Source organism: Dasypus novemcinctus, chromosome 19 (assembly GCF_030445035.2).
Source record: "Dasypus novemcinctus isolate mDasNov1 chromosome 19, mDasNov1.1.hap2, whole genome shotgun sequence".
Taxonomy (NCBI): domain Eukaryota; kingdom Metazoa; phylum Chordata; class Mammalia; order Cingulata; family Dasypodidae; genus Dasypus; species Dasypus novemcinctus.
The window spans coordinates 65,552,683-65,624,771 of record NC_080691.1 but is presented as its reverse complement, the minus strand read 5'-3'; the positions used below and the strand labels follow the sequence as shown (position 1 = coordinate 65,624,771).

Genomic DNA, 72,089 nt, shown 5'->3' with positions numbered 1-72,089 from the left:
TTGCATTGTCTTTCAGGTCTCTAAGTCCTAGCTGGATTTTTTCTATCTTTTTATCAATCAATTCTACTATCTGTTTGATTTCAGATGTACTGTCTTCCACATCGCTAATTCTTTCCTCTGCCTCTTCTAATCTGTTGGTATTTGCTGAGAGTGTATTTTTGTTTTCTTGAACTTTGGTGTTCATTCTCATCATATCTGTTATCTTTTTGCATATGTCTGCAATTTCCTCTCCAATTGTTTTCTTCCTATTTTTAATCTCTCCCTTTACTTCATTAAGTTGGTCTCTAATATATGTTTTGAGAGCTTTAATTACTTGTCTGATGTTCTTCTCCCCTTCCTGGTTTTCAGTTTGTTCACTGGATTTGGCCATTTTTTCCTGATTATTGGTTTGGTTTGTAGTTTGTTTTTGCTATCTGGTCATCATTTTATTTTGATGGGTTTAATCAGTTCCTTAGCTTCTTTGTCTAGTCTTGGTGATTAATTAGTTTTTTTTCATGTGTAAGTGTTATGTGTTCTCTTTGTCACTTTGTTCTTCTTACTCTCTTTTCTTGTTGCTGGGTAAGTTCACTTTGAAGGAAAATATTAAGGCAGGGAAAGCAAAATGAGTAAGAAAATAAAATGTATAAAGTAATATTGATAATAAATGTTAAGAGAGCAACAATGCAAGATCTAGGAGAATGGATATTAGACTTATGTAAGTTGTGTAAAGCTATAGCAGTAAGTAGAGTACCTATAATGAGAGAGTCAACTGAATATGGGGAGGAATATAGTATGAATTAAAAGGCCAGTGTTTTCATGAGAGAGGGAAAGAAAAAAGAAAGACAATGATATCAAGAGTGGATAAAAGACAGAAAACAGAACAAAGGTATTATAAATAAAATGTCAGACAATTTGGGGTTCAAAGAAAGGGAGGTGAAATGTAAGAGAAACATTAGATGATGGAGTATAGAAAGATATAGGGGAAACAGGATAGTGTAGGTGGCCAAAATCAATACACACAGAAAAGAGGAAATGGAGGATGAGGAAACACAGCTAATGTGAAACACTCCCTGCAGCACCTATTATATACAGAAAATAAAATAAAAAAGAAGAAAAAGAGAGAAAAGGAAAAAAGAGAAGATAAAAAGGTGGAGCAAAGAAAGGGGAAGGGACAAGCAAAAAAAGAAATAGAGAAAAATTTAAATAAATGAAAAAGGACCTTGGGGGATAAAACGGGAGAAAAGACCAGGAGAAAATGCAATATTAACAACCACAACAAAAAACAAACAAACACCAATGTTTCAAGCTAGGAATCCTCTCTGCAGTTAAATAAAATGCTTAAGGATCTGAACATCCCCCTTTCTCCCTTCCTCATTTCTCTCTCTCGCAGGGCAGCAGCAAAGCTGCCTGAGAGGTCCGGTAGGAGATACAAGTGGGTCCTTGTTGAACCAACTCAACACAGAAGACTATGACTCTTTATTTCCAGCGTGAGAGAACCTATACCTCACCAGAAACCCCAAATATGTTATTGGAAGCTTGGATAGCACCTCTACAATTCCTCCCCCTTAGGTGTGCTAGGGGAGGACTAATTGATTTTCTGACTCCATCTTCTCCCAGACCAAGATTGGTATCCCAGGACATTTAGATAAATTGGGCTTCCTCAGCAGATTCACCTCTCCTTTCTTCCCAGACTCTCCTCAAGTCAGCTGGTACACTCCTCCAAGCTCAAGGAGAAACAACAACAACAACAACAAAAACACAGAGAGTGAGGGTAATCAAGGACCTCAGATGGACTTTAGGGCTGGGTGAATTCAGGAATGGGAAGTCCATGATATTGCAAAAATTGTGGATCTAATGAAGACACAGTCTAGACTGATAACCACATAGTTTAAAAGTGAGAAATGGTGGATGAGACAGCAAAATGTAGACCTATTGGGTTATAGAAAAACACCAAGCACTAAAGTAATCATCAGAAGTGTGCACAAATTGATTAGATTTTAGATTTATTTAGGCCTCAGGGTATAACTATAACAAATAGTGAGTTGGCCAAGAATTAATTATGTTTAACAATGAGTTTGTGATTGGGAGAAAGTATGAAGAAAGGACTACCAGTACAGCTGTCATGTGAGTGTGATGGTGGGAATAACAAAATCTGCACCTCCTGCAGAAAAATATCAGTCACATGACAGAGTGGTGCAGGAATACTTCACTGAATTATTTCATCCAGTCACTTAACTAGTTCTAGATAGAAAAATCCAGAAACATATAAAAATAATGTGCCATAAAGAAATGGTATTTGTCATAGGGATGCAAAGTTGATTTGTCACTTGACAATCAATGAATATAATATTTTAAATCAATATCATAAAAATTAAAATTGCATGATCATGTCAATAGATGAGGAAATATGCCCATTAAAACCAATATCTGATTATGACAAAAGTACTCAATAAAAGAGGTGTAGAAGAACTCTCAAGGTACTAAATAGCATTTATTTTAAAAATGGCCTCTACCATGATTCTTATTACTAAAAAGGTGTTGTTTTTGTTTTCTAAAATCAACAACAAGAAAAGGCCTGAAGACTTCTATTCAACATAGGGCTAAGGATTATAGCCAGTGTAATTAGAAAAGAAATAAAATGAATGCAGTTTGGAAAGGGAGAAATAAATGATCTTTTCTTACAGATAATAGTTAATAGCAATATTGCTATTATGCAGCAAGAGCAATAAGATATTTTTCAATATCCCTCTAGCTACAACAAGAGGGATAGGAAGGAATGGGATTTTTCCATTTGGAGTATGATAACATTATAAAATTGATGGAGGTGATGACAGCACAACTCTGAGATGAAAATGAGAACCACTGAGTGTACACTCTGATGGATTTTACAAAGCATGAGACTTTAAAGCACAGGGAATCCAGGGCTGGATGATGTACTGTGGTTAAGAGAACAAATATGAGAACACTTTCTCCTGAATGATAAAAAAATATATAAGAATAGTATAGTGTTAATTTATTGGGTGACTTGTGGAAAAATATATCAAATGTAAGATAAGGGCTATAAGTAGTAGTAATATTTTGACAATGCCCTTTCATAGTTTGCAACAAATGATTCTTTTTTCTTTTTGTCTTTATTTTTTAATGTTACATTAAAAAAATATGAGATCCCCTTATACCTCCCGCCCCCCCCTCACCCTACTCCTCCCTTAACAACAACCTCCTACATCATCATGGGACATTCATTGCACTTGGTGAATTCTTGGCAACAACGTAAGTTGTTGGTGTTGGAGAGATGTATGGGAGACTTGTAAGATGATGTACATGTTTGTTTTGTAAATTCACAAATTTTACTATTCATTTATTATTTATGCATCTTCATGTATGAATGGTATTCTTCAATAAAATTTTATTTAAAATGTCTTGTTCTGCAATTTATATAACTCTTATGCAGAAATTCTTATAAATACACAATTAGAATGAATAAATGAGTTGAACAAGTTTTTAGGAAACAAGATCAATATATAAAAATAAATTGTATTTTCAATTTTTCCACCAGTTCCACAATTAAATAATATGGCTTCATAACTGTGACATCTGCTCCCAGTAACTCATTGCTTGAGGACCCTTATAACAAGAGTGGCACCTAATGACCAGGATATAAGAAATTTTAACAAATGTAAATGACCCCTGTATTCCCTTCCCTCATCACCAAAACACCCAAACTGATCAGCACTCAAAATAGCTTGGCTGCAAGCAGTGTATGGGAGGAAGTACCATGACCCTTCTATGGCCAGATGCTTCCATTACAGTTCCAGAGGCATGGTCCAAGCAGGAAGCAGTGGTGCCCCTGAAGGAGGGATGCTGGACTCAGTCTTCTCATGGAGTGAATTCAGGCACAGGGTCAATATTGTGGGCAGGTGTATAACTTCCCCTATTCTTTTACAGTCCCTGCTTGGGATTCCCTGTCTTCCAACTTCATGTATATTGGGGAAAAAACCAATGTAATAAAATATTAGACAGAGCTTTTTGGTGTGTAGCTTATTGGTGATATACTTATATCCATTTACAAATTCGATTTCCTTCAGGAACAACAGGAAAGGGTACGAAGCATGTCTCTGAAAATATCTGCAGGTGAATTTCTGCAAATTAAAACATTCACTGATCAATTTGCTTTTGCAAACCTATGATATCTGAATGTGTTTTAACTATTTTATAATGGCTGTATTTCCTTTATGCATTTTTTATCCTCCTCTTCACATCTCCCTCTCCTTCAGGAGCGGACTGGTAAATAACTCTTTTTTTAAGGTTTTTAAAATAACATTTTTTTCCAAACTTTTAATTATGCAAAATATAAATAAAACTGAAAAACACAAGAAGCAAAGAACAAAAAATCCAGAATCACAGGCAGTTTACAGTTTGACATAACTTTCTAGGTCCTGTGTGTATTTATACACAACTGGGCATATATTTTTATACGGTTGAAATCACAAAGAATGTATCATGCCTTTTCACACATCATGAATATTTACCAATTCCAAAGACCCAAAGCCATGAGTTACTGTGATAACCAAGAATACATGACAACAACTCAGTCAGGGGAAAAAAGTATTCCTGCATTTCTTGGGTATGAAAATTTCCTAAGACAAAAATGGCAACAGGCCTCTATAGATACTGGCAGAGGTACAGATACTACATTCCCTTAATGCTAAATTTAAAATGAGACATAAAGCAATAGAGGTCAAGAAATGTAATGCTTTTAAGGGAATTCATTTTCACATCTAAATTGAATTATTAGCAAGGACATATGTTTCTAATGAATTATTGAACAGTGTTTCCCTATTTTATAGCTAAGTGATGTGCACACACATCAATAGTTAGCATCAAAATGGAAATTTGAACACATCTCCATACACCCCTTCCCCTGCACCTCCTTCTGCCCCTCTTCAGCCATTTAATGATAAAGTTCTGTGCATATTGCTCAGAGATGGTTAAACAATTCATGTAACAGATGCTTCTTTTCTATTACTTTAACAAAATAAATTCTTAATTTCATTAATTCACTAGCTATACTTTTTATCATACATTTTCACCTCAAGAAATCTTAAAAGCTTAGATGTAAAGTAAAGAATGTATCTTACCTGCAATAAACATGGGTATTTTACAAAAATGCACATAAGTAACTACAGTTATAATCTACAGCTGTCTTCTCCACACAGAGATACTAGCAAGGAACACTTCCCTTTGCCTTTCCTCTTCTTCCTCATCCACCATGTCAATGACTAAGTACAAAATATGTCCAGCTCCAAGAGGTAGATGGACAGAGATCACTTCCAGAAGACAACCATTCCTAAAACTAACACAAGAGCCTTTATATAGGGATATTTTACTATCTTTATTTTTTGCATACTTTGGACATTAAAATTTCTTTAACACACAGCAATAACTAAAAGCCTGCATAGAACAATGGTCAGACCATTTGAACTCATCTCAAAACTCATATGCAAAGAACCCTTCCCTCTGCACTTCCCATCCCTGACCCCACCACCCCATCAGGAAACTGCTCCAAGACATCTAGTTTAACTACCCCATTTGCCAAATACTGCTGTTTCTATGTAATAACAGAGAATTTATTTAAAGTATTATTTTACACTCTGTACTTTAACATATGTTGTATATTTCTAAACATCAAGATAGACTACATGTTTCAAATAAGGACTTAAGTTTGTCCACACTACACACATAAGCGCTGAATAAGCCATACACATACAACAAATAATATAATTTGAAAGTGTCTTCTAAATTGGAAGTTATTGTCCTAGAATCCTTTCCCTTCTCACCTCTCTCAACTCAGTGGTTGCATCTGAAATGCTTAGTGGGTGAACAATTTTGCATCCACAAATAAAATTCTGTCATTTTCAACAAAGTCATCCTTTAGAATTTTAACAAAAAATGTACAAAATGTATTACTTTGTTAACTCTGCTTCTGTTATACACTGGCAACTTCTTTAATGTCTAGAAAAACTAAATACTATAAAACCAGGACTTGTTTGTTCATTATATACTATATATCCAGCAAAGTAAAGCAAAATGCACAGAACATGTAGGATAATGGTTTATCTTGCCTAATAAGGGTGGCCTGTATTCCCTGGCACATCCTTCTCCCTTCTCCCTGAAACATCACAAGCATAATATGTCCTACTTTGGAGGTGGTTTGACCATTACATTTCCAAAAGATCTTTCATATGAATTTTAGCAAAATGATATCTACAATATGTATTATTATACTACTTCCACTTTTAACATACTTTGGGCACTACTAAACTTCTAGAAAAACTGAATGTTTCAAATAAGGACTTAACTTTGTCCAGTATATACACAGTAGTGTTGAATAAACTATACACATGTAACAATGGTTATATTTGAAAGTGTCTTCTAAATAGAAACATCTGGTCTACAGCCCTTCATTTCTCCCAATCCCTTCTCTCCATGACAAAACCAGTGGATGAATTACAGGCACATGTATCACTTAGAAGTGGTTTTACAATTTCATTTCCATAAGACTTTTTCAGAAGACAGTCTTTTTTATGAATTTTACTACAAAGTGCACAAAATATGTTAATTTACTTTCTCTACTTTTGCCATATCTTGGCAAACTCTTTAATATCTAGAGATGAAATATTTCAAAATTAGGACTCACTTGTCCAGTATATAAACAATATATACAGTATAGCAAAGTTAAATGAATGCACATAACATTGAGGACAATGGATGATCAGAAATTTTCTAGTACACATTAGTAAACTCTTTTTGCACCTTCTTCACTCCCGCCTCCCTCAAACCAATGACCAAGAGTACAGTTCCATTTCCATAGATAATATTTCCTACCAATATTTAAAAGCTATTAACAAAGTTTTTCTACTACCAATATTTTAATCACATCCAGCACTTCTAAAATATTTAGAAAGACTAGATATTTCAAATAATAACTTACTTGCCCACTACATACATAATATTGTTAAATAAAATTGCACAAACATGACACAAATATAATCTAATTTGTCTCCTGCACACAAACATCTTGGCCTGGAACCATTACCTCCTTACTTCTTTTACCACCAGATCAGTGGACAAGTACAGGCAAGTGTAATGCTTAGAGTTGGTTGAACAAATTCATACCCAAAAGATATTTGCAGAGGACATACTTTCCAATGAATTCAACACAAAGTATATAAAATATGCTACTTTACTGACTCTATTTATCATACACTGTCAAACTCTTTAACATTTAGATGTTGCAAAATTAAGACTCATTTTTCCACTATGTGCACTATATAGAAACCAAACAAAAAGCACAAAACATACAGAAAAAGTTTTACCTGAAATTGTCCAAGTATGGGCATATTATCATACTGTCTTTTGCAATGGCTACCCTTCCACCTCCTCCAAACAAATTAATGAGCATATAGACAATAGTATGATGCTCAGAGATGATTTAACAATCCCATTTTCAAAAGAAAATATTTCATATAAAATTGAACAAACTGATATTTACAAAGTAATATTTTACCACTACTACTTTTAATACATTGGGCAATTCTAAACATTTAGACAGACCAGATATTTCAAATAAAGACTTTGTCAAATATATACAGCACAGTCTTGACTAAATTGCACACAATTAACAACAGTTATAATGTGAATGTGTTTTCTAAATATGAACACTCTGGTCTAAAACCCTTCCATTTTATTTCTCCTCTGCCAGTCCTGTGGGCTGTAATGCTCAGATTTTCAGAAGACAATCTTAGGAATTTTAACACAAACTATATTAATTTTCTTAATATACTTTTGTCATACACTGGAAACCACTTCAACATTTGGAACACTAGATGTTGTAAGAGGACATGTTAGTTCCATTATATACACTACATATACACCAAAGTAAAAAATTAAATGCATGACATAGGGACAGCGATTAATCTTGCCTTATGCTAAACACACTATCATAGAGCCCTTTGCACTTCCTTATCCTTACATCCACAAACCAGTGCACACAATAGTAATTTTGCAGAGAGGTGGTTTGACCTTTCCAAAAACCCCACAACATTTCATATGAATTTTAACAAAGAGATAATTACACAAAGCATTCTTTTACTACCTCTACTTTTAATTTATGTCAGTGTTAGAGAAGAGGGGGTGCTCACTGGGGCATGGAAACTGATGACTGCAGGCAGAAACTTTATTGGGAGGCTCTCCCAACAGAAGGGGATTGAAGAATAGACTTCAGCCCACTCCTGGAAGGTGGAATATGAATTTATACAGTATCTTCCTAGGTGGGGAAATAATAGTTGTTAAGAGGGGTTGAGGGTCTGAGTAAGGTACAGGGGGCAATAGGAAGCCCTAGAGGACTCCCTTATTTGCCTATATGGTAGTGGGTTAGGGAGCTACTTTTCCTTGGAATGCTGAAGGAGCAGGTTGTGCTTTGATCTGAAGTAATAGTCTGTATCTCGGTTTACTCCCACTTCTATGTGGTTTCTTTGTTCAAACCTTGAGGAAGTGCCATGCTTTCAGATATAAAGGCTGAAGGGGGCTTCTCTTTCCTCAATGCATGTCAGGGGGAACTGAGTCTTACCTTGTTAATTATTCAAAACATAGTGAGAAGGACCCTCTAACATTCCTGATGCTTTGGTTATATATATAAAATTGTTGGGGCACCTGGGAATTGGGGGATATGGAACTGGGCAGAATGGGAGGATGAGGGGTTTTGGGGTATTGGGTCAATCTGGCTATTTCCTGTTGTCAATGAGTGGAATAAAGTTTCTTTCCATCTTGTCCCATGGGCTGTGGTTTCAGGTTCTGCAGAGGTTGATATTGATTGCCATGTATCAGGAAGATGACATCCACATATTCCTGGGTCATCGATTGCATGATTCAGTGTATGAATTTGGAGAGGAGCTTAAGGGACAGGAGCCAAAAAGAAGCAGCATCAAAGAAAACAATAATGGTGTTATAGTGGGTAAACGGATTGATTTAAAGGGTGAAGAAAAATAAGAGAGGAATGAAGATAGCCAAGATTGATTCCCATAGTTATTATTTAAGGTTCCTTCTTGCTGTTGAGGGTTGGAGCAGGCTTTCATTGAGTTATTGCAATGATGTTTTAGGGATTATTGGCTGGTATTGAATTTCTTGTATTAGGAAGTTGTTCATGTGATTCTGGGTGATGCTCCAGACTGTGGTTTGAATGAACTGCATTATAGCTAGGAGAATGTGCAGTCTTTCTGATATTAAAAGTAGGAGGGTTATTAGTGGGGTGAATATGGGAAATAACTATGAGATTCGGTGCTAAGATAATGAAGAAAACCAATCAGACACAGGGTCAGTAGATAGATTATTATAAATATTTGATGGACCATATGTCGGAAGGTTTGAGTGACATTAAAAATTAGTTTAGGTATAAGAAGAATTCGCACAGACATATATAGATATTTAGCATGAATAGGAGACTTCAGATTATTCATTTATAATAATGTTTGGATTATTTTTGTTTTTCATGGATGTAAGGTTACCATTCAGTAAAGCTGCATAGTATGGCTAAAATGACTTTATTTTTCTGTTTTTATACTTTAAGGCAAAAGTAACAACAAATTATTATTACTTTTCATTTGGGGCTTTAAGGTGGTGGGCATTTTATATAGGCTACTACATTTTTAGGCTGCAAATAATAGTTGGCAGGTTATAAGAGTTTTGTTGCAGTGTCTGTAGTAGGGAAAGCATATGATGTCCCTTCCAACAGAGGGGGGACTGGTGTTCAGTTGTAAGAGTGAGTGAAATGAATATTCATGGATGATGTGCCATGAACTGTTGGTGAGAACAGGCGGCTGGAAGTGCTGATACAGGGTTTAGTAGTCACAATGTCCTTTATTTCTGTGGAGCCACTCTGCTACTTCTTGGGTTTCAGTGGTATGGCTCTGGATCTTTGTGAGGGTATTTTTTTCTACTAGTCTCAAGAGGGGTTTTAGAGGAGTTGGCAGGAATATAATAGACATTTATCTGTTGCTGCTGGTAGGCATTTCAGATGTTTTTCTACAGATTTCTTCTCTGCAGAGGGGACTCATGACAATTCATTGTTGTTGTTTTTTTGTATCTGCAATCCACCTTTAGATAGATGTGGCAGTTTTCAGAGTGAACAGACATAAAGGGCTAAGCCTTTTACTCACAACAGGGTGTGATATGTTGCACACAGTTGTTTTTTATTAAGGGGTTATATTGTAATTTGGTCCCTTTCACACTTGTGATTACAACCTAAAGGGTATTTGTTTAGAATGTTTCCTCTGCCACAAACTTTATTTAAAGCTAATGTTGGTGCTGGCTACATTTAATTTACAAGGTAAATTAGAGTTCACCCCCTTACTGCTTAAATTTTTGCCAGTGCCCTCTCTGCTTTTTTTAAAAAGCAGGTTGTTGGAGGTTCTCTTATTCCCATATACAACTTTTTCCAGTTAACACATACAATGGTTTTAATATTTGAACTAATTAAGGGATAAACGGTTTTTAGTATTGCAACATTACAAACTATTAATGTAAGAAAACATTGTACTTTATTAATTACAGCAGAAGGTAATAGTCTTTATTTTATCCAATGAAACACTTAAGAATTTGACAGAGCATCTTGAATTTAATAGCTTGTCCCAATTATTTGTCCATTTCAGGATTTTAAGATAAGATACTATTGCTTTGGATACTACTATTAATTCTGTAAAAAGGATTATTGGGTAACATTATATTATTAATATAACTAAATAGGGTTATAACTACAGGTTTTTCACAAAGCCATATTTTTTTTTCACCAGACCAGGATAGATGATTGGGTTTTGCACATAGCTATGGGAAAGTACTGCAAAATCCACCATTGGCATTTTCACCTGAAGGTGAATGCAGACTCACTTTATCTGCCTAAGGAGATGCTAGAGAAAGTTTTAGCAAGTTTTAAAAAAAAATTGATAGTAGCATAAATGGATATTAATTTTTGTGATAAACTAACAATATTTAGAGTTGTTGCATATGGCAGTGGTGTTACTTTAATTTATGATAACTTACTGTTATACATCACCTTGTGATAGCTTTCAATTTGAATTAGAACAGTATGAGTTAAAGCACCTGTCCTGCAGCAATTTTCAGTGTGAATCTAATGAGTATGAGTTAAAGCATTTGCATTTTGATTTCCAGGCAGAGAGGCTGTTTTTGTGATGCATAACATTTTAAAAATAATTAAAACTATGATTAACAACATTATATTTTTATCTAAAGTTATATTGGAACACTTAAATTTTCAGAAATTTTGTACACTCTAAGTATTTATATGACCATTTTACTCATACAATTTTGTTTAATAGAGTTAAAGAATCCTGTTTTAACTTTACAGCACCTTCTAAACACTGTTCATCTAACTTGTAACATATTAAATGAACTCAATTATTTTACTACTTCACTTTTTAAGGTGACAGAATAAATCTTTTAAAATAATTTGAAATAAAAGATACTTTTCAGGATTTGATTTTGAAACAGCAGGTTTGAACATTATATTATTTTGAGAGTGATAAGACTTATGCTTTACTTAAACAGTCAAGTAAATATAAAGGTTAAAGTATAAGAAGTTATTTTGATAAAAGAGAATTTTTGTACACTGATTAATCAGGAGAAAATTTCTTTGTAAACTTTTGCTAAAAAAGATTAATGATTTAAGAAACTTTGTTACTTTAACAAAGAAAGAACAAAATTTTAACTTCACATCGCATTAGTATACTATTTCATACAATAACTTTTAAAAATGTATGATCGACCCAATTATCTTTTTCAACTATAACCACAAAAATTCTTTTCTATGCACCTTCTGCACTTTCTATATTCATTCAGGTTTTGTCCCACATTTTATTCTTTCTTAATAACCAGTCCTTTTATCTTAGGACAAAATATAAAATATTTTTTCCTTAATACAAAGAAAATAGCACATTGTGTATTCTTTCCATATATATATGTTACCAAAACATCTTTGGAAACTGTTTCAAAAACAACTTCTTATACCATACAATTACTATCAAAATTAAACAAACTTGTCAGACTAATGATTTGATTAGACACACACCAATTTGACTTATAATTTTTACTCTTTTGGTATGGCTATTTCTAAGCTTTTTATTATTTCACATTTCTGATTTTACTACTTTAAAGAATTTTCCTGGAATCAGAGTTGTCAGTAATAAGCAAGCTTGGTTCTTGGAAATATTTTTATTACTAATCAGCAACCAGTTAGGAATATTTGAGCAGTAAAAATGCAGTTAAGCTTTAAGTTAACAATTTAGATAAACATAAATTTACCACATATATTTTGAATTATTAATTTTAGGAGTACATTTACACAAACTTAAAGTTTAGGGGTCAGCTAAATGCTTACTTGTAAGAGGTGAGTAATTTTAAGTTCAATACTTTGCAGGGTATCAAGAATGACAGGACATTGGTGTTTGAATGGAATGTGGGAAGGATTTTTGAGTGGAAATGTGACTGGTTTGTGATGGATGGTCACAAACTGTCTGGGTATTTCAGTATTTTAGATGAAAATACTGATGGGTATTTCAGTATTTTAGATTTCAGGATTGACAGAGTTGGGTCAAAAAAGGGGGAGCAGAGGAGGGATGAGTTGGTGAACAGGTGGCTTCTTAGTTGTTTCAGTAAAAGAGAAATTGTGAAACTATTGTATTGACCTCCACTATTGAGTTTGAGGAGTGAGTTAAGGGTTTAGGACTTTGGGAAGGGCAGTGTAAGTGGTTTCTGTATTAAAAAGAAATGACATTGGCTTATCTGCCACCATCTGAGTTACCTCAGGTTCTGCATTGAAGATGGACATGGGAGCCTGTGTGGATCCTGGGTGCCTGTTGCCAGGCCCAGAAGATCTGGAAGTTTGAATTCAGAGTTTGGGTCTGACTAACTGATCTCCCTTTGTCTTGAGAGGCCTGGGAACAATCAGACTTCCAGTGGATTTATTGCTTGCACAGCAGGCATGGCTCCGGAGGCGGTTGTGGGTTTGAGCACTGCTTGGCCCAGTGTCCATGATTTTTGCCTTTGAAGCATGGCTTTGGTGGGGCTTTTTTGGACCTGCCTGGAGTGGGGTGTATATTGGTAACTCTGGATGGTGGAGGATTTACAGCTATTTTTTTTCCCTTGGGGACTGCCATGGCTCTGACATGGCTGTTGGCAGTGTTTTGTTGGTTTAGGGTTTAAGCTGTAAGCCAAATATGTTATTTTTCTTCTGGGGATAGACAGTTGAGGTAGAAAGAATGATGTAGAGGTTTTCAAATAAAGATCCTAAACTGGTCCTCAATCTGGCTTAAATCTGAGAGTGAGAAACAAATGTGTACTCTGACTATTCCTTTAGCCCCTGCTATTTACCAGAGGGGTAAGAGAGGAGCTGGTGTCTGTGTGGAGTTAGGTGCCTACATATTGATAGAGGTGGAGGGCTGCAGTGCAGAAGGAGAGAGATATAGTCCCCATGTGTGAGTATGAGGAGGGGAGAAAGGGAAGGTAGTGCACACTAGTGACGAAGGGGGAGGAAGCAGGGGTGGAAGGTGAGTTCAAAGATAATCCCAAAGGATGATACGGAGGAGGTATAGAGGGGGATATAATCTGAGGGATCAAAGTTGGAGTGTTCAGAAGTTTTAGGGGTGGAAATGATGAGGAGGAAGTTTTCTGAGGAGGTTTCTGGTGTAAATGAAGAATTTGGTAGGAGGAAAGAATTGGCAGAGGGAGGGAAGGAAGGAAAAGGAGTACCTGAATGCAAGGGATCTCTGGCCATCTGCTATTGTGCTGGATAAAGTTCTCTAAGTCTCAGAGAACTTGAAAATTCAAAGTGCCATTTTCCAGCCATTGACTTTTATTGTCTAATTTCTATTGTGGCCACACAGAGGTTGAATAGAAAATGAGATTTTTAGGCTGATTTTACCTTCTGGGTGCAGAGTTTTAAGGTTATGAAGGAGACAGCCCACAAATCCAGTGTTTTGGGGAGTGAAATTGAATTCCTCATGTTAGGTGGCTTAGGTGAAACTAAAAATCTCTAAGACAGAGGAGATTTTGAGTGAGACAGTCATCCCCAAATCAGTCAGAAATCTCCAAGGAAAGAGGAAACTGTGCTTGGAGCCAGCTCTCTCTGGACCCAAGAGATTTCTTCCCATGAGGACACAGGACTTCCACCTGCCTTTGCCCTCAGGAACTGAAAGGATCATGGACCTAGCACTAGGATTTTTTGGCAGGTTTTCTGGGACAGCAGGAAAAGGAGAGAGAGAGAGCAGGATCCTCTGGTGGAGAGATCCTTAACTCATTCAGCCAAGATTTGATGTCCAGAATTGGATGGGTATTCAGCCACAGTACAGGGGAGATTGCTCACCAACAGTCTCAATGTGATCCCAATCCTGGGTTTTGGCACCAAATGGTTAGAGAAAAGGGAACACTCACTGGGACATAGAGAGTGATGATTGCAGGAGGAAATGAAGCTCTTTTATTGGGAAGCTCTCCCAATGGAGGGGGTCTGAAGAATAACCTTCAGTCTGCTCCTGGAAGGGGGAATATGAATTTATACAGTACCTTTCTAGGCAATGAAATAAGTCAGTGGAAGGAAGTTGAGTGTTTGAGTGAGGTACAGGGACCAATAGGAAGCTGTAGAGGCAATTTTTTTAATCCTGTATGGCTAAAGGGTAGTGGGTTAGGGATTTATGTTTTCTTGGAATGCTGGAGGAGGAGGTGGCACTTTGATCTGGAGGGAATGAAGGTCTTTATCTCACTTTACTCCTGTTTCCATGTGGTTTCTTTGTTCAACTTTTGGGAAAGTGCCATGGTTTCAGACACGTAGGCTTAAGGGGGAACTTGTCTTTCTGCAGCGCATGCCAGGAGGAACTAAGTAACAGCTTAATTATTGCAAACCTAGCGAGGAGGAACCTCTAACAGTCAGGCACTTCGGAACATCTAAGAAAAGGACATATTATTTAAAAATACTTAACATTGTCAAATATACATAGAGCAATAAGGAATAAAATGTATGCAGAACAAAAGCTACAATATGAAAATATCTTTTAAATATGACCAGTCTGGCATAGACCTTCTCTTCTCTTCCTCCTCTCAGTCTTGTTCAAATACCATCTCAAAGTCATTTCCAGAAGATACTTTCCTATGATTTTTAAACACATGGTCATTACAAGATACATGACTTTCTAACTCAACTTTTTCATACTTCTTTATGTCTAGAAAGCCTAGATATAGCAAAAGTTTTCTTTAAAAGGTTTAGCAAAAAGTTGAGAGCAGCTTTTCTTCCCCTTATATACACAGGCCTATAAATGGTCAGTAAATCTTCCCAAAGGGTGATGGGCACTTCTTATTGATCAAATGTGGCATGCTCTTCTACTTTTATGCAAGGTCTGATGGACCCGTGACTAGACGCCCAATGCCTGCTAACAGCTCTACATATCACCACCCAAATGTGAGTGCAGGACTCCACTCACCTTTCAGGTCCATTAAGGCCTTTATCCATTGTTGTCAGGATGAAACGGTGTCTCATCCATTTAGGATGGAGTGGTCATCACAGGTCCCAGATTTGCTCAGCTACATGACCTGAAGAAGTGGAGGGGATTGACCCCAAGCAGATATGACTCCTGGGCCCTCAAGATGACTAATAGCCCTCCATATTGTTCAGAACCATGTTTATTCTCTCACCACCATGTCCACCACCAAAGGGGCCATGTCCTTGATGGCCTGGTGGGGCTTAGCTCCTCCCTGGCAGGTTTGGGAAGGAAACCAGGCAGCTAGTGTGATCCAGGTAGGGAGAGGCTGCCAGGACATTATGAGAGATGGGAGCACAGGGCCCCAACATTGCCACAGGGCCTGGTCTGGGCAGTGAATGATCATGGCCAGTGCCCAGAGTCTCCCAGGGCTGGGACTACAGGCCACCCTGGCTACAGCTCACCCATTGACTTGAGGCCAGAGGGCTTGGAGGGCAAGGGGAAGGCAGCCACACTTTGCTATTCACCATGCTCTTTGCTAGAAGTGGTAAATAATTATTCACGTTTATAGATTTCTGTTTGAGGAGATGAAAAATTTTGGTAATGATGGTGGTGATTGTAGCATAATATTTTCAATGTAATTAATATTATTTATTGCTCACATGATAGTGGTTAATGTGGGAAATTTGGGGTTGTAGGGCAAATGAATAATTGAATTATAAAAATGAAATATGGAAACCCTGTACATCGATATGTATGTGAATTTTGTAAACAAACTTTTACTATGCACTCGTTTATAGACACTAATATATGAATGATACACATCAATTAAAAAATAAAAAATAGCAAATATTTAGGAATAAATTTAATAAAAAGTGTTAAACATACTCTGAAAGATACAGTAATAATTGAATAAATTCAGACAATATCTAAATGAAGAGAAAAACATTTAATGTTCATGTTTCAAATACGTAACATTGTTTAGGTAGTACTACAGCCAAAATGATAAACAATCTCAGCACAAGTCTTAAAATATTTCCAGCTGATTTATTTGTAAAAACTGACAAACTAATTCTAGAAATCATGTTGTTGAAAGAAAAAAAATAGAAAATAATATAAAGGGAAAATGCAGTAGGGAGCTTCATACTTTGCAATTTCAAAACTTACTATGATTTATTTTATAGAGGCAAATTTTCATGACCTTGGATTTAGCAAATGATTCCTAGAAATGAAATCAAAACTAAGATGAAAAATGAAAAAAATAGATATATTTGACTCCATCAAAATTTATAACTTGTGTTTCAAGGGACTCATCATTAAGAGTGTGAAATGAGTATACAAAAAGCCCAGCGCCAACCACAGGTCTGGTTAAAGTAACAGAAGAGGCATGTGTAGAAAGGTCACATCTGAGTCCAACTCCATCACACTCAGGAACACAAATTCAAAAGTAGGGCCAACTGACATGGCACTGGACTCCAGAGCCATCTGCCAAAACCATAGAACCTGTGGGTTTCTGTAGTCCTCAGGAGAACCAGTACCTGGGCTTGTATCTACTTTAGCTGTCCCTGGGACTCTGCTGAGGCATGCATAAGTACAACCCCTCTGATGACCTCCCAAATCTTCTTTGGAGGCTCATAGTCAAGTAAACTCATTCGTCATTTCCATTTCCCCCCTTTTTTTTCTTTTTTTTTCTTTATTTTTTTAATGTTACATTAAAAAAATGAGAGTCTCCATATACCCCCACCCACCTCCCCCCATTCTTCCCCCCATAATAACAACCTCCTCAATCATCATGAGACATTCATTGCATTTGGTGAATATATCTCTGAGCACTGCTGCACCTCATGGTCAATGGTCCACACCATAGCCCACACTCTCCCACAGTCCACCCAGTGGGCCATGGGAGGACATACAATGTCCAGTAACTGTCCCTGCAGCACCACCCAGGACAATTCCAAGTCCCGAAAATGCCCCCACATCACATCTCTTCCTCCCAATCCCTACCCCCAGCAGCCACTATGGCCACTTTCTCCACACCAATGTCACATTTCTTCAATTACTAATCACAAAAGTTCATGTAAGTCCACTCTAATCCATATTCTATTCTTCCATCCTGTGGACCTTGGAATGGTTGTGTCCACTCCACATCTATATCAAGAGGGGGCTTAGATTCCACATGGATGCTGGATGCAATTCTCCTGCTTTCAGTTGTAGGCACTCTTGGCTCCCTGGTGAGGTGATTGACCTTCTTCATGACCATGTTAGATGAGTGGGGTAAGTCCAATAAACCAGATTGTAGGAGTTGCAAGTCTGTTGAGGCTCAGGGCCTGGCTATCACATGGTCAGTCCAGAGATTCAGGTCCCCTGGGTATACATTAAAGCCCAGGACCAACTACAGTTCCAGTAAAAGTTAACAGGAGAGACTTGTGGACAAAGATCACATCTAAGTTCAGCTCCATCACACAGAAACACAAACTCCAAAGTAGGGCCAACTGACATGGCACTGAACTCCATCTGCCATGACCATAGAACCTGTGGGTCTCTGTAGCCCTCAGAAGAACCAATACTTGTGGTTGTATCTACTTTATGTGTCTCTGGGACTCTGCTCAGGTATGCATAAGGGCAACCCCTCTGATAATCTCCTGGCTCTTTTTGGAGACTCATAGCCATATAAACTCATTTGTCCTTTCCATTTCCCCCTTTTATTTGGTCAAAAAGCATTTTTAACTCCTGGTATCATATGTAGACTGAGATATTCTGCTGGTCTGAGTTGACCCTTTTATTCAAGGTCATTTTCTAGTTACATCATCGGCTGGTACTTGGTAGTAATCCTTGGTGCCAGGGAGGCTCATCCCTGGGAGTAATGTCCCATGCTGGGGGGAAGGCAACACATTTACATGCTGAGTTTTGCTTCGAGACTGGCCACATTTGAGCAACACGGAAGCTCTCAGGAGGTAACTCTTAGGCACCCTGCAGCTCTAGGCCTAGTTCATATTTCAGGTGCACAGGCTCATAACCATAGTCATCAGTAATATGGGCTCATTATTGGACCATCCCTCTTTATTGGTCTTTGCCATTGCTCTTGGGGGGATTGTTGCTTTTCCTTTGGGGAATGTGATAGAGCTCCCCTGGCTAGAAACTACGCACTTCCTCAGTTGCCGTTTTTAACTATAACCACTATGAAAATATCCAAACATTTTTATGTACCCTGTATACCTGCCCTGGAGAACTCCCTCCCAAACATGTACCCCCTATCAACAACACCCCACACCATTGTTCCTCCCCTGCCATAGCTGAAACTCTCTGTGGTCCAAAACTTCTTCAAAAATGAAGCTTAATATATTGCAAGTTTCCATTAATAGTAAAATGAAATATAGTGATGGGTTTAAAGGTTAGCTATAGAATACATACTAATTTAGAAAAATTAAAGTAAAAATAAATTGGGGTATCAAAAAATGAAAAAATGAAGTCTTTGTTTTTGATGTTTTGCTTTTCATTACTAAAATAAGTGTTACCCTTTATGTATAGTGGCAAGGCAATTTCAACCATTTCTTCCTCAGTGTCTCCATACTTTCTTTTTCTTTTTTTCCCTAATTATTAAGTTTGTCTTCATAAAATGTTTGATGACAGTAATTCATATATACAATATATGGAACTCCCACATATCTAACATCAAACACTTTGTCCCTTCCCCAGCAAAGATCGTTTTACATGTTCATATTATATTTATTGCAGCTGATGTACAAATATTGAAACAATAGCTTTCAAACATGATTCCACTTGGGTTTACATTATGGTTTATATTTTAGACTATACAATTTTCTAAATTTTTAGTTATCTTATGTTTTACATTATGGTTTACATTTTAGCCTATAGACTTTTATACATTTTTGGTGTAATTTAACAAGTCATATATCCATCTTGAATCTCTGGACTGTCCATGTGACAGCCAGGCCCTGAGCCTCAGCAGACTTGCAAGTCCTACCCTCTGTTTTATTGGACTTACCCCAGCCAGCTAACAGTGAGGTGAAGGTCAACCACCACACCAGGGAGCCAAGAGTGCCTACAAATGTAAGCAGGAGAATTGCATCCATCATGCATGTGGAATCTAAGCCCCCTCTTGATATAGAGTGGGAGTGGACATAACCATCCCAGGGCTATTTTATTTTTGTTAGATTATTAATGTAATCACATGAATAAAGTATCTCTAAATGAAAGGAAAAAAAAGAGTGTGAAATGACAATCCTTAGAATGGGCAACAACATTTGCAAATTATGTATCTAATAATGGGCTTGTAATTAGAATATGTAAATAGCTTACATCTCAGAAAAAATAAATCAATATTTCTTTATGCAAATGTTTTACAAGTATATCATAAATAGTGTGGAATATTTGTCATCAGAGACATATAAATCAAAAATACAATGTGATACAACTTCCTACAAATCAGGAAGGCTAGAATAAAAATTTAAGTTTTTAGGAGGATGTGGAGAATTTAGGAACACTCTTACACTGCTGATGGAGGTAGTACATGGTCAAGCCTGTCTGGAAAACAGACTTGCATGCCCTCAAATGCTTAAATATAAAATTACAAAATGACCCTGGAATTCCACTTCTATATATATTCTCTAAAATACAGAAATCAGGATTCAAACATATTTGCACAAAAATTTCATAGCAGCTTTTTATTTTTTCACAATAGTGAAGGAGTGTAAGCAATCTATGTTTCCATCAACAAATGAATGGATAAAAAATGGTATACATCCATAATGGATTATAACTCAGTTTTATAAAGGAATGGGTTTTCATGAGTGCTACAACACAGGTGAATCTTGAAATGTGTTGAGTTAAACAAGTGAAATTTAAAAAGTAAAAATTTTGAATGTATCATTTAAAGCAAGTATGATATCACTTATTTGAAATGCCAAGGAAAAGCAAATTCATACACACAGGAAGTAGATAATAGGGTACAAGATTCAGCATCTGATTAGGAATTATTAATGGTCACAGAATTGTGCTTGAGATGGTGAAAATCTTCTGTAATGTTTGGTGGTGATTATAGAATATTATTGACAATACATTCATATTACAAAATTGTACCTGTGAAAGTGATTAATGTGAGATATTTTGGGTTGTATGAATGTCACAAGACATATTATGTTTCTAGCAATGGAAGAAATTATATCATTATTGTGGAGACAGTGCCACTGGAGGTGCTAAGTCAAGGAAAGGGAGAATTAGGTGTAATATGGGGGCATTTATGGAACTTGGAATTGTCCTGAATGATACTGCAAAGACAGATACAGTACATTATATATCCTGCCATAACCTACAGAATGGAATGGGAAAGAGTGTAAACTGCAATGTAAACTATAATTCATGCTTTGTGGCAATGCTCCAAAATGTGTTCATCAATTGCAATGAAAGTACCATAATAATGAATGAAGTTGTTAGTGTTAGAAATGTGGGAGGTTTGTACAGTGGGGCATATGGGAATACCCTACATTTTTAATGTAACATTTTATGTAATCTATATATCTTCTAATAATAAAATACATTTAAAAATGAATTATAGATTCTTTCTAAAACATTGATGAACCCTGGAAATATTTTCATAAGTGAAAGAAGTCTCTCATGGTAATACCATAAAATTTGTGTTTCATTTCATATTATATCCAAACAGAGGAACTTGTAGAGGAAAAATAGTTTATTTGTTAATTAGGGCTCAATGGGAGGTGGAAGGATAAAATGGTGATACCTAGAGGGTATTCTGTTTCTTTGTGAAGGGATTGAAAATTTCTAATATTGATTCTGGTAATGGTTGCACATATTTGTTAATATAATTAAAATATTGAATTATATAATTTAATTGGATAGACTTTTTGTTATATGATTAATAGAGCCATAAAACTATTAATAAAAGAAAACTAATTATTTCCTGGAGGGAGGGTAAAGGGCAAGAGGTAGGAATTACAGAAGGACCAGTGAAAACTTTTTAGGACTCCACTATCTGGTTGAGTCACAAGTGAATCAACATAGAGTTAGGACTGAGCTGGGTTTTCCTTATCACTGTTTTTAAGGTCATTTTATGGGGAATAGATACATTAAGTGAGTTCATATCCATTCAAGAAATAGTAGATTTGTGTAAACATTTTCCTGACCATGATGTCTGTGCTTGCAGTTGTCTAGGCGGGGAGTTCTGAACAAGAACTAAATAAAGCCTGGAGGGTCTCTGAGACCTTGCTATGCAGCCTCTGGTTTAATCTTCATAGCTATAACATGAACTGAGACCCCAGGCTCCAAGGAAGGGCTAGCATGTATCTCATACAATAGTAATGCCACTATTACCACACACAATGCAAACCTCTGAACAGCCAATTAGTCATCTCCACTCGTTTCACCCAGGACAATTTCTGTTTGCAGGTTGACATTCTGAGAACAGGTGGCAAGGCCTTGCATTGATGAGTGAGACACATTGAGGAGACAGTGTGAGCCTAGTAGGGCAGCCGGAGGGCTGGGCTGCAGTTGGTTTCAGTATTCACTGAACACAGGTATCAGCCAGAGGAACAGGTGCAGAGAGATATGAAGGGCTGGTTTCCTCTTAGGTCTGGAGATTCCTCTACATCTATATTATATCCACACTAGATTTAGGATTGTGTGCCTTCCATGGAAGTGCCTGAATTCATAAAGTTCCATTATATTAGGACAAAACATTCTCACATCCAGGTGGTCCTTATGTAAGCAGAATGGCTCTGCCAGTAAACACCAGGATTGAGAACTAGAAAGGTTACTGCAGCCTGGTAAGTGTCCATCAAATCAGAATCAGGAAGAGAACTCAGTGGGATACTAGATTAGGGCAATATTTGTTACCCAAGTTAGAACCAACAGGAAGGCTCTGCCAGGGCGAATGTCCCATCCATAATGGATTCCACATTGGATTATCTTCCACACCAACGTGTACATGTCAAAATCAGCACTGGTCTGTATGTTTCTTTTGGCCCTAATTCATTTTCTTTACCTGGGTTTAGGAGGCCATTCAGGTGTCCTCAAACCAAAGTAATTCATCAAATATTTTCTGCATCTTCCAGGGCCTGGTCCTCCTCAGTATTACTCCCAAGCTTGATTCTTGGCTCACAGGTCTCCTACCTTCCACATAAACATGGTAATGACTGCAGAAAAAAACAGCTGAGAACTTGGTGCTTTATATCTTTTTTTTTTTTAATTTTTAATTTTATTTATTTCTCTCCCCCTCCATTGTCTGCTCTCTTGTGTTCATTAGCTGTGTGTTCTTCTGTGTCCTCTTGCATTCTCGGCAGCACTGGGCATCTGTTTCTCTTTTTGTCGTGTCATCTAGCTGCATCAGCTCTCCATGTGTGTGGTGCCACTCCTGGGCAGTCTGTGCTTTTATTGCACAGGGCCGCTCAATGTAGGGTGCACCCCATGCATGTGGGGCTCCCCTATGCAGGGGACACTGCTGTGTGGCATGACACTCCTTGAGCTTGGCAGTGCCATGTATATGCCAGCTCACCACATGTGTCATGAGGTCCTGGGTTCAAAACCTGGACCTCCCATAAAGTAGATGGACATTCTATCAGTTGAGTCATGTACGCTTCCCTATATCTCTTCAGCTGGAGGAACGGGAGGTGTGTTTTCAGGTCCTCCACACAATATACTGTTCTTTGTAAAAGAAGACATTACATTATTTTATTTTTATCACATTGAAGCTCACATGCCATCTGCAGAAACCTTTAATTAACCACCTTTGCACACTTGCACCATTCACTAACATTGTTCTATATCCTGTTTTTTAGAGATTCTTTCTCACTAGGAATTGGTAAATGTAGTGTATTGATACATTTCCAATTTCATGATTTTCTCTCCATGCACAGAGATCTTTGAGTAGAGTAAGAGTGTCTCTTTCCCCAAAGTACCACTTGCTTCCAGAATGGAAGATAAATTTTAACTGAGTGTTCAGTAGGTTGGAGGTTTGAGGCCCTGCAAAACAGAATTTCAAGAAAGCTAGAGCTGTGGTTTAATAGAGTCAAGGAGCTTCCCATATTGGGACACATCAATTACACCAGTACCAATTACTTCTGCTCAGGTTTGCCTCACGAAGAACTTAAAAATTAGGAAATTCATTAGGGTAACACACCTCAGCTCTTCCAGGTCTCCTCTCTCTCAACATCTTAAGAAATAGAGGTCATAGTTCAATCTCCATATGCCTGACTCCTGTTTCTCCTTCCTATGCATTGCACATTTGATTAGATAAAGTAGCTAATATTTGTTTGGCTCTCTCAATCCTGAGAATCTGACAAAAGAATCTAGTAAACTAAAAAAGAAAGAGTGTGATGGCTCCATTTACTATAATATGTGCATTTAAGGATTTCAACATATACCTAGAACCCTATTTATGCCAGAATTTGTATATCTTCCTTCTTTTCTGATGCTGAAGTAGGGAAGAGTCATTGCAATGCTGGAAGATTTTAGTGAGACTATTACTTTTTCCAAAATTGTTAGTGTTTTTAATTTTATGAATAGCCCCTAAAAGCTTCTGAATTCGTTGATGAGAAGTAGGTAGATAACCCTTCGGAAATCCTAGATTCATAGTCAGTTTAATTAAATGTTCTGGGGAAACTCCTGAGTGTTTTATTCACTTGGCCGGGTCCTACTGGAGGATGAGGACCAGAATCTCTAAGCTAGAGGGGAGGGGCAGGGCAAGGTAAGGAGTTACTGCCAGGATCCAGGCTTCCTCTACTAGGGGAATGCCACATCTCATATCACAAACTGTGATCCTAACACTTCTGCCAGTTCTGGGAGAACCTCATAATTTATATTCGATATATTGATGGTAACCCATGAACCAGGCTATGAGACCTCATTTCAGAGCCTGTTACTTCAGAATGTCTACAGAATCCAAGCCCATGTCTCCTCTCTGAGTCTGTCCTGAGTCTGCTCCCCTATGCTCCTCTTCCCATGTCCTAATCCAGTTCCTGGGCACGGTCACTCCCCACCTTCTCCATCATGGCACATTCTGCTTTGGCTCTTGGAAGGATGAAGATCTTATCAATCCCGTCTCTGGTTGCCTACTGTTACATCCACATGTCTTTAATCCCCTCCAATGCACCAGAGGGATCCTTGTTGGCTCTTCAATTGGTCATCTCTCCTTTTCCACAGAGCCAAGTGGGCTACTCTGACAATTCTCTTGCCATCGTATTGAGATCTGCTTTATAAATCAGCTCTGAGTCTCTAGCTGCTCTGTTGAATCCATCTCCACCTGCTTGCTGAACACATGCACTAGATGCTTCAATGTAACACTGACCTGACTTTACCTCCAACCTCCCTCATTTTCATCAGATTTTGGATGTTTTTTTTTCTATTTTTACACAAACCTTTCACTGCATTAGCCACAACCATTGCATTTTAATTTAGTGTTGCTAAAGGAAATATTGCCTCACGCTCATCTCCATTCAATAGAAAATTGAAGATCGGTCAGAAAATGGAAGGACAGCACCTTGCACTGACTACTGGACACAACATTGTACAAACCCCTGGCCCATGTTCACAATATCATTAATATGATATTTTCAAACGTCTTGATGGTATTTCTCAAAAGATGTAAGATCTTGTCTGTGTTTGTGTCTGAGTATGTGTGTTTGTATGAGAGAGAGGTGACACAGCCTAAGCAAGCAGAGAATTGCAATCCACACGTGCCTAATTTTCCCCTTCCTCTTGGGATCACAGTTAGCATATATTTCCTTTCATCTGATATCAGCGAGTTCCATGTGATTGATTATGACAAATGGAATGTGCACAATTATAAACTATGCTGCTTGGACAAGTAGAATACACCATGTCTGGAATCCCAAATTTTCTCCAATTCTGCATCTATGGAAGTGTCTGTAGAGGATGCTGTGGTACAAATCAGTAGGTGTCTGGGTTCCTGAGTAATTGTAAGAATTATCTACCATTCCTTATGAAGACTTCCCACCTGAGAAACTTACAATCAAGTGAGAAATTTATAGACATTTCTTGTTATACTTTTATTCCACTGAGATTTGGGGATGTTTGTTCAAATTGTTAGAGCACATTGATAGAGCTGGACAAATATAGTTGGACAATTAAAACTCTGTGAAATCAAGCTGAAGATTTAGGAAACAAGTGGAAAGCCAATCAGGTGGAGAATCTCCCAAAATCTCAAAGCCAACATGTATGTTTCCTCAGAATGAGGAAATGTAGACACAAGATACTTAGGAATTAGTATATTTGCCATCTTTTGAGGATAAGTGTGAGTTTAAGGGTCTATTAACTATTACTTCACAGTTACCACAGTTTCTGACACATATGAAATTTTATATAAAGCCTGTTGCTCTTACTATCTCTGGATAACAAAACTAGGCATTTGTGAAAATAGGCAGGGTGTATTGAAAAGGAACACATGAAATTAAATATGCATGAAAGACAGGGAAAATAAAAATACAGAATTTTAGTATTTCCAGATGCAGTTGGAAGATGAGCCATAAAGAAGTGTGCAGATATCTGTCTCTAGGCACTTGGGGAGTGGCTGCTGCTCCAGGGAGGGAGGGGCTATGATTGTAGGAGGCACATGGGGACCTCCTGGGGAAGAGGGCCTTGTCTGATTTCCTGACCTGTGGGAAATACAAGTTTGAACAGAATATAATGATCCCTAAGCTGTGTAATTATTTCTATATTTTTGATCATTTACAGTAAAAAGATAAAACAAAAAATAAAAAATCACATTGGAATGCAGGATTTATCAAAGAGCTGTCCACTAATTCTAACTCACATTGTTATGTTAGCTCAATCCCTAGACCAACTCAATTTTCCCAGCTCCCAGACACCCATCAAATGCAATCTGTGAGCATTGAGCTCTGACAATGTTGGAGGGAGTGTGGAGCAGTGTATGCCTGTAGGAAGGGCACCCTCTGACCAAGTGCAGGAGGAAAGGGGGCTAGGGAAGGGCTTCCTGCCAGTGTTTGAGGCTTCTTCTCCTTGGACAGGGAATGGCTTCCCAGGAAAGTACTTCTTCCAACTTCCATGTTGTCCTCACTTGATTGATTTGATCAGATAGGTGGTATTTTTCCTACTCAAACTTGAAGGTCAGATTAAAACTTGTCTAGACCATGGGCTTGAAGCATGTCTCAGGCATGAAATAGGGGCAGTATAGAATTTCTAGGTCATTTATTTCAGTTTTTCTCCTCTCTGAATGTATAAAATACTCAACTCCTTAAAATGTTTGTAGGACTTTCTGGGTTATACCCAGCAGTGGAATTCCTGGGTCATATCGCAAATCAATAGTTTTTTGAGGAAACACCAAACTGTCCTCCAGAATGGCTGGATCCTTCTGCATACCCATCAACAGAGAACAAGGGTTCCCTTTCATCCACATCCTCTGCAACACTTGTAGTATTCTGTTGTTTAAATAGCTGCCAGTCTAATAGGAGTAAGATGGTATCTCATTGTAGTTTTTTTCCACATATATATTTTTCTTTTAAATGCTACATTCAAAAAATATGAATATTTTTATATTCATATAAAATATAAAATATATACCCCACTCCTTCCATATCAACAACCTCTTCCATCATGGTGGCACATTAACTGCACCTGGTGTACACATTTTGGAGCACTGCTGCACCACATGATTGACAGTGATCTACACTGTAGTGACTGTAGTCTCCACTCTCCCCCAGTCCATCCAGTGAGCCATGGCAGGACACACGATGTCCAGCATCTGTCCCTGCAGCACCACCCAGGACAACTCCAAATCCTGAAAATGCTCCCACATCATATCTCTTCTTCCCTCTCTCTACCATCAGCAGCTACTGTGGCTGCTTTCTCCACATCAGTACTACATTTTCTTCTCTTACTAATGACGACAGTTACCCAGCAGAATACCAGTAGCATGATCCACAGGATGGAGAAATAGAGTGTGGATTAGAATGGTAGTTTTGATTTATATTTCCCTAATAGCGAGTGATTTTGAGCATCTTTTCATGTGGAATATTCTTCCATATATTTAAGTCTTCTTGAATTTCCTTTAACAGTATTGTATAATTTTCTGTGTATATGTCTTTTACATCTTTAGTTAAATATATCCCTAGGTATTTGTTTTTTTATTTACTATTGTCAATGGTATTTGTTTCTTGATTTCCTACTGAGGTTGCTCATTTTTGGTGTACAGAAATGCTACTGATTTTTGTGCATGGATATTATAACTTGCAACATTAACGAACTCATTTACAACTTTTAGAAGCTGTGTTGTAGATTTCTCAGGACTTTCTAGGTATAAGATCATGTCATCTGCAAATAGTGAAATTTTGTTTTCTTCCATTCCAATCTGTATGCCTTTCATGTATGGTTCTTGCTTCAGTGCTCAAGCAAGTACTTCTAACACAATTTTAAATAGAAGGGTTGATAGTGTACATACTTGTCTTGTTTCTGATCTTAAAGGGAAAGATTTTAGGATTTCACTTTGTAAATGATGTTAGCTGTGGGTTTTTCATAATACCCTCGTTCATGGTCAGAAAGTTTACTTCTATTCGTATCTTTTGCAGTGTTTTTGGCAAGAAAGGGTGCTGTATTTTGCCAAAAGCCTTTTCTCTTTTTATTTTTATTTTACTTTTTAATTATCTTTTTTAAAGTTAATAGATTACATAAAACGTTACATTAAAAAACATAACAGGTTCCCGTATACCCCACTGCCCACGCCTCCACTGCCATCATTTGTAATTGTATTTTCTGAAGATAAATAGAAGACAAAAAATGTTATATTAAAAATTATAAGAGTTTCCCATATAACCCCCACCCCCCACCCCACTCCTCTCGCATCAACAACCTCTTTCATCATTGTGGCACATTCATTGCTTTTGGTGAATATATTTGGAGCACTGCTGCACCATATGGATAACAGTTTACATTGTCATTTACACTCTCCCCAAGTACATTCGTGGCTTGTGGCAGGATATATAATGTCCTACATCTGTTCCTGCAATATCATTTAAGACAACTCCAAGTCCTGAAAATGCCCCACACCACATCTCATCTTTCCTCTCCCTGCCCTCAGCAACTCCCATGGTCACTGTCTCCACATCAATGCTACAATTTCTTCCATTACTAGTCACAATAGTTCTATAGTAGAATATCAATAAGTCCAGTCCAATCCATATTTTATTCCTCCACCCTGTGGAACCTGGGATGGCAATGTCTACTCCACCTCTATATTGAGAGGGGGCTTAGATTCCACATGGATGTTGGATGTAATTCTCTTGCTTGCAGTTGCAGGCACTCTTGGTTCCCTGGTGTGGTTTTTGACCATCTTCACATCCCTGTTAACTGACCTGAGTAAGTCCAATGAACAAAAGAGTAGGAGTTGCAACTTTGCTGATATTTAGGGCCCAGGTGTCACATGAACAGTCCAGAGATTCAATACTTCTGAGTGTACACCAACCCTTCCACCAACCACGGGTTCAGTAAAATTGACAGAAGAGGCATGTGTAGAAAGGTCATATCTGAGTCCAACTCCATCACACTATGCTATGAAATAGGCAAACCAAGCTGTCATAGAGAGCTAAAGACTGGATGATAGGCTTAAAGGAAGATGACGGGGAGAGGAAGACTGTGAGCTGATGCCTATATGGGTGAAATCTATAAGCTGGAGGAAAGTATTTGCACAGGGAAAGATAAGATGGGGGCATAGGGATATCTTTGGGAGGGGCTTTGCCCCCTTGAGGGGGTTAGGGTTGGTAGGATGGGTCATATGACCTAAGGAATTGTGGGGATCACTGGGGGAAGAGTGGAACATGGGAAATTGTCAGGTATGTGGTTAAAACTACAATGTTGAGAAAACTCTTTAGAAAGTATAATAAGGAAGGATTACCTGTTTAGGGTGCTTAAGAGTGGGCAGCTAGCACAGGGGCAGTGTTCTAGGGAGTGTATGTGTGCTCATTTTATCATAGTGGGTTATACCATTGGGTGGAGACCCATACTATAAGTCTGAAGGGGTACCTACACCCTAGGGAGGCCTGATGTTTTCAACCAGACGGAATTGTGTCTCTCAAGAAAACTGATGGCTCCCAATGGATTAGGGCAGTGTAGTATGTCAAGTCCTTATTATTGATGCAAGTATCTGTGAATCTGGTCCTTCAAGTAGTGAAGATTGATTTTCACTGTGGGCCCTGAGGGGAGGAGGAGAGAGGTAAAGAATAAAGGGAAGCAGGGTAACTGGGGGCAATGGAAGTGTCCCACAGGATCATGGAATGATGGATATAGGACATGTTAAATTATACCTCAATGTATAAAAGTCTATAGGCTAAAATGTAAACCATAAATGTAAAACATAAAGAAACTAAAAATTTAGAAAATTGTACAGGCCAAAATATAAATTGTACAGTATAAAATATAATGGAAACCAAAATGGAACCACGTTTGTTAGCTATGTTTCAATACCTGTATATCAGCTGCAGCAAATATAATGTGAATATGTAAAAAGGTCATTGGTGGTGAAGGGGGAAAAGGGTTTGATGTTGGACATATGGGAGTCCCCTATATTGTATATGTGAATTACTGTGCTCTAAAGCTTTTATGAAGACAAAATTAAAAATTTAAAAAAGAGGAAAGGATGTAGAAACTGAGGAAGAAATGAAAGAAATTTCCTTGCCACTGTACATACAGGACATCACCTCTTACAGCGATGAAAGGCAAAATGTCAAAGGTTTTTCTGTATCTATAGCTATGATCATGTGATTTTTTTCCTTTGATGCTTATGTGGTGTTTTGCATTAATTATGTTGAATCATCCTTGCATACCAGGAATGAAACCACTTTTCGATGGTGTATAATTCATCTAATATGTTGTTAAATAAGATTAGCGAGTATTTTTTTAGAACTTTTGTATCTAATTTCATTAGAGAGATTGGTCTGTAATTGTCCTTTTTGTGGTGTCTTTGTTTAGCTTTGGTATTTGGGTAATGTTGGCACTATAGAATGAGTTAGGCAATGTTCCTTCTATTTTGATATTTTGAAAGAGTTTAAGCAAGATTATTTAGTTTCTCCTGGAAGGTTTGGTAGAATTCACCTGTGAAGCCATCTGGCCCAGGGCTCTTCTTAGTTGGGAGGTTTTTAATGACTAATTCTATCTCTTTACTTGTGATTGATTTGTTGAGATCATCAATTTCTGCTTTCATCAATGTAGACTGCTTATGTGTTTCTAGGCATTTGTTATTTCCTCTAAATTGTCCTTCTTGTTGGAATGTATTTTTTTCAAAGTATTCTCTTATGACGTTTATTTCTGTGGAGTCAGTGGTGATATCACCATTCTCAGTTCTTATTTTGTGTATTTGCATCTTCTGTTTTTTTTTCTTTGTTAATCAATCTAAAGGGTTTATCAATTTTATTGATCTTCTCAAAGAACTAGCTCTTTATTTTTTCTAATGCTTTCTTATTTTCCATTTCATTTAGTTCTGCTCTGATCTTTGCTATCTCTTTCTTTTTTCTTCCTTTGGGTTTAGTTTGTTGTTTTTTTCCTAATTCCTCCAAGTGTGCTGTTAGGTCTTCGATTTTAGCTCTTTCTTCTTTTTTGATGTATGAATTTATGACTTCGACTTTCCCTCTCAGTACACCTTTTGCTGCATCCCATATATTTTTATATTATGTGTTGCCACTTTGATCACTTACAAAGTAGTTATTGATTTCTTCTGAGATTTCCTCCTTGACCCACTGTTTGTCTATGAGTGTGTTGTTTAACTTCCATGTCTTGGTGCTTAATCTGGGTCTCTGGACCTTGCAGATTTCCAGCTTAATTACACTGTGGTCTGAGAAATTCTTTTGTATGACTTCAATCTTTTTCAATTCATTGAGACTTTCTCTGTGGCCAAGCAAGTGGTCTATCTTGAAGAATGATCCATGTGCAATTGAGAAGAATGCATATCCTGCTGTATTTGGGTGTAATGTTCTGTATATGTCTATTAGGGTCATCTCCTTTAATAAAATGTTCAAAGTCTTTGTTTCTTTATTCATTTTGTGTTGAGATGTTCTGTCCAATGGTGAAAAGTATAATAGTAGTATTGATAGTAATCGCAAAGGAACTATGTGATATCTAGGAGAATGGATATTAAACTTATGTAAACGGTGTAGAGTTATAACAGTGAAAGTGTGGAGTCCCTACAATGAGATGGTAAACTGAATATGGAGAAGAATATAGTATGAATTAAAAGGCAATTTTGGGGAAGCAGATTTGGTCCAACAGATAGGGCATCCGCCTACCACATGGAAGGTCCAAGGTTCAAACCCAGGGCCTCCTGACCCATGTGATAAGCTGGCCCACACGCAGTGCTGATGCACACAAGGAGTGCCATGCCACACAGGGGTGTCCCCACACACAAGGAGTGCGCCCCATAAGGACAGCCACCCAGCGTGAAAAAAGTGCAGCCTGCCCAGGGTGGCACTGCACACACAGAGAGCGGATGCAGCCGGATGATGCAACAAAACGAAACACTGATTCTGGGTGCCACTGACAAGAATACAAGCTGACACAGAAGAACACACAGTGAATGGACACAGAGAGCAGACAACTGGGGAAGGGGAGAGAAAGAAATAAAAAATAAATCTTTTTTTAAAAAGGCTAGTTTGGTCAGAATAGAGGGAAAGACAAAAGAAAGATCAATAACATAAAGAAGGAATAAAAGATAGGAAACAGAATAGAGTTGTTAGAAATAAAAATTCCGAAAAATTGGGTGCTAAACAAAGAAAGGTGGAATGCAGGAGATACAATAGATAATTTGAAGAGAAGGCAACATAGGGTTGTTAAATGGAGAAGCCCTGGGAATAAACATCATTGTGATACGTCTAATGTAACATGTTTTAATCCCAGAGTTCCCATTTTAGTATACATTGGGCTCTACTAAATATTGTAACTGTCCAAGGACCTTGTTTTGTCAAACCAATTTGCAATGCCATAAAAAAATGCAATGTTATTTTATTAGGTCATTTGATCACAGCATCCATGACACTAAGGAATATTTCAGGGAAAAGGATGTTATGATCATTGGAAATTTATGCAAAACAATAGTTCCAAAGTTAGGGTGAGTCATACCCATTTATTCTTCATTTCATACTTGGAAATTTCATATCCTAAGACTATGGGGACCCACATTTTTAGATTTTCATACTGTGCTTACAAATACCAAACACTGGTTGGCTTAACAAGAATGTATTATCACACATATTCTGGAGGCTAAAAATCCAACATCAAAACACAAACAAGATCATGCCTTCTTCTGAAAATCTCCAACATTATATTGCTGACTTGAACAAACCTTTGGGCTCATTGGCTTGCACTTTTGCTTCCTGTTACATTAAAATTTCCCCATTTTCCAATGACTTCCAAATTCTCATACCCCTCATTATGTCCAAAAGTATGCTCTTAAAAAGAAAAATCCGAAGAAAATATAGCTAATGTGAGTAATTCTTTGAGAGTAATACCATTGAGTGTTAATGAATTAAACTTACCAGTCAAGAAACACAGATTGGCAGAATGGGTAAGGAAATATGACATATCTATATGCTGTCTACATGAAACCAGCCTTAGACCCAGGGTCTCAAGGAGGTTGAAAGTGAACAGCTTACAAGCATACATAACCATAAAAGGGCTGGAGTTGCTATCCTAATATCAGACAAAATAGACTTTAAATATAAAACTATCATGAAAGGTAAAGATGGACATTATATATTGTTTAAGGGGCTATCTTTCAAGAAGAAAGAACAATCATAACCATTTATTCTCCTAACCAGGGTACCTCAAATTACATTGGGCAAACACAGGAAAACTAAGTGCAGAAATAGATGCCTTTACAATTATAGTGGTGAAATTTAGTACACCATTATCACCATTAGGCATAACATCTCAAAAGAGAATCAATAAAGAAAAAGACTTTGAATAATACTATAGAGGATCTGAACAAATACATACATATAGAACTCTACACCCCTATACAGCAGGATTTACATTCTTCTCAACTGTACATGGATCATTCTCCAAGAGAGACCACACACTAGGCCACAGAGAAAGTATCACTGAACTCAGAAAGATTGAAATCATACAACGTCATTTCTCTGACCACAGTTGAATGAAACTGGAAATCTGCAAGGGCCAGAGAACCAGATTAGGCATAAAAATATGGAAATTAATCTATACACTTTTAGACAAACAGTGGGTCAAAGAGGAAAACTCAAAAGAAATCAGTAACTACTGTGAAAGTAATGAAAATAACAATACAACCTAGCAAAACTTATAGGATGCAACAAAAGCTGCACTGAAAGGGAAATTAATCATAAAAAATCCATATATCAAAAAAAAAAAAAGAAAGAGATAAAATCAAAGACCTAAGCACACTTCAGGAACTAGAAGAAAGCAACAATAAACTAACCCTAAAGGAAGTAAAAATAAAGAAATAACAAAGGTCAGAGCTGAATTAAATGAAATTGAAAATAAGAAAGCACTAGAAAAAATAAACAAAAACCAAGAGCTGATTCCTTGAGAAGATCAATAAAATTGACAAACCCTTATATAGACTAACAAATTTAAAAATAGAGAAGATGCAAAAACACAAAATAAGAAATGAGAAAGGGATATCACCCTGACCCCACAGAAATAAAGACTCATAAGAGGATACTTTGAAAAACTACATGCCAATAAGAACAATTTAGACAAAATTGACAGATTCCTAGAAACACACAAGCAGCCTACAATGATTAATCAAGAAAGTGAAGAACTGACCAGAACAAATCATAAGTAAAGATATAGAATCAATCATTAAAAACCTTCCAACTAAGAAGTTCCCAGGGTCAGACGGATTCACAGGTGATTTTTAACAAACATTCCAGAAAGAACTAACACCAGTCTTGCTTAAACTCTTCCAAAATATTGAAATAGAAGGAACATTGCCTAACACATTCTGGGATGCCAAAATTACCCTAAAGCAAAGCCAAACAAAGGTGCCACAGACAGGAAAATTACAGAACAATCTCTCTAATGAACTTAGATCCTAAAATCCTTAAAAAATAGTTGTTAATCATAATGAAGAACACATCAAATGAATTATAAACCATGACCAAGTGGATTACATCCCTGATATGCAAGGATTGGTCAACATAAGAAAATCAATGTAATACACAGCACAAACAGATTGAAAGAAAAAAAAAATCACATGATCTTATCTATAGATGTGGAAAAATCCTTCAAAAAACACAGCGCACTTTCCAGGTAAAAACACTGCAAAAGATAGGAATAGAAGGAAACTTTCTGAACATGATAAAGGGTATATATGAAAACCCACAGCTAACATCATATGCAATGTTGAAATCATAAAATCATTCCCTTTAAGATCAGGAACAAGACAAGGATACCCACGATCACCCATCTTGTCCAATACTGTGTTAGAAGTACTTGCTCAGCACTGAGGCAAGAAAAAGATATAAAAGGCATCCAAATTGGAAAGGAAGAAGACAAAATTTCACTATTTGCAGATGACATGATCCTATACATAGAAAGCCCTGAGAAATCTACAAGGCTTCTAGAACTCATAAATGTATTCAGTGAAGTCACAGGCTATAAATCAATGCACAAAAATCAGTAGTACTTCTGTACACCAATAATGACCAATCTGATGAAGAAATCAAGAAAAAATACCATATACAATAGTAAATTTAAAATATCAAATACCTAGGTATAAATTTAACTAAAGATGTAAAAGACTTAGACAACTACATAACACTGTTAAAGGAAATCAATGAAGACTTATGTGAATGGAAGAATATTCCCTGTTCGTGGATAGGAAGACAAAATATCATTAAGATGTCTATCCTACCAAAACTGATATACAGATTTAATGCAACCCCAATAAAAATTAACAAAGCATTTTTTAATGAACTGGAAAAACAAATTATGAAATTTATTTGGAAAGGAAAGAGGCCCTGAATAGCCAAAGACCTATTGAAAAAGAAAAATGAAATAGGAGGAATCATATTAACTGACTTTAAAACATACTACAAAGCTATAGTGGTCAAAATGGCATGGTATTGGCATAAGGATAGAATTACTGACCAATGGAACTTAACTGAGAGATCTGATATAGAATATTTTATGATTAAGATATTTCAAAATGAGTTGGGAGGTCATTCCAAAGATCATAGTTATATATGTCTCAGAAGGATTTTTGCTGACTGCCACAGCAAACAGTGTCTCAACCAGGGGTGTTACTGAAGGATCTAGAGGCATCTAGAATCTATAGGTAGGGCACACAAGCACAGGAAATCAGTCCCCCATTAGTGGGCCTTACCCCGGAATACATGATAACTTATCTTCCCAATGTGTCAGAGTAGAATCATTTATAATTCTTCTACTCACAGATTTTGGCCCTTTTTTATTTCAACCTATAATTAGTAGCATACCCATTAAATTTATGTCCAAAGACTTATATCATCTGGCTGTTCATATGTTGGTTGAGCCCTGAATTTCAGCAGAGTAGCAGCCAACACCTACTCTCTAGTTCTTCGGACTCACCCAAGATAACTAACAAGAAGATGATGATGGACAACACCAATCTCCCCCCACCCCCAAATAGGGTATCAACAATTGCAAGCAAGACAGTTCCTTCCATCTACCCCATGGGATTAAGCCCCTTCTTAGTCAGATGTAGAGTTTACATCACTGTATACAAATCCTCAAGAGTGAGGAATGATCATACAAAAGGGGGTAATGCAACCATGGCCAACATAAACTTATTAGTAGTGTAGCAACGGAGGAACATGTATTATTGATGTAAGTATAGTGGATACCCAAGGTTGTGAAGGGAGGTTGAGGGAACAATAGGTGGAACATAGGGCATTTTTAGGGCATTGGAACTAAGTGTAAACTGAAATGTAAGCAATAGACAATGTTTAGTAGCAATGATTCAATATTTATTCATCAATTCTAACAATGAGCCACACACCTGTAACATATTATTAATAGGGCAGATATAGGAAGAGTATATGGGAATACCTTACATTTTTAATGTAATTTTTCTGTAATCTAAAACCTCTTGAAAAATAAAGATTATATTAAAAACTTCTGTAATAAGACTTATAAGAGAGAACAGCAAATAACAAAAGAAATTCCAGCTTTATCATTACTTTAAATGTAAACAGATGAAGCTATTCAGTCAAAAGTTAGTGATAACAAAGTATACAAAAATGCATGGCCCAACCATACGATATTTACAAGAGACTCATCTTTCATTCGGAGAACCAAGTAGCTTAAAAGTGAAAGGTTGGAATAAATATATACTATGGAAAGAATAACCAAAAGAGAGCTCTGGTATCTACACTAACAGTTGATAAAATAGACTTTCAGTCAGAAAACAATTACAAGTGTCAAAGAAGGTCACTATAAACTGTTAATGGGGTTAATTTAACAAGAAGACATGATTATAAATATATATGCACCTAATGGCAGAATCCCAAAATATATACAAAAATATTAACAGATTTTAAGAGAGGAATATATGGTTCTTCATTAATAATAAATTTTAATATATTTAAGATACTATAGACATACATTATAAACAAATAGAAGACTTGGATAATATCTAAGCCAAGTAGATCTACTGAACATATAGATACTACTTCACCCAAGCATCAGAATATATATGGTTGACAGGGAGTTATACAGGGCATGTGTCCAGGGTGCATGGAAATGTTTGCATATACTCATAGTGGAAACAATTAAAAACAACAGCTGGGAGGGTACTGGGTTCCTGGCCAGGAGGGGCTCTGTCATGGTCCCTAGGGGAGCAGCGGCAGTCCCCCAGGTGCAATGGCAAGGACCAGGAAGGAATGAGAGTCCAATAGTGAGCCCCTGATACTACTGACTATGCTTGTGAGCCTATACACCTGAAATAAGAACAAGGTCTAGAGCAGCACTGTGCCTAAGAGTTCCCTCCTGACAGCCTCCATGTTACTCAAATGTGGCCAGTCTCAAAGCCAAACTCAGCATGTAAATGCAATGTCTTCCCCCCAGCGTGGGACATGACACCCGGGGATGAGCCTCCCTGGCACTGAGGGATCACTACCAAGTACCATCTGATGACATAACTACAAAATGACCTTGAATTAAAGGTTCAACGCGGACCAGCAGAATATCCCTGTCTACATATAATAACAGGAGTTAAAAATGCTGTTTGACCTAAATTAAGGGGAAAATGGAAAGGAAAAATGAGTTTATATGGCTATGAGTCTCTAAAAAAGAGTCTGGAGGTTGTCAGAAGGATTTCCCTTACGCACACCTGAGCAGAGTCTCAGAGACAGATAAAGTAGATACAACCCCAGGTATTGGTTCTTTTGAGGGCTAAACAGTCCCACAGTTTCTATGGTCATAGCAGATGGAGTTCACTGCCATGTCAGTTGGCCCTTCTTTGGAGCTGGTGTTTCTGCGTGATGGAACTGGACTCAGATGGGATCTCTTTTCACAAGACTTTCATGCTACTCTACTGGAATTGTAGTTGGTACTGGGGTTTAAGATATATCTAGGGGATTTGAATCTCTGGACTGACAATATGATAGCCAGGCCCTGAGCCTCAACAGACTTCAGCTCCTACACTCTGATTTATTGGACTTACCCCACTCAGCTAACATGGAGTTGAAGAATGTCAACCACCACACCATGGAGCCTAGAGTGCCTACAACTGAAAGCAGGAGGATTGCATCCAGTATCCATGTGGAATCTAAGCCCCCTCTTGACATAGATGTGGAATGGACACAACCAAGTCAAGGTCCACAGGAAGGAGGAATACAGTAAGGATTAGAGTGGACTTAATGATATTCTATTCATGAACTATTGTGGTTAATAATCGAGAAAATATGGCATTGGTGTGGAAAAAGTGGCCATGGTGGCTGCTAGGTGCGGGGAATGGGAGGAAGAGATTAGATGTGGAGGCATTTTCGGGACTTGGAGTTGTCCTGAGTGGTGCTGCAGGGACAATTGCCGGACATTGTATGTCCTCCCATGGCCCACTGGATGGAACGTGGGAGAGTGTGGGCTATGGTGTGGACCACAGGCCATGGGGTGCAGCGATGCTCAGAGATGTACTCACCAGATGCAATGGATGTGTCATGATGATGGGGGAGAGTGTTCCTGTGAGGGGAGTGGTGGGGTGGGGGCAGTGGGGGTGAATGGGGACCTCATATTTTTTTAATGTAATAATTTTAAAAAATGAATAAATAAAATGAAATAAAAAAAAAGAATATATATTCTTCTGTCCACATGAATCATTCTCAGGTTAGACAATACATGAGATCATACAACAATCTCAGTTAATTAAAAAATAATGAAATTAGACAGTATATTTTCTCATACACCAATGGAATGAAACTAAAATTTGATGAGAAGAAATGAAAAATTCACAAATTAAATACTTCACTATTAAACCACCAATTGGCCAAAGAATTGGCCTAATTTCCCAACGGATATTAGGAATTATATTGAGGTGAATGAAAATGAAAACACAGTACACCAAAAACTATTGCATGCAGTGAAGTCAATGCTGAGAGTGAAATTTATAGCATTAAATGTTTAAATTTTAAAATAAGAATTAGCTCAAACCAGAGATCTAATCTCATAGAGTATCTATAAAAATAAATGCAAACTAAGCCTAAAGCCAAGCAAAATAAATAACTAAGCTAAATAGAGAATAAAAGAATATAGTAAATTTTTTAAAATTGTAAGTTGTTTCTATTAAAAGGTCAATAAATTGAAAAAAATAGCTAGATTGATAAAGGAAAAGAACATGAATAACTAAAATCAGGAATGAAAGGGTAAGTAATACTTCCAACTCTATGAAATAAAAAGGAATATAAGAACACTATAAACAATTATATGCCAAAAGTTTAGATAATGTAGATAAAAGGGAAAATCCTAGAAACTTATAAACTATTTACAGTGACTCAGAAAGAAATAGAAGACATGAATAGACTAATTACTAAGGAGATTTAATCAGTAATTAAAAAGCTCCCAACAAGCAAAAGCCCAGGTCTAGATGACTTCACAGGTGAATTTTATCAAATATTTGAACGAGAACAGACTTCAAACCTGCTTTAAACCTTCCAAAATTTTAGGGAAGGGAGTACTCTCTAAAGCCATTCAATGAGGCCCAAATCTTCCTAACAGCAAAGTCAGATAAATATATTGTAAGGAAGAAAGTACGTAACAATATTTTTTTGTTAATATAAATGAAAAATTAAACCCCGAAATACAAACAAAACTAATCAAACAATACATTAAAATTATTATACACCATGATGAAGTGGGATTTATTCCACAAATGCCAAGTTGGTTCAACATAAGAAAATCAATTAAATGTAGTACATCATATTAGCAAAACGAAGGGGAAAATTAACATATGATCATTTTATCTCAATTCAAGCAGAAAAGACATTTGACAAAATCCAGCATACCTTGATAAAAAAACACTTAAAAAACAAGGATTAGAAGGAAATTTACACATGATAAAAGTCATGTTAAAAAAACAACAACACATCTCTAACATTATACTCAATAGCAAAAGACTATATGATTTCAGAAACAAAAAAGGATGCCCACCATAACCACTCTTACTCAACATTTTAGTGTTGCTTTCAGCCAATTAGTCAAATAAAAGAAATAAAAGGTATCCAAATTGGATAGGAAGAGGTGAAATTTTTCCTATTTGCAGATGACATGATCCTAATTACAGAAATCCTGAAAAATCCACAAGTTTACGAGAACTATTAAGCAAAAACAGCAACATGGTGGGGTACAAGATCGACAAGTAAAAATCAGTATTGTTTCTACACACTAGAAATTAAAATTCTCAAGAAATTATTCAGGCAAAATTCTATTTACGATAGCAAATAAAAGAATCACATACTTAGGGATAAATCTAACCAAGAGTGTAAAAAACATATATACAATATACCACAAAACATTCTTTTAAAAATCCAAGAAAAAGTATACCGCCGGAAGGATATTTTGCATTTATATGAGAATACTAAAAATTGTTGATGTTAAATTCTACGCGATGTGATTTACAGGTACCAATCAATCCTAAACAATATTACAGTAGCATACCTTGCAGAATTGGAAAGGCAAATCGGAGTAAGGGACCCCGAATAGCCAAAAACATTTTGAAAAATAGAATGGAGTTGGGAGACTCACACTGCCCGATCTTAAAACTAACTACAAAGTCACAATAATGAAAATGGCAAGGATGATATATGGACCAAAGGAATGAAATCTTGAGCACTGAAATCATCCTTATATTTATGGCCAAGGGATTTTTGAAAAGGGTGTCTAGTCAACTCAGTTGGTAAAGAATCTTCCTTTCAACAAATGGCGATGGGAAACTGGATATCCATATGCAACATAATGAAGGTGGACTCCTACCTCATACCGCAGGCAAAAGTTAATTCAAAATTTCGCAAAAACCTAAATATAAGAGCAAGAACTCTTAACACTCCTGGAAGGGAGGATAAGAAAGCATTTTTGGCCCGCGGCTGCCACAGCTGCAGCTACCACACCAGGGGGCTCCCGCCGCTCCCGCGCGGGCTGCAGCCGGTTGGGGCGCTGCACCGAGTCGGCGGGATTGACTCCGAGAGGCCCAGAGAGCCGCTCGCCCGACCCCGCACGCCTGTGTCCTTAAGATGGGGACAGCGGGGGCGGCGGTGTGAAGGGAGAGGCGCTGTGCGCACGGGAGCAGGTGCCGGGCGGCCCGGGCGGGAGCAGCGGTGGGATGCCGCCGCAGCTTGTGCTCCTGTGGTCGTCGGCGGGGCTGGGCTCCTTCTCACTCTCCTCACCCGCTTCCGGCTGCTCTGCCGCAAATATCCGGAGCTAAAGCCTGACAAGGGCGCCTGGGCGGACGGTGCTTCCGGTACAGGAAGCCGGGGCCCTGCCCGCCCACGAGGAAGAACTTGCAAGGTGGCGGAGGGGCTGAGGAGACCACGGGCGGGTCCCCCGAGGAGAGCGCAGCCCGGCCCCCGAAACCCCCGTCCCACCGCCCTGCTCCTTCCTCAATGCCACCAACCTGTTGCTGTTCGGTGAGCTGCGGGACACCGCGCTTACCCGCCGCTGGGTCAAAAGATCACAGTGGAGTTAATGGAACTGCTGCAGAACAGGGCGCCGGAGCGCCTGCTGGAAAGGCTGGGCCTGCGGGGCGTGTTCCTAGGAGAGGCCGTGCCTTGCATGAAGACAATCAGGCTTCTGTGCCCGTTGTGCCTGTAGTCACCCAAGAGCCCGATGACCTGAGGGGGAGGTGCTGCCCGCTGTTTCCCAGGAACTGGCCTTCCAGGCAGAGGTGGAGTACCACGCGGGCTTCCGCCGGGCCATTGACATAGACGTCCTGTTTGGAAGTCCACCTGCCTGTTCATCAAGCTGTCCCTAGTGGTGGAGAGGCTGCTTCACTGGCCTGCCCTTCACCAGCTGGTTCTTCTCCTTCTTGGAGGATCTCCCCATCGACTTGCTGGTGTGCTCCCAGTTTGAAGGGCAGCCCATGCCCTAGCTCACTTCTATCATTGTCAACCAGCTCAAGATAATCACCAAGCGCAAGCACACCCTTGCGACTTACAAGATCAGGTTTAAGTCATTTTTTCCATTCCATGCCTTGCAAAGATTTGAAGAATATGAAGAATAGCATATCCATATACAAAAGTGAGCCCTTACTGTTAGGTTGTTAGAATGCAGCAGATTGCTCATTTTTGGATACTATAACAGAGAAGCAAATAGTCATGGCACACTAAAGTTGAACAATGGTGTTTAGGAAGAAAACAAAGACGTTCTATTAAGAAGGCTGAATTAATAAAGGAGAATTTACAAAGTGTTGGACTTACACTTCATCTTGTACACTCAAATGATGGATATGCTAGGCATGTCATAATTGAAATTGTATCCCCAAACACCAGCTGCAGTGGCACATCTTCAGTGGGGTGACTCATTTATTGCTATAGTAGGTGTGATAATCATATCCACCTTGCAAATGTTAGAGCTAATCAAGAAGGCTTGTGACATTTCTGATATATTATGAAGGTTTGTTGGTCAGAGTAATCAGGGTGCAGTGCTGCAAGATAATTTTGGACTGTTGAAAGAAAACTTTCTGTCAAGATCATGCCAACCAAATTATGAAAAGCAAGCAGCTGGGTTGGCAATAGATGCTGAAAATAGAGACCTAGATTCTGAATTTACAGTCTTGGCAAGTGATGTTAAAGCACAAAATGAGTTCAAAGATGAGGCACAGTCATTGAGGCATATTCCCAAATATACTCCTGCAACCCTTTCTCTTAACCCCCTTGGAACTATATCACCAGTTTTAAACTATAAATTAGTTATAGGAAGTAGCAACCACCACCGAAACTTCCATGCAAAGAGGAATATAAACCCTTAGCCCTAAAAACTTCTAAGGTAACAGACCCAGTGCAAGTATCAAAATCAGCCCAAGTATCCACATTTTTTGTCTTTATTTTTTTAATATTACATTCAAAAAATATGAGGTCCCCATATACCTTCTACCTCCCTCATCCCACTCCTCCCCCCATAACAACAATCTCCTCCATCATCATGAAACATTCATTGCATTTGGTGAATACATCTCTGAGCACCACTGAACTTCATGGTCAATGGTCCACATCATAGCTCACATTCTCCCACAATACACCCAGTGGGCCATGGGAGGACATACGGTGTCTGGTAACTGTCCCCGCAGCATCACCCAGGGCAACTCCAAGCCCTGAAAACGCCCCCACATCTCATCTCTTCCTCCCACTCCCTACCCCCAGCAGCCACCAGGGCCACTTTCTCCACACCAATAACACATTTTCTTCGATTACTAATCACAATAGTTCATGAATAGAATATCAGTAAGTCCACTCTAATCCATACTCGATTCCTCCATCGTGTGGACCTAAGAATGGTTGTGTCCACTCCACATCTATATCAAGAGAGAGCTTAGATTCCACATGGATGCTGGATGCAATTCTCCTGCTTTCAGTTGTAGGCAATCTCGGCTCCCTGGTGTGGTGGTTAATCAATAATGGCCACTTATTGCCTGTTTCATAATGAGAAGATTTTGCAATATATTCAGATATTGGTGCCTAGGAAAAATTGCTAGGTTTTCCTTGTCTATATTATGGTTGCATGTCCAAAAACTGGACACGTTATAAGCAGATATCCAGATGATAATTTTTTTTCTCAAATTCTACTCAATTATTCATTTTTTAAAAAAGATATGACATTAAAAAATATGAGGCCCCCATTCACCCCCACCGCCCCCACCCCACCACTCCCCCCCCAATAACACTCTCCCCCATCATCATGTCACATCCATTGCGTCTGGTGAGTACATCTCCAGGCATCGCTGCACCCCATGTCCCGTGTTCCACACCATAGCCCATACTTTGCCACGTTCCATCCAGTGGGCCATGGGAGGACATACAACATCCGGCAATTGTCTCTGGGGCACCACCTAGGACAACTCCAAGTCCCGAGAATGCCTCCACATCTCTTCTCTTCCTCCTCTTCCCCGCACCCAGCAGCCACCATGACCACTTTTTCCACATCAATGCCACATTTTCTCGATTATTATAGTTCATGAATAGAATATCATTAAGTCCACTCTGATCCTTACTGTATTCCTCCTTTCTGTGGACCATGGCTTGATTGTGTCCATTCCACATCTATGTCAAGAGGGGGTTTAGATTCCACATGGATACTGGATGCAATCCTCCTGCTTTCAGTTGTAGGCACTCTAGGCTCCATGGTGTGGTGGTTGACATTCTTCAACTCCATGTTAGTTGAGTGCAGTAAGTCCAATAAACCAGAGTGTAGGAGCTGAAGTCTGTTGAGGTCAGGGCCTGGCTGTCATATTGTCAGTCCAGAGATTCAAATCCCCTAGATATATCTTAAGCCCCAGCACCAACTACAATTCCAGTAAAGTTGTATGAAAGGCTTGTGAAAAGAGATCCAATCTGAGTCCAGCTTCATCATGAAGAAACACCAGCTCCAAAGAAGGGCCAACTGACATGGCAGTGAACCCCATCTGCCATGACCATAGAACCTGTGGGTCTCTTTAGCCCTCAAAAGAACCAATACCTGGGGTTGTATCTACTTTATCTGTCTCTGAGACTTTGCTCAGGTGTGCATAAGGGCAATCCTTCTGACAACATCCAGTCTCTTTTTTAGAGACTCATAGCCATATAAACTCATTTCTCCTTTCCATTTCCCCCTTACTTTAGGTCAAACAGCATTTTTAACTCCTGTCATTATATGTAGACAGGGATATTCTGCTGGTCTGCATTGAACCTTTAATTCAAGGTCATTTTTTAGTTACATCATCAGCTGGTACTTGGTAGTGATCCCTTAGTGCCAGGGAGGCTCATCCCCGGGTGTCATGTCCCACGCTGGGGGGAAGGCATTGCATTTACATGCTGAGTTTCCCTTCAAGACTGGCCACATTAGAGTAACACGGAGGCTGTCAGGAGGAAACTCCCAGCACAGTGCTGCTCTAGGCCTTGTTCTTATTTCAGGTGTATAGGCTCACAAGCATAGTCATTAGTATCAGGGGCTCACTATTGGACCCTCATTCCTTCCTGGTCCTTACCGTTGCACCTGGGGGACTGCCGCTGCTCCCCTAGGGACCACGACAAAGCACACACCCCCCCAGCCAGTAACCCAGTACCCTCCCAAGCTGTTGTTTTTAATCATTTCCACTATGACTATGTCCAAACATTTCCATGCACCCTGGACACATGCCCTGTATAACACCCTGTAAACCATATATCGCCTGTCCATAACATCCCATACCAGTATTCCTCCGCTGCCATTGTTGAACCACTCTGTGATCCAAAACTTCCTGAAAAGTGAAGCCCAATATAATGTCAGGTTCCCTTACTAGTGAAATGGAATATAGCGATGAGTTTAAAGGTTAGATCTAGAATACTTATTGATTTGGAAAAATTCTACATCATACCTTTTTCTTTTCTTTTTTCCTAATATTGAGCTTCTCTTCACAAGAGCCTTAGATCCCAGTAATTCATATATACAATATACAGTACTCCCGCACATCCACCATAAAACCTTTTCCCTTCTACAGCGATAATCTTTTAACTTATTCATATCATATTTACTGAAACTGATGTACAGACTCTGAGACAAGAGCTTTCAAACAAGGTGACATCTGTGCTTACATTGTGGTCCATACTTTAGGATATACAGTTTTCTAAATTTTTAGTTATCCTATGTTTTACATTATGGTTTACATTATTAGTCTCTCATCCCCTGTATGTTTTTGGTGTAATATTACATGTTTTATATCCATCCATGTGTACTCTTGCAAAACTCCTCTCTTGCCCCCACATTTACCTTGGTTCCATCCATTCAACATCCATTTTCCCCTCACCTTGGGGCCCACAGCAACAGTCAATCTCCATTTCCCGAGGATCCACATCCAGAGATACTTGCAACAGTGTTCAGGGCCTGACTTGCTCAACTGCCCTAATGCTCTGGGAGCCACCCTTTCTCTCGAGAGATACAGTTCCCTCTATTTGATGGCATTAGTTCTCCCCAGGATGTGGGTCCACCCCCACACTCACTACTTGGGTCTCTACCCAATGGTACAACCCACCCTGGCAAAATGAGCATTTAGACATTCCCCAGGAGTCTGTCCTGCGTCAGACCATCCCCTCTGAGCATCCTAAACAGGTAACCCTCCTAATTATATTTTGATATGATTTTCTCAGCATTTTACTCTCAACCAACACCTGACACTTTCCTATATTGGTATGTTGACCCTCCCTCCCCCCAATTGTTTAGCAATATTACCCATCCGCCCATCCCCAGCCCCCCTCAAACCCGCAAAGCCCCACCCAAAGGCAACCCCTTGCCCCCATGTTATCTCTTCTTTGTGCTCATACTTACTGCCAGCTCATCATAGATTCCACCCCTGCAGACGTCAGCTCACATCCTTCCTCCACCCCCCGATTTCCTGTAAACCTATCTTCCAGTTTCTAGCTCTCTGAGGCAGCTTGCTTATTTCATATCATTGAGGTCATGTAGTATTTGTCCTTCAATGCCTGGGTTGCTTGACTCTAAGTAAGGTTCTCAAGATTCATCCATGTTATCACATGTGTTTGTAGTGTATTTGTTCTTACAGCCGAGTAGTATTTCATCGTATGTATATACCACATTTTATTGATCCATTAATCTGTTGATGGACATTTGGGTTGATTCCAAATTTTGGCGATAGTGAACAATGCTGCTATGAACATTGGTGTACATATATCGGTTTGTGTCCTTGTATTCAGTTCTGCTGGGTATATACCCAGCAGTGGTATTGCTGAGTCATATGGCAAATCTATGGTTAGTTTTTTGAGAAACTGCCAAACTGTCCTCCAGAATGGTTGGATCCTTCTGCATTCCCACCAGCAGTGGATGAGAGTCCCCATTTCTCCACATCCTCTCCAGCATTTGTATTCTTCTGTTTTTTTCATAATTGCCAATCTTATGGGTGTAACATGGTATCCCATTGTAGTTTTGATTTGCATTTCCCTGATAGCTAGAGATTTCGAGCACTGTTTCCTGTGCTTTTTAGCCATTTGTATTTCTTCTTTGGAGAAGTGTCTGTTTAAATCTTTTTCCCATTTTTTAAAATGGGTTATCTTTTTATTTTCAAGATATATTAGTTCTTTATATATGCAAGTTATAAGTCTCTTATCAGATATATGGTTACCGAATATTCTTTCCCATTGTGTGGGTTCCCTTTTTAATTTCTTGACAAACTCCTTTGAGGTGCAGAAGGCTTTAATTTTGAGGAAGTCCCAATTATCTATTAGTTCTTTTGCTGCTCCTGCTTTTGGTGTGATATTCATGAAGCCATTTCCTATTACAAGGTCCTGTAGATGTTTCCCTACACTGCTTTCCAAAATCTTTATGGTCTTGGCTCTTATATTTAGGTCTTTCATCCATCTTGAGTTGATCTTTGTATAAGGTGTGAGATGGTAATCCTCTTTCATTCTTCTACATATGGATATCCAGTTCTCCAGGCACCATTTGTTCAATAGGCCATTCTCTCCCAGTTGAGAGGGTTTGGTGGTTTTTTCGAATATTATATGGCTATATATATGAGGTTCTATATCAGAACTTTCAATTCGATTCCATTGCTCTGTGTGTCTCTCCTTATGACAATACCATGCTGTTTTCACTACTGTAGCTTTGTAGTATGTTTTGAAGTCAGGAAATGTGATTCCTCCAATTTCGTTTTTCTTTTTCAATATGTCTTTGGATATTTGGGGCCTCTTTCCTTTCCAAATAAATTTCATAGTTAGTTTTTCAAGTTCCTTAAGGAAGGCTGTGTTGATTTTTATTGGGAATGCATTGAATGTGTAGATGAATTTTGGTAGGATAGACATCTTAATAATATTTAGTCTTCCTATCCATGAACAGGGAATAATCTTCCATTTATTTAGGTCTTCTTTGATTTCCTTGAACAGTCTTGTATAGTTCTCAGTGTATAAATTTTTTACATCTTTAGTTAAATTTATTCCTAAATATTTTATTTTTTCTTTACTATTGTGAATGGTATTTGTTTCTTGATTTCCTCCTGATCTTGCTCATTATTGGTATACAGAAATGCTACTGATTTTTGCGCATTGATCTTATAGCCTGTGACTTTACTAAACTCATTTATGAATTCTAGAAGCTTTGTTGTAGATCTCTCAGGGTTTTCTATGTATAGGATCATGTCATCTGCAAATAATGAAATTTTGACTTCTTCCTTTCCAATCTGAATGCCTTTTATATCTGGTTCTTGCCTCAGTGCTCGAGCAAGTACTTCTAAGACAATGTTAAATAGAAGGGGAGACAGTGGGTATCCTTGTCTTGTTCCTGATTTTAGAGGGAAGGATTTTAGGATTTCTCCATTGTAAACAATGTTGCCTGTAGGTTTTTCATATATACACTTTATTATGTTCAAAAAATTTCCTTGTATTCCGATCTTTTGGTGTGTTTTTATCAAGAAAGTGTGCAGTATTTTGTTAAATGCTTTTTCAGCATCTATAGGTATAATCATGTGATTTTTTTCCTTCAATCTGTTTATATGGTGTATTACATTGATTGATTTTCTTATGTTGAAACATCCTTGAATACCTGGAATGAATCCCACTTGGTCGTGGTGTATAATTCATTTAATGTGTTGTTGAATACAATTAGCAAGTATTTTGTTAAGTATTTTTGCATCTAGTTTCATTAGAGAAATTGGTCTGTAATTTTCCTTTCTTGTGGTGTCTTTGTTTGGCTTTGGTACTAGGGTAATGTTGGCCTCATAGAAGGAATTAGGCAATGTTCCTTCTGTTTCGATTTTTTGGAATAGTTTCAGAAGGATTGGTGTTAGTTCTTTCCAGAATATTTTGTAGATTTCACCTGTGAAGCCATCTGTCCCTGGGCTCTTCTTAGTTGGGAGGTTTTTAATGACTGATTCTATCTCTTTACTTGTGATTGGTTTGTTGAGATCATCAATTTCTTCTTTTCTCAATATGGTGTGCTGTTTAATTTCCATATCTTGGTGTGAAATCTGGGCCTCTGGCCGTTGCAAATTTCCAGCTTCACTCCACTGTGGTCAGAGATATTATTTTGTATGATTTCGATCTTTCAGAATTCATTAAGCCTTTCTTTGTGGTCTAGCATATGGTCTATTTTGGAGAATGATCCATGTGCACTTGAGAAAAATGTATATCCTGCTGTGTTTGGGTGTAATGATCTAAATATGTCTATTAGACCCAGCTCCTCTAATATACTGTTCAAATATTTTGTTTCTTTAGTGATTCTCTTTTGAGATGTTCTGTCCAGAGTTGATAGTGGTATATTAAAATTCCCCACTATAATTGTAGATGCATCTGTTCTTTCACTTAGTTTTTCGAGCATTGTCTCATGTATTTAGGAGCATAAATATTTATGATTGTTTGATCTTCTTGACAGATTGTCCCGTTCACTAATATGTTTTACCCTTCTTTGTCTCTCACAATTGTTTCACATTTAAAGTCTATTTTGTCTGATATTGATATAGCTACTCCTGCCTTTTTTTGATTATTGTTTGCTTGTATGATTGTTTTCCAACCATTCACTTTCAGCCTCCATGAGTCTCTGTGTCTAAGATGTGTCTCTTGTAGACAGCATATAGATGGGTCATATTTCCTTATCCAATGTCCCTGTCTGACTCTTTTGATAGGTGAGTTTAATCCGTTGACATTCAGTGTTATTACTTTCAAGGAATTATTTATGTTAGCCATATTTTGATTGGACTTGTGTTGGCCATATTTTGTTTGTTTGCTTGTTTTTTCTTCTCTTTTTGTCTTTTTGTTGCTCTTACACTCTCCTCCAACTCTGCCTGTCCTGTTTTTTCCTTTCTTCCTGCAGAACTCCCTTTAGAATTTCTTGAAGGGGAGGTTTCTTGTTGGCATACTTTTTCAGTTTCTGTTTATCTGTGAATATTTTGAATTCTCCATCATTTTTCAATTCTAGTTTAGCTGGATAGAGTATTCTTGTTTGGAAATTTTTTCTTTTAGTACCTTGACTATATCACACCACTGCCTTCTTGCCTCCATGGTTTCAGATGAGAAATCCGCACTTAATCTTATGGAGCTTCCCTTGTATGTGATGGTTTTCTTTTCTCTTGCTGCTTTTAGAATTTTCTCTTTGTCTTGAGCATTGGATAATTTGACAAGTATATGTCTTGGGGTGGGCCTGTTGGGGTTTATGACCATTGGGGTGCGCTGTGCTTCTTGAATATGTACATCTGTCTCTCTTAGTAGATTTGGGAAGTTTTCAGCCATTATTTCCTGCAACATTCCTTCTGACCCCTTTCTCTTCTCTTCTTCTTCTGGGATGCCTATAATATGTATGTTTGAGCATTTTACATTGTCATTGAGGTCCCTAAGTCCTAGCTAGATTTTTTCTATCTTTTTATTGATCAATTCTACTATCTGTTTGATTTCTGATGTTCTGTCTTCCACATCACTAATTCTCTGCTCTGCCTCTTCTAGTCTGCTGATATTTGCTGCAAGTGTATTTTTGTTTTCTTGAACTGTGGTGTTCATTCCCATCATATCTGTTATCTTTTTGCATATGTCTGCAAGTTCCCCTCCAAATGTTGTCTTCATGTTGTTAATCTCTTCCCTTACTTCATTAAATTTGTCAGTGATAAATGTTCTGAGATCTTTAATTACTTGTGCGAAGTTCTGCTCGCCTTCCTGGTTTTTAGTTTGTTAATTGGATTCAGCCATGTTTTTCTGATTACTGGTTTGGTTTGTAGATTTTTGTTGCTGTCCAGTCATCATTTTATCTTGATGGGTTTAATCAGTTCCTTAGCTGCTTTGCCTAGTCTTGGGGATTAATTAGCTGTTGTTTTTGTGTAAGTGTTATATCTTCTCTTTGTCACTTTGTTCTTCTTATTCTAATTTCTTATTGCTAGTTGAGTTCACTTTAAAGGAAAGTATTAAGGCCAGGGAAAGGCAATTGTGTAAGCAAGGAAAAAGTGTAAAGTAGCATTGGTGATAAATGTTAACAGAGCAACAATATGAGATTTGGGAGGATGGATATTAGATTCATGTAAGTTGTGTAGAGTTATAGCAGTAGGTAGAGTACCTATAATGAGGTAGTCGACTGAATATGGGAGGAATATGGTATGAATTAAAAAGCTATTGTTTTCGTAAGAGAGGGAAAGAGAAAAGAAAGGCAATAGTTTCAAGAGTGGATAAAACACAGAAAACAAAAAAAAAGGTATTAGAAATTAAGAGTTAGACACTTTGGGGATCAAAAAAAGCAAGGTGGAATATAGGAGAGACGGTAGATGATGGAGGATATCAAGATGTAGGGGAAAGGGGATAGTGTAGGTAGCCAAAATCAATTCACACAGAAATGAGGCAGCGGGGATGAGGAAACCCAGCAAATGTGAGGTGTTCCCTGCAGCACCTTCCCACCAAATCGATGTCCAGACACCTCTTGCACTGCAAAAATCCCGAAACAGCCTGGTCCCGAAGAACCTCCAATGCTGCCCAGCCACTTCTTTGTAGGAGATATTATCAGGCATGCTCACTCAGACACCATCTTGCCCTGCCCCTCCAGCTGATAATTTATGAACCTTTTGGTCACACGTGGGAGGCAGGAGGCTGTGATGGCCTCATTGCACCATCAGCCTGGGCAGACAACAAGGAGAGTGGTTCCACATCTTTCTCTGAATGTCTTGAGGAGCTGAGGGCTCTGTGGCCCCAGAGCTGGGACCAACCCTGTTGAGGAGTGTGGTGGGGACTGGCTTGCATATACTCCTCTTTGGACTCCTGCATGAATCTCAGCCATCAAGGTCAGTGTGTCTCTCAGAGACCATGCACACTCACCATATTGCAGTCCCTTAAAACCTGAGTGATTAAAAAATTCCATCTTATCAAGTTCATTGTCTTCCGTGGTAAGGCATACTGGTAGCATGTACCCTTCATAGGATGTGATGAGAATACACATTACCTTTGGGATCATCATCCCAATCCCATAACACCAGTCTAATCACAAGGAGAACTTCAGAAAAATCCCAATGGAGGGGTCATCTACAAAGTGCCTGACTGGTTCTCCTCAAATAGTCAAGGTATCAAACAAGGACCATCTGAAAGAACATTAATATCTAAGTACCCATAGTGACATGATGACTTAATGTATTGTGGTGTCCTGGATGGATGCTGAGAGAGAGAAAGGGACATTTGGGAAAACTGAGGAATTCTGAATAAATTGAGATATTTAGTTAACAATAATGCATCATAATCAGTTCTTTAGTAAGTTTTCCACACTAATGCAATAGCAAACTAGGGGGGACTAGGTGTGGAGTGAATGGGAACCCTCTGTACTACCTTCCCAAATTTCTGTAAATCTATAACTGCTGTAAGGACTAAATTGGATTCCTGCAAGGTTGACAATGCCCAGGCCCTTGTCTGGATCATCAGAGCAAAACTTGCCAGTCAGGTCAGTGTAGTGAGGGGCTTGATTCCAGATACAGGTCTGGGAGCTTCCTCAAGGCCTTAGAGCCTTGGTCTGCTTCTGCCCCCTCCTCAGGTACTAAAGCTGCCCACACCTGGGGACCACACCTTCAAGATGCCTGTTTACCTCTGGCTGAGGGTATTGCTCCCTGAGGGCCACTTTTGCTCATTGGCCCCTCTTTGCTCCCCAGTGACCTTGGCATCATCCTTGAGCAGACTCCACTCAAAGGGCATCAACAAACAAAGGAGACACCAAATGGGTGGAATCAGGACTTTTATCCTCACCCCTTTAATCAGGGTAAGATTTATTTTATCATTCATGAAACTATGACCGTCTTCATTTTAGATAGGATGAAATTTGAGGCCCATTCTTTATAACCCTTGAATTTTGGACTAACTTTCCTCATTTTACTTTCAATGTCTTTTATTTTTTATTTATTTATTTTTATTCTTTTTTAAAAAATATTACATTAAAAAAATATGAGGCCCCATTCAACCCCACCGCCCCCACCCCCCACTCCCCCCACAGCAACACTCTCTCCCATCATCATGACACATCCATTGCATTTGGTAAGTACTTCAATGTCTTTTAATATATAGCTTTGGTTTAGCCCTGACAAGATTTATTGTGGAAATCATGCCCCTCCAATTGCTTAGCTACTGTCTTTAATATTTCATCTTAAAATGCAGAAGTGCCATGAGACTCTGAATTTCTCTGCTCTGCTGCCCCCAGTGCCATCTGTGCAGCTCATCACAAAGAAGGAAAAACAATGTTTGTGGATTTTGACTCCAGAATAAGTCAAGGTCTTTAAATAAGCCACTCTGCCTGCATGAACTGGAGGTGACTGACTCAGTTTCCTGAGAATCTGGGACAAAAGACAGTGCAGTAAATGTGAGGATGCACAGGCAGTGTGTGCCCTGGTCATTAGAGATGGATCCAGGGTAGAAGGGGCCAGAGGAGAATGAAAATCACTTATGCCAGCATGGAACAGTCCAGTGCTTTACAGAGAAGGGTATGTGTGGGGTAGTCTTTGCATGGGCCTATTGGTGACTCTCAGATTTGAATATCTCAGGAGTGAGGAACCCAATCCATCCTGCTGTCAGCACCGTAATTCTGCAGGGTCATATCTTGGGCTCTGGTCAGCAGTCTGTGTACTCCTTGTGCCTTGTTAGTGTTGGGGAAAAAGATGGTGAGGTTGAACAGGCAACCATGAGCAGTATCAGAGAACACGGAATATGTCTGTTCCTGTGTTCCATCCACTGAGTTTTCACAGCCAGGCACATATATTTGCATGTTTGCTTCATCTCTGTTCATTAGATACAGGAGAGAGACCAACCTCCTGATTAGTTGGTGCACATGTTTAGAAGTTCCTTGCCCTCATTCAATCCTTACCTACCAAGAAGCTCCACAGCAAGTTATTGGACACTCCCTCTTCCTTGGTCTGCCTGGGCGTGGGTGTGTGGGGCACAGGGGAGGGGACAGAAATGTTTACCTTGGCTTTGTTGTAACAGTGGGTTCTTGGACCCAGAGGGGGGAACTCAAGATTAATGGTCTCATCTGAGCCATGTCCCACCCTACACATGTGTCTTGGGTCAAGGATGAAATGGATACAGATGTGTGATATCAGGGGATTTTGGAGTCTTGGGAGATAGGTGTGTGCATTGCCAGGAAGACCAGGGCAAACTGAGGTTGTGTTTTGCTACATCGCTAGCCTCTATCTCATGCTAACACCCAATTAAGGAAAAAGCTTCTCACTTAGCCCAAGAGACCATGGGTAGGTTTAGAACAGGAGAAGGCTCCTGAAGATAACAGGATTCAGCTGCTCAGAGAGCAGCACTACATCCCCACATACTCCCCATACTCACACAATCTGGGAAGCAGCAGGAGTGGACAAGACAGTGTTGGGAAGTTGAGGTTTTGACTGAAGGTAATGCTAGCAGGTTAACGTACAGCTGTTCTCTGTCAGTGCCCCCACATGCTCTGAGGCTGGTGGCTGCTCTCCCAAGACTTGAACACTTCCAGTGCCCCAGATCACTTCCCAGGCTGTGTCCCCATTTGCTGTTAACTTCAGGACACCCAAACTCCAGGCTTTAATCCATCCCTCTATCTACTTCAGCCCTCTGAATGTGAGCATCCCATCTAACTTTGAGGCAATCTTGTCCATGAAGCATTGCCCAATCCCCAGTTGAACTGGATTTTCTCTTTGTGTTTACCAAAGTCTAGAGCTGTCTGATGAATAATGCTTGTCTGCCTGGCTTAGTGTGGGTGTCTTCCATGTCAACCTCCCAGATGAGCACAACACTCTTTGTTGCATAATTCATCTCCCAGTAGCTTTTATGTGTCAGGATAATGTAGGAAATATTCACAATTAAAGTGAAACCAGTCTTCATTTATATGTAAATTACTGAGAAATACCATTCCAACCACATACTGGAATCAGAAGCTGTCATGGGGAGAGGAATATGTTGGACTGGTAGGGCTACAGGGGGAAATACAAAGGGGAGAGTTAATCTTTTTATTGTCTCCCTTAGTGCAAGGGACCTACATTAACATATTTAGTCTTGTGTTTCCTAGGGCAAAGGCACTACTACAAACATACTTGTTGAGTCCTAGCAGGACTTGCTCACAGAGAAGACACATCAAGAACTGCATTCTTGAGTTCCTTCTGCCCAAGAACGACTGCTTGGAGAGACTGACAGACCCAATGGCAGTAAACAACCACACATCCCTGGTGGCGTTTGTACTGTAGGGCTTTTCAGAAAACCCCTGGGTCCAAGGTGCCTTGGCTGCTTTTTTCCTCCTTGTTTACCTGATTACTTTTTCAGGAAACTGTCTCATCCTCACGGCCGTCTTCCTGAATCCAGCCCTCCACGCACCAATATACTTCTTTCTCAGCAACCTGGCCATCTTAGATATCATCTGCACATCCACTGTTATCCCCAAATGCTAGAAAATCTGGTGGACAGGAGCTACATAATTTCCTATGTGGGATGTTTGACCCAACTCTGCTTCCTGCCATAGATACTTGTGGCTGAAGTGCAGCTGCTCATGGCCTATGACCGTTATGTGGCCATCTGCCAGCCCCTGCACTATCACACACTGATGAGCAGGCTTCTCTGTGCCCTGCTGGCAGGTAGTGTGTGGGTTGTAAGTGGGGTCAACTCTTCTGTGCACACTGGCCTGATGGCACAGCTAACTTTCTGCAACCCTTACCAGGTCCATCATTTTGTGTGTGAAATCCCCACAATGCTGCTACTTACCTGTGGCCCTACATATCTGAACAACATCATGGTTGTCATTGGGGACATTTTCTTTGGGGTCATCAACTTCCTACTCACCATGGTTTCCTATGCCTTCATCATCACCAGCATCCTGCACATCTGCTCAGCAGAAGGAAAGTGCCAAGCCATCTCCACTTGCTCTTCCCACCTCCTGGTGATCAGCATGTACTACTCCACACTTATCTACACATACCTCCTCCCTGGCTTTGGGTCCTCTGTGGAAAATGTCAAAATTGTCTCCATCCTATACACAGCTGTCAGCACCACTCTGAACCCACTCATCTACACTCTGCAGAACAAAGATGTAAAAGTGGCCCTCAGGAGGGTCTTTTTCAAATATGGTAAATGAAAGGAAGTGCCCAAGGTGAAAGTATACCTATATTAATGAGTCATTAATGAGTCATTTCAGAAAATGACTTTGAGAATCTGATGCAAGTGACAAGGGGAAGAATGTAATTCATGTGATAGATTTATAAACAATGTGCTCTGTAACAGGAATTAGCCAAACTTCTATGGGGGAAATTTTAACTAAACTCTCCAAGGAGTTAACTGCTGCTCTCAGTGTCAGGGGAGCAGGAAGTGAGGGTTGAAAGCATGGAAAGCAGGTGGCCAGGAGGAAAATGAGGAGGCTCAGCATGATACACACAATGCACCCTCCCTTTAATGTCTGCTGATGTTTCCACTTATACTTCAGTACCAGAGAGTCAAGGTGTAGCCTTCATATGTGCATGCCTCTATCCACTTCCTCTTTTAATATGGGAGTCTTTGGTTCTAAACTGAGGTCCCATATACACACTGTTTATTGTGTTTTGACATGGAGACCTTGTGATCTTGCTCTGGAGAGTGTCAACTGCATACTGGTTTCCCATCCACCTCATTGGCTTAGTTTGGAGAAGAGGCAAGAGTCACTGTTCCTCAGAATCACTGTGAGATGCTGCAAACTTGGTACCCTACAGGTGATAAAAGGTGGCATGATCAAACCTTTCCCTTTAGCCATCTGCAGAAAAGAGGTGTATGTTAATTTATTTTTCCCTTTCTCAAAGGAAAGGGTCATTCTTTAGTCAAGAATATTTGCCATCCCAGGATATTTGTTTTGATTCTTAGTTTGCACAAAATTTCTTCAAAATTATATTTATGGGTTCAAATCCTTCTCAATCTTTGTCTTTTTCTCCCTTTCTTTCTCCTTCTCCTCCTCCTTCTTCTTTTGATCATTATCATTATTAATCATATCTTTCACTTCTAAGCCTCTAAATATGTACTCTCTGTAATGCTTTAGCTTAAACTATCTTTTCTTTGTCATTGCATTCATGCTAACACCTGCACTTATCGCTAATATTTACTACTAATACCAAAATTTATACCTAGATTCCTTTCTTTGTCTCCAAATCCCAGACTCATTAATATAATTGCATAACTATGATAGTGCTTGTAAGTTTTCCAGGAATTTCCTCAACAATCTAAAATGCATAAATTTCATTGTCCTCAACTCTATTTGTAACAGTCATAATTACTGAAAAGTCTTACTCCTTTTCCTAGCATCTGTATCCAAAACATTCTCAAATCCTACTGATTGAATCTTACACTTCTCTCATGCCTGATGTTTCTGTCATCTCTAACACTCACCTGAAGATGCCTCAGCACCTTACAATATGACTCAACCCCTTCCACCTGAACTGACTACATGTATTCTTGATCTCCCAAGATTAAGTTTTTGCCCTAAATCCAGAGTTATAGATGTCACAAGATTTCATAATGAAAAGTTTAAAGCATTATAGCAAAGTTGAAAAATTTTACTGTGAGCAGAACACATATGTACCCAATACCTAAATTCTATCATTAGTCTTATAGCTATTTTATTACATATGCATTCATCAATTTACCTTGTTTTTTATGACTTTCAGAACAAGTTTCAAATATCAATATGTTTCTTCTTAAATACTTACCAGGATATTCACTAATTAGTGTTAGACCTTTATTTGCAGTTTCTTTCACTTTGAGGTAAAATTTATCAATGCATTAAAAATACGCACATTTTCTGAGTTTTGACAAGTGCATACAGCTGCATAACCAAAACTTTTATGAAGATACAGAATATACCTACCATTTCAGAAGGTTCCCTTCTCCCCTTTTCATCACCTGAGCCTGACTCCATACTGAAGTTACCACTGTTCTGATTTTTTCACCACGAAATGTGCATGTTCTTGAACTTCATATACATGTAATTACTCAGTATATAAGGATTATTTCATTTAGTATATATTTTTGTGATTTGTTCATGTAGTTTCAGATATCATTAGTGTGTCCATTATTTTGTAAGTCTTCCATTGTAGGAATACATAACATTTTATTTATTCATTCACCTGCTGATGGACATTTGCATTTTTTCTAAGTTTTGTCTATTATGAATAAAGCTGCTTTGATGTTTGCATAGATATCCTGCTACAGATGTATTCTTGTTTCTCATGGGAAAATGACTAGGAGTGAAGTTGCTGGATCTTAAAGGATATGTCTGTTTTATTTTATAAGAAACTGACAATGTTTTTTTTTTTTTCCAATTGATTGTACTCTTTTACAGTTTCACCAGCAGTTAATGAGATTTCTGGCCCTCCACATCCTCATGAACAACTGGTGTTATACAGAGCACTGCTTTAAAAATTGAAAATCTGCTCAGTAGCCCTTCTCCTGCTTGTCACAGTGGAGTAACTTCCTTTCACTCTTGGATGAATTTAGACATTACACATGATTTAGCTGGTATTTTCCTTCTTTTCTTGTATGAGAGTACAATGCTATAAAATCCTTTTCGTAAATATTTTTAAAATTTTTATTTTATTTTATTTTAAATACTTTTTAAAATTTTTGTTTAAGGATACTTAGATTACAAAAATATTACATAAAAAATGGAGAGGATACCCATGTGCTCCTACTCCCAATCACTCCCACACTTTCCCACATCAACAGCATTCTTCATTAGTATGGTACATTTGTTACAATTGATGAACACATATTGGAGCATTGCCACTAAGTTTACATTAAAGTTTAAAGTCTCCCACATAATTTCTTTTAAAGATTTATTTATTTATTTATTCTACCCCGTGTGGCTTGTTCCTTTCTTTTGCTGTCTCTTCTCTGTGTCCATTTGCTGCATGTTTTTTCTGTATCTACTTGTCTCCCTTTGTTGCATCATCTTGCTGCTCCAGCTCTCCATGGCACATGGGCTATCAGCTCTCCACAATACAAAGGCTGTCATCTCTCCATGAGATGCACAGACCATCAGCTCTCTGCGGCTCGAGGGCCAGCTTGACTTCACAAGGAGACCCTGGGAAGCGAACCTAGGGAATCTGGTATGGTAAACAGAAGCCCAACTGATTAAGCCACAGCCACTTCCCTCTCCCACACAATTTTTAAAGTTATGACAAGATATATAATGGCCTGTGTATGTCATTGCAATATTGTTCAGGACAATTCCAATGTCCCCAGAATGCCCCCATATTGCACCTACTTTTCCTTCTCCCTCTCATCAGAACCTCTAGTGGCCACTGCCTCCACATAAATGATAAAAGTTTTCCCATTGTTAGAATAACAATAAGTCTATAAAAAATAACAGTAAGTCTACTCTAGTCCATTGTTCATTTCCTAATTCTGAAGGTTTTGGAATGGTGATGACTACTGTGCCTCCAACTGAGAGAGGGCCTAGATACCATGGGGCAGATGGATGGGACTATCTTGCTGGCAATTGTAGACTTCTCTGTTCCTTGGATAGTTGTTACCCATCATCATTCCTTGTTAGTTGTCCTGGTTGAGTCCAATGAACTGCAGAGTAGGTGTTGCAACTCTGTTGATATTCAGGGTCTGACTGGCCCATGGAATGTCCAAAGATTTAAGTCTCTTGGACATAAACCAATCAACTCTAACACTAACTATAGGCTCAAAAAGAAGAGAAAGAAGAGTGATGTGGAGGGAAACCACAAATGAGTCCCAGATTCTCAGGAAACTGAGTCAGTCACCTCCAGTTCATGCAGGCAGAGTGGCTTATTTAAAGACCTTGACTTATTCTGGAGTCAAAATCCACAAACATTGTTTTTCCTTCTTTGTGATGAGCTGCACAGATGGCACTGGGGGCAGCAGAGCAGAGAAATTCAGAGTCTCATGGCACTTCTGCATTTTAAGATGAAATATTAAAGACAGTAGCTAAGCAATTGGAGGGGCATGATTTCCACAATAAATCTTGTCAGGGCTAAACCAAAGCTATATATTAAAATGCAATGGATGTGTCATGATGATGCAATGGAGTGTCATGATGATGGGAGAGAGTGTTGCTGTGGGGGGAGTGGGGGGTGGGGGCGGTGGGGTTGAATGGGGCCTCATATTTTTTGAATGTAATATTTTTTAAAACAATGAATTAAAAAAATTTATCCAACTACCTACTTAACATAGTAAATCTTGGGGATGTCTATTTATTGATTTTGGAGTTTGCATAATTATGTCTAAGGCTCTCTCCACACATACACACACATGCAAATATATTTGTGTATATTCCAGCTGGTTGCAAATTTGAAATGATAGTGGCAAAGAAATAACTGACCTGTATTTGTAGAGTATTGCTTTAAAAGGAGAATTCATGATAAGAGACAGGAAAGAGGAACTTGTCTTGGCATAGATTAGTTCAAGGATAAGAAATACTACACCCTGATGGAGACCCTCTCATTCTCCAGCCTTTCTCATCCCCTGCTATACATGGGTTCTTCTGCTCATGGAACCTCAGCATACTTTGTGCACTGTTTACAGTACCACATATGTTCTGAATACAATATTTTATCATAAACATGACAAACACTTTTCAGCAGTTTGTGACTTGTCTTTTCATACTCACAACATGATCTTTCTCAAAGACTAAATTTTTTGTCAAATTTTAATCTTTTTTTCTACAATGGGTTATTAATATTTTTTAGCAAAATTTTTATTGTCTTTTTTTAAAAATACATAGGTCACACAAAATGTTACACTAAAAGTATAAGAGTTTCCCATATACTCCACTCACTACCACCACCACTCCTCCCACATCAACAACCTCTTTCATCAGTATGGCACATTCATTGCATTTGGTGTATTCATTTTGGAGTACTGCTACACTGCATGGGTTATGGTTTACACTGAAGTTTATACTTGCCCCCAGTCCATTCAGTGGGTTGTGATAGGATATATAATGTCTGCATTTTCCCTGCAATATCATTCACGATGACTCCAAATCCTGAAAAGTCCCCATATCACACCTCTTCTTCCCTCTCCCTGCTCTCAGCAGCACCCTTGGCCACTGTCTCCACATCAATGATACAATTTCTTCCGTTGCTGGAGTTACAATAGTTCCACAGTAGAATACCAGTAAGTCCAACCTAATCCATATTTTATTCCTCCATCCTGTGGACGCTGGGATAGTGATGTCCACTCCACCTATAAATAAAGAAGGTGCTTAGACCCCATATCACTGATAGATGTGATTCTCCTGCTTGCAGCTGTAGACAATCTCAGTTCCCTGGTGTAATGGTCAAACATCTTCACCTTCTAGTTGGATGACCTGGGTAAGTCCAATGGACCAGAGAGTAGGTGTTGCAACTGTTCTGAGGCTCATGGCCCAGGTGGCACATGGACAGTCCATATATTCAAGTCTCCTGAGCATACACAAACCCCAGCATCAACCACAGGTTCAGTAAAAGTGAAATAAGAGTCATGCGTGAGAGGTCACAGCTGAGTCCAACTCCATCACACTCAGGAGCACAAATTCCAAAGGAGGGCCCACTGACAAGACACTGAACTCCAGAGTCATTTGCCATGATTATAGAACCTGTGTGTCTCCAGAGAACTCAGGAGAACCAGTACCTGGGGTTGTATCTACTTTGGCTATCTCTGATATCCTACTGAGATGTGCATAAGCATGGCCCCTCTGATGACCTTCTGACTCTTTTTGTAGTCTCTTAGCCATATAAACCCATTTGGCTTTATCATTTCCTCCTTCTATTTAAGGGCTTTTTCTAGTTGCATCACCAGATTATGCTGGTAGCAATCCTTGGTGCCTGGGAGGCTCTTCCCTGGAAGTCATGTTCCATGCTTGGGGGAAGGTAATGCATTTACATGCTGAGTTTGGCTTAGAGAGTGGCCACATTTGAACAACATGGAGGCTCTCAGGTGGTAAATTTTAGCACCCTGCAGCTCTAGGCCTAGTTGAAATATGAGGCATAGTCTTCAATATTAAGTGACCATCATTGGACCATCCTTCTTCACTGGTCTTTGCCTTTGCACTTGGGGGATTGTTGCTGTTCCATTGGGGAATATGACAGAACTCCCCTGGCTGGGAATGCAGAACTCCCTCAGTTGTCATTTATAACACTAACTGCTATGAAAATACCCAGTGAATATCCAAACATTTTTATATATCCTATATACATGCCCTGGAGAACTCCCTCCCAACCACGTGTGCCCCTTCAATAGCATCCCACACCAGTGTTCCTCCCCTGCCATAGTTGAACCCCTCTATGGTCCAAAACGTCTTCAAAAATGAAGCCTAATATATTGCCAAATTCAATTAGTAGGAAAATGAAATAGTAATTATAGGATTAAAGATTAGAAATAGAATACATACTAATTTAGAAATACTAAAATAAAGTAAATAATTAATTGGGTATTAAAAATGAAAAATAGCATAAAACTTTGTTTTTGACATTTTGTCTATAATCACTGTAATAGGTGTAGCCCCATATGTCTTGAATTTTGCTATTCATCGCCATCATATCCATTATCGTTTTTGTATGTAAACAATTTCATCAGTATGTTTTCCAAGTGTTTTCTTAATGTCCTTAATCTCTTCTTTTCTTTAAGTTGGTCCATGATATTGGTTTGGACAGCTTTTATTCGTTGTTTGATGTTCTTCTCCTCTTCCTGGTTTTCTATTTGTTCATTGGACTGAGCCATGTGTTCTTGATTATTGGTGTGGTTTGTAAATTTAATTGTGTATGATCATCATTTTATCTTGATGGATTTGTTCAGTTGATGAGTTTCTCTGACTAATCTGGGGTATTATTTAGCTGCTGTTTTTGTGTGTGTACTAAGTTTCCTCTTTAACACTTTTTTCTTTTTATTCTATTTCCTTTTATTTTGTCTAAATTCCTTTGATGGAAAAAGATTAGGGTCAGGGACAGCAAAAGAGGTAAGAAAAGAAAAAAGTTAATAGTAATATTGATAGTATAATTTAGCAGAAGTATCATATTAGACCTAGGAGAATGAGTAGTAAAAGCACATAAGCTTTGTAGAGGAATAGGAATAAAAAAGTTGAGTATGTACAATGAAATGGGAAACTTAATATGGGGAGGATTATAGTATGAATTAAAGGCCAGTGTAATGAGGAGATAAAGAAAGAGAAAAGAAAGGACAAAAACAGAAAGTGTTAATAAAAGATAGAAAATGGAATTTAAGTGTTAGGAAAAAAAACAGAAAAATTGGGGGTTAAACGAAGTGACGTGGAATGTAATAGCAACAACAGAAGACAGAAGATAGAAAGATGTAGGAAGGAAATGAGATTGTATTAGTAGCCAAAATCAGTACACACAGAAATGAGGAAAGCAAGGAAGAGGAAACACAGCAAAGAAGAAAAAAGTCAGCAGCAATTAATTTTTAAAAATGGGGGAGGGGAAATGAGCAAGGAAAGACAAAGGAAAAAAAAAAAAACAGACAAACCCACAAGCAAGGAAATCAACCAAACATTAAGAAAAATCAGACTTTCCTCTTTAGTCCTGTGTAGCTTGTCAGGCTACCGGCATTTATTAATGAATTACCCTGCAGCTTTTACCATGTAGATTTTGAAGCAGGTTTTAGTGAGTAAACTAAGGTAAATTATATAACAGAAGTAACTTTTTTTCTAGGAAAAATAAGACACCTAAGGGAAGTTAATACAAGGATAATGTCTATATTTTCTCTGTTCTAAACTATCAGCCAGATGTTTAATATCCCAGTGGGTCACTACTCTAAGAGAGTCAGAAATCAAAATAGAGACCTTGCACATTCAAGACTAAAACTCTTCCCCTGAGCTAAACTTCTCCATAGATTTGCTCTTCAGAAAGAGTCCCTTTCCTGCGGCAGGACCTACTCTTTGCAATTGCATAAACTGCTGATTAGGAATCTATCTTTGCCCTTCCCCCCCCCCCCAACCTTCCTATAACACCTTTCTCTCTTAGGGAAGCTGAAAGGTTGTGTGTCCAGACAATTGACCCCCAACTTGGCGAACTCCTCTCCACCGTTCACCAGAACCCTCCCAATCTTGGAGCTTGTGTCCTCCAGCTGTGTGACCAGTAAAGTTTAGGAAACGCCAAACCTTCCTGCCCTGAGGTAGGGGCTTATCAGTACCGCAGCTCCAGCCTTAAGTGCTGGAACCTCTTGGTTTTACCTTGAGCAATCACTCTTTTTGTCATGCTCTCTCCAGATTATTGTCCTGAAACCTGCTTTGTAAATTCCCAAAACAACTCATTCTGGAAGGATTTTTTCCCCACTCAGGCATTGTTATTTTGTTGTTGTTGTAGGAGAGATATGTGGGTGCACTTAGTTTGATGCCATCTTGCCCCTCCTCATCTTACAAGTATTTTATGAGGAAAATCAAATTCAGACACAAAGAGAGACAGCACGAGGAAAGAGCCAGAAGCTGAAGTTCAATGGAACTGAGAGGAGAAGGGGAAGGCCAGAAGTGCCTGAAATTTTCACTTCTATGTGTCAGAAGAGCCAAGGTCCTAGGATTTGCTGACAGTCTTCTAAAGAGTTCCAGATTACTCAGAGGAAGCTTTGTCTTAATACCACATTTTTTAAAAATCTTTTTTTCTTCTTTATTTTCTTTAAATGTCATATTAAAAAAATATGAGGTCCCCATATAGCCCCACTCCCCCACTGCACTCCTCCCACACCAACAACCTCTTCCATCATCATGGCACATTCACTGCATCTAGTGAGTACATTTTGGAGCACTGTTGCCCCACATGGACAGTGGTCTAATTGTAGTCTACACTCTCCCCCAGTCCATCCAGTGGGCGATGACAGGACACACAATGTCCAGTATCTGCCCCTGCAGTACTGCCCAGGAAAACTCCAAATCCTAAAAATGCCCTTACATCATATCTCTTCTTCCCTCTCCCTACCCTCAGCAGTTACCATGGCCACTTTCTCTACATCGGTGCTATAATTTCTTCCATTACTAATCACAATAGTTCCACAGCAGAACACCAGTAAGTCCACTCTAATCCATAATCTATTCCTCCATCCTGTGGACCCTGGGATGGTTATGTCCAGTCCCCCTCTACATCAAAATGGGGCTCAGATTCCACATGGATGATGGATGCAATTCTCTTGCTTACAGTTGTAGGCACTCTTCGCTCCCTAGTGTGGTGGTTGACCTTCACCTCTCTGTTAGCTGGCCAGGGTAAGGCCAGTAAATCAGATGATAGGAGTTACAAGTCTGCTGAAGCTCAGGGCCTTGTTGTCACATGGATAGGCCAGAGACGCAGGTCTCCTGAGTATATATACCAACCACAGCTTGGAAAAAGTAACAGAAGAGGCATGTGGAGAAAGGTCATATCTGAGTCCAACTCCATCACACTCAAGAACACAAACTCCAAAGTAGGGCCAAATGACATGGCACTGAAATTCAGAGTCATCTCTCTTGACCATAGACATTGTGGGTCTCTGTAGCCCTCAGGAGAACCAGTATCTGGGCTTCTATCTACTTTGGCAGTCTCTGGTACCTTGCTGAGGCATGCATAAGTGCAATCCCTCTGATGACCTCCCAACTCTTTTTTGAAGACTCATAGCCATATAAACTCACTAGTCCTTTCCATTTCCCCCTTTTATCCAAAGTCAAAAAGCAGTTTTTAACACCTGATATTACATGTAGGCTGAAATAGTCTGCTGCTCTGAGTTGACCCTTTTATTCAAGGTCTTTTTCTAGTTACATCATCAGCTGGTGCTTGGTAGTAATCCCTTGGCTCCAGGGAGGCTCATTCCTGGGAGTCAAGTCCCATGCTGGGGGAAGGTAATGCATTTACATGATGAGTTTGGCTAAGAGAGTGGCCACATTTGAGCAAAATGGAGGCTCTCAAGAGGTAACTCTTAGGCACCTTGCAGCATTAGGCCGAGTTCATATTTCAGGTAAACAGGCTCATAAGCATAGTCACCAGTATCAAGGGTTCATTGTTGGACCATCCTTCTTTATTGGCCTTTGCCATTGCACTTGGGGGATTGTTGCTGTTCCATTGGGGAATGTGATAGAGCTCCCCTGGCTAGGAATCCAGCTCTGCCTCATTTTTCATTTTAACTGTAACCACTATGAAAATATCCAAACATTTTTATGTACCCTCTATACATGCCCTGCAGAACTCCCTCCCAACCATGTGCCCCCTATCAATAACACCCCTCACCAGCGTTCCTCCCCCCTGCCATAGTTGAACCGCTTTGTAGTCCAAAACTTTTTAAAAAATGTAGTCTGATATATTGCCAGGTTCCATTAATAGTAAAATGGAATATAGTGATGGGTTTAAAAGTTAGATATAGAATACATACTAACTTAGAAAAATTAAATAAAGTAAAAATACATTGGGGTATCAAAAAATGAAAAAATGAAAAAGCTTTGTTTTTGACACTTTCCCTTTCATCACTGCTGTAGGTGTTGCCCTATATGTACAGTGGCAAGACAATTTCTTGCATTTCTTCCTCAGTGTCTACATCCTTTCTTTTTTTTCTAATTACTAAGTTTGTCTTCACATAAGTTTTAGATCACAGTAATTCATATATACAAATAAGGTACTCCCACATATCCAACATCAAACCTTTTGTCTCTTCTTAAACAATGATTTTTTTTTACAAGTTCATATTATATTTGCCACAGCTGATGTATAGATATTGAAACAATACCTTTCACATATGTTTTCATTTGGGTTTACATTTTGGTTTTTATTATAGACTATACAATTTTCTAAAATTTTAGTTATCTTATGTTGTATGTTATGGTTTACATTTTAGCCTATAGACATTTATACACTTTTGGTGTAATTTGACATGTCCTATATCCATCAGTGCATGACTTGTGGAACACTTCCATTGCCCCACAGTTACACTGATTCCATCTATTCAATATCTCTTTCCCCCTACCTTCAGGGCCCACCGTGACAATCTTCATTACTTGAAGGAACATATTCAAAGATACTTGCAACAATGTTGAGGATTTGACATACTCAACTGCCTTAACCCATAGGGAACCACCAATTCTCTCGAGGGACACAATTTCCTGTTTGAGAACATAAGTTCTCCCCAGGATATGGGTATATCTTCACTCTCATTGTATGGATTTCCATCAAATGATACAACCCACTATGACAAAATGAGCATTCACACTCTTCCTAGAAACTTACCCTGTGTCAGATGACCCCCTTATGCATTTTAAGCAGGTAACCTTCCATATTAAATTTTCTAAATAGTTTTATAGACATTATAATTTCAACCACATACTGAACAATTTCCTATATTCAAATGTTTCCCCCACCCTTCCCCCAATTTCTTGGGTTTTGTGACCCATCCTCCCATCCTTAGCCCCCTGAATCCCACAAAGCCCCACCCAAAGTATTCCCTATGCCCCTATTTTATCCCTTCCCTGTACAAATACTTACCTCCAGCTTATCATAGATTTCACCCATGTAGGTATCAGCTCACAACCTTCCTCTACTCCCCAACTTCCTTTAAGTCTATCATCTAGTCTCTAGCTCTCTGAGACAGCCTGTTACTTATTTCATACCTTGACTTGGAACTTCTCCAAGCCTTAAAGTGTTAAGCCAATAAAATCTCATCCTTTAAGCAAGCACATTGAATGACATTTGATTTACTACTAAGGGAACTAAAACAATTAAAACCACAGTGAGATTCCATTGTAACATATTAAAAAGGCTAAAATATTAAAGGAATACTGAGCATATCAATTGCTGAGGCTTGAAACTCACACATTGCTAGTGAGAACATAAATTGTAACACTTACATTGGAAAATGATTTGGCATTTTATTATAAAGTTAAACATACACTTACCACAGGAACTAGTCATCCCATTCGTGGGTATTTATTCCAGATATCTGATATCTTATATTTATTAAAAATGTGTGCCAAATTATTTATTACATATTTTTGTTTTATTAGTAGAAGGTAAAAACAACCAAAATGCCCCACAGTGCTATATTCATTAACAGTCTGGGGGTATAGTCACACAATAAAACACTATTTAGAAAAGAGAAAAAAAATAACTACAGGTACTCACATAATCCACATTTATCTCAAAGACAGTATTCTCAGAGTTCTGGCAAAATGGCATCAGCTTAGTAGGACAATCACTAGCTCTCCTCAAAAAATGGCTGAGAAGGGGCAAAATCCTACCTAAGTAAGCTGTTTTGGGAGCAGAGCAAGAGGCTTCAGGGCATCCATCTGGAGGGAACTGGACAAAGAGATAAAGAGCCCAAGGGAAACCTGTGTGTTTCTCACCCCTGTGGCTTCAAAGAGTGGGCAGCTAAGCACCACTCGCATGGCAAAAAACCTCTGTGAACTCCCTGACTCCCACCGTTAATGAGTGGGGGGGGGAGTTTTCTCTGGGAGGAAGAGGGTTCTGGTGAAGGGTGGAGACGGATTTCCTTTCTATAGGTTTTGTTACCTGGGCCCCCTTTTAACTTCAAGGAGTATATCAAAAAGCACTGAAGTGGCCCCAAGGAAGAAGGGAGAGGACAACCTACTCAGGCATCCTGAAGCACCCAGCCACCCCGGGAGATAGGAACTTGGTTGGAGAGAAGATAGAGACAGGCAAATGTCTAGTCTGGCACTGTAAACTATCAAAATTCCAACTCCCCTAAGGGAGACAGGCAGTAGCAATCCTCAGTAAACTTCCAAGGGCCTATATTGTGTACTCTGGGAGATGGAGGGTTCTGGAAAAAGGTCAAGAGTGGTTTCTTTGTGGTGTGTTCAGTCACCGGACCCCTTTGAGTCTCAGAAGAGACCTCAACAGACCCAAAGAGTGGAAGGGAGATTTGCTCACACAGGCTGTCATACCCAGCTAACCTAAGAGAGAAAGCAATTAGAATAGAAAGGGAGCAGAGACAGACAGGCACCTAATCAGCAGGACCTTGGACAATTGCAAAGATTCTAACTTGCCCAAGGGAAAGTGGGCAGATAGATTTATGAAAGGTGAACTGACCCAAGGAGAAAGTTTAGTTCAGTGGAGGAGTTCCCACCTTGAATATATGAGGTCCCTCATTTGATTCTTAGCCCCTCTTAGAGAAGTGATCCACCGGGTTATCAAATATCAAGCTGATATGTTAGGACAAGCCACATAGACATTCTTTTTGTATTAGCTTTTCTTGGATCTCATTTTTCTTTAAAAAACAAAGTTCCTTTTTAAATTTAACTTAGTTTATTTGCTAAAACTAGGTTAAAAAACTTGCAGAGGGCAGGCTGCGGAGTAATTGATTGATGAACACTAGCAGGCTGTAAAGCTCTTTTGGGGCCTAAGAGGGAAGGCTGTTTAAACATAGTTTTTGTTTGTTGGTTGTTTGTTCTTTTCTCCTTTTTATTCTCTGTCTTCCCACTCCTTATTTTTTAATCACTTGCATTTGTCTTGTTTCTTATTTGTTGTGTTTTCCCTTCCATTCTTTCCCTTTTATTTGTTTACCAATTTTGCTATTTTCCTTCCTTCATCTTTCTATCTTTTGCTTTCAGTCAGTTGTAGTTCTTACATTTTATTTTTTTGTTTAGTCTTCAATTGTCCTTGTCTTTATTCTTCTCTCTTCTTTTCTCTGTTTTCTTTTATCATTTTTTTTCTATTTGTCTTTTCTCTTTCCCTCTCTTCTCATCATTCTGGCATTCTAATGCATCCTATGTATTTTTCTCTATTTGGTTTCTCATCTTGCTTGTACATCACTTTTAAATTTTTATTCTTCTGCACCTCTTACTTGAATTAATTATTCACTTTCTTAGATCATACATGGCTCCTCTTCTATATTTTACTATTATTATTATTCATTTTCTCTTCTTACTTCTTTCCTTCACTCTGTCTCTAATTTTTTTCCCCAAGGGAACATAGATAAAAGCAGGGAAATAGTATAAGAAAAAAAAGTGTCAAAGTGAAAAATTACCACACACACAAAAACAACAAAATAAGACCCTAGATTACAAATAGAAACTAATCAACTGAACAAATCCATCAAGATAATCTTATGCCTACGTGCCAAAAAAGCAAAAAACAAATTACAACACATACTACAAAAAAGACAGGGCCCAGGTCAATGAACCAACTAAAAAACAGGAGGGGATACAGAACATGTCACAACTAGTCTAAGATGACCAAATATCATGAAATAAATTAATGAATTAAAAGAAGAGATTAATGATATTAAGAAAACACTGGGAGGACATACTGAAGAAATTTTAAACATTCATGATAACATGGTGGATATTAGGTTGATGAAAGACACAGTAAGAGAAATCAAAAGTACACTGGAAGCACATAACAGCAGATTTGAACAGGCAGAGGAAAGAATTAGTGATATGGGTGGCAGTACATCTAAAATCAAACAGATGGAACAGATAGATAAAAAGATAGAAAAAATCCAGCAGGGACTTAAGGATGCTAAAACCCTCAAGAAAATACTTGCTAATCATATTCAACAAGACATCAAATGAATTATACAATATGACCAAGTGTGTTTCATCTCTGCTGTGCAAGGATGTCTCAACATAATAAAATAAAATAAATGTAGTACACCATATAAAGAGATGAAAAGAAAAAAATTCAAATGATCATCTCTATAGATGCAGAAAAACCATTTGACCAAGTACAACAATGTTTCCTGACAAAAACTCTACAAAAAATAGGAATACAAGGAAACTTCTTCAACATGATAAAGGTTGTATATTAAAAACCCAGAGCTAACATCATATTCAATGGAGAAAATTAAAAGCTTTTACTCTAAGATCAGGAAAAAGACAAGGATGCCCACTTTTGTGAGTCCTGTTTAATATTGTGTTAGAAGTCTTGTTTGAGCACTGAGAGAAGAAAAAGATATAATAAAAGCCATCCAAACTGGAAAGGAAGAAGTAAAAAATACAGTATTTGCAGATGACGTGATCTTATACATAGGAAAACCCAAGAAATCTACAAAAAAGAATCAAGAGCTTATAAATGAGTTGAGAAATGTCACGTTATAAGATCAATGTGCAAAAATCATTAGCATTTCTGTACACCAACAATGAGCAATCTGAGAAAGAAATCAAGAAAAAAATCCCATTTACAATAGCAACTAAAAGAATCAAATAAATAGGAAACATTTTAAATAATATGTAAATGAATTCTATGCAGGAACTGATGCAACACTGTTAAAGGAAATCAAAGAAGAATTAAATACATGGAGGAATATTCCTGTTCATGTATAGGAAGACTAAACATCATTAAGATCTCAGTCCTACCCAAACAGATCTGCAGATTTAAAGCAAACCCAATAAAAATCACCACATCATTTTTTTACTGAATTGGAAAAACCATACAATTTATTGAAGGGCAAGAGACCCTGAAAAGCAAAAGACATATTGAGAAAGAATAACCAAATCAGAGGAATAACACTGTCAGACTTTACAACATACTAGAAAGCTACAGTGGTCAAAACTGCATGGTATTGGCACAAAGACAGACAAACTGGTCAATGGAACCAATATGAGGGTTCTGATATAGATCCTCACCTATACAGATTATCAAACAAGGCCAGCAAGTCCATTCAACAGGGAGAGAATGGTCTCTTTAACAAATTGTGTTTGGATAACTGGATAGCCATATCTAAAGAATGAGAGAGGATACCATCTCACATTTATACAAAAATTATCTTAAGATGGATCAAAGATCTAAATATAAGAGCCGAGATCAAAAAGACCTTGAAAGATAATGTACAGAAGCATCTACAAAATATTGTAATAGGAAATTGTTTCATGACTTTCACACCCAAAGCATGCACAGTGAAGCTAAAAATAGATAAATGTAACCACTTCAAAATTAAAAACTTTTTCACCTCAAAGGAGCCAGTCAAGAAATTTAAAATGCAGCCTACTCAATGAGTGAAAATATTTGGTAACCATATATCAGACAGGGACCTACTAACCAGCATA

General features: G+C 38.5%; 1 pseudogene; it reads left to right on the top strand.

Annotated features, from left to right (window-relative positions):
* Positions 1-40,940: 40,940 nt before the first annotated feature.
* Positions 40,941-56,231, top strand: LOC101430007 (PDZ domain-containing protein 8-like; annotated as a pseudogene).
* The last annotated feature ends 15,858 nt before the right edge of the window (positions 56,232-72,089 follow it).